This window comes from Gossypium arboreum, chromosome 7, assembly GCF_025698485.1.
Source record: "Gossypium arboreum isolate Shixiya-1 chromosome 7, ASM2569848v2, whole genome shotgun sequence".
NCBI lineage: Eukaryota > Viridiplantae > Streptophyta > Magnoliopsida > Malvales > Malvaceae > Gossypium > Gossypium arboreum.
This window is the reverse complement of record NC_069076.1, coordinates 54,951,253-55,023,341: the sequence shown is the minus strand read 5'-3', so window position 1 is coordinate 55,023,341 and position 72,089 is coordinate 54,951,253. Positions and strand designations below refer to the sequence as shown.

Sequence of the window (72,089 nt, the reverse complement as noted above, 5' to 3'; positions counted from 1 at the left end):
CTGAGTTTCCAATATAGTCCTGATTTGTTTCTAATGTATAAATTGGGCATCGATGGTCCATTTAAGGGATGATATGATTTAAATATGATTGGTTTTAGATATGAATAGTAAATTACATGAATTAATAGTATTTGATATGTAAATTCCAGTTATGCTCTTTATCCTTGTTCCGGCGATGGATATGGGTTAGAGGTGTTACAAGAAACATTCTTTCTGAGTTTCTTTCAAACACCCTTTCTTTCTTTTTTCCCATTTGTAAAATAAATCAAAATAAAATAAAAATAAAAATCTCAATAAAAATCAACACAAAGAACCATTTGTAAAATTAATCAAAAAAAAAAAAATTCATAACCTATAAAACAGAAAATACCTGCTTCTTCTTTCTTTCTTCCCGCTCTACAAAAGGACAATTTTTTTTCCAAGCACAAACCCCACACAGATATATATGCTTAAAGGAAACAAAATTGGAGCTAAAAGCCAATTCTTGAGGGTCAAAAACACTAACCCGTGATCGATTGGTCTTGTCCGCCGCAGGCGGTTAGTGAACAATAATGGTGCCACCACCCGACAATCTTCCACCCCTACTTGTCGCATTATAAGTCCCCATAAAATACCCCTTAAATTTATTATTATTTTTAAGTGACGTATATGACCTCTTTTCTTACTAGTTCTTTCATAACCCGAATATTAGTGTCGTCTTTCTTACTCTCTCCACCTTTTAAATATATATATTTAACACATATCATTTGGTAATTATGATTTCATGATTAAATAAAAAAAAATTGTGATGTCGCCTCCTTCATACCCTTCACTTGTGTACACTATTGAAAATATAACAGTTTAATAAATAATGGTATTGACATACCATTTACGTATTTAAATATTAATTTTGTATTATCACAGTAAAAAACCCAAACAATTACATAATAAAAATAGAATAATGAAATGGACGAAAATTTGAAATATAACCAAAATATTACACTTTCCTTTTAAATCTGCCATTCATATAAAAAACAATATATATAAAATAACATTTTCTATAAATATATTTTACACCATTTTATTTCCTCTTACATTTAGTGGATTAATATTTTCTTTTTCTATATAATCTTATATTTTCATCTATTTTATATGATTAATATATTTCTATTTTATTTATTTCCTTTTATATTATTTTTCTATTTCATTTGCATTTAGAGTTTTGATTAAAAAAATAACGAAATATAAATTTTAAAAACACGAATCGAGTTACGCCATACATATAAGAATACAAAATAATGATGTATTTGGCAAATCAAATCCCATGGTCTAATAAGGAACCTTTTGGATTTGTTGATAATTTTTTGAAAGATTTCTTCAAAAATGTTTCATTAACTCCTCATTTATATAAAGTAGATTTGATTGTTGTGAGAATTCTTAATTCATGAGTTGTAGGTGTACCTGTTGTATTTGCTTCTGGTTGGTTGAGTAATAAAAAAAATTGTATTTTCTAGTACATGTTTATAGATTGGATTAGTTTTTCTAGTGTGTATAATTGATTCTCTTATTTCTTGAATCTGTCCATTTTAGATATGAAAATGACTCCTCTCACGAAATTTTCAGATTTTGAAACACATTCAATGATATAAAAGTATAAGTTGTCAAAAAGAAAATAATAATAACCGTAATAATAAATTAGAGATGGGGGATCAGTTAAACTTCAGAATCAGAATGTAACTTGAATGAAATAAATAGAATTTGAAATATGAATGAAAAGAAAATAATAAAATCAAAATCATAATAAAAATAAATTCTAAATTATTAAATTTTCTATTTAAATTAAATTAAATAATAAATTCTAAATATACTAAATCTAAATAATAACTAAATAAAATAACAATTTAAATAATATTTAAATCAAATAGTAATAATATATATAATAATATTATAAGAATAGTATAATAATAGATAGAATATAATATACAAATATAGATTTCTAAATTGAAATATATTAATATAAATATTATTAATTACTTAATATTAATAACAAATAACAATAATTAATAATTAATAATAACTTATAATTTGATTAATTAATATGTATTTGAATTATTATATAATTTCGATTCTTAATTGGTTTAGAAGTACCTTAAGTACCCTTAACTGAAGAAATTATTTATCCTATCTCTCATCTGAATATAATCTTATTCAGATTAAAAATAATCTTAAAATAAAACCTCACTAACAATAATAATTTCATCTTTCAAGAAAAACATTCAAAATTCGTATACAAATGTCCACTACCCCGTCCTAATTAAATTGGTTGCATATAATTTCATACAACACACTGATCAACGATGGAATCTTTCCTTCCTTGACCTTCTTTTCTCTGATATGTTACTGTCCCCAACGCCCTCATTATTTTAACAAGGCGGCTATCGTTTACCAGATTTTTAGCCAACAGAAAATCCTCAGGAACAAGCTTCTGATCGACGATGTTGAAGATGGGTCTTCTTTCTCTCTTTTTTCACTTTCTTTTCCTCTCCATTTCCAGTAAGAGCTCTCTCTAAACGCCCAAAATGGAACACTCATTTTTACATTTTTTTTGTGGGGGACTCTAATGTATCTTCCTTCATCTGGTTTTTTGGTTGTTTTGATCTTTGGTTTTCAGGCGGTGAGATCTCAAGCCAAGTGGGAATAAACTACGGTCAGCTTGGGGACAATCTACCATCTCCGGAAAAGTCAGTTAAGCTAATCCAATCCATTGGAGCTAAACGCGTCAAAATCTACGATGCAAATCCCGACATCCTTAATGCTCTCAGAGGCACAGATCTTCAAGTCTCGATCATGGTCCCAAACCAACACTTAACCAACATCTCCACAAACCAAAAACTAGCTGATTCTTGGATTCAATCCAACGTTCTCCCTTTTTATCCCAAAGTCAAAATCCGATACCTCCTCGTCGGCAACGAAGTCATCAGCAGTTCCCCCAAAGAAATTTGGTACAGCATTGTACCAGCCATGCGTAAAATAAAAAATGCCTTAAACACCCACAGGCTCAACAAAATCAAAGTCGGCACCTCAATGGCAATGGGTGTCCTGGAATCATCATTTCCACCATCCAACGGCACGTTCCGGTCTGACATAGCCTATCCGATAGTTAAACCAATGTTGCAGTTTTTAAGCCGGACCAAGTCTTTCTATTTCCTCGATGTTTACCCTTATTTCCCTTGGTCCACCGACTCCAATAACATTAACCTCGATTACGCGCTTTTCGAATCCCGAACGATAAAATACACCGACCCGGTTTCCAATCTAACCTACAGTAATTTGTTTGACCAGATGGTTGACTCCGTTATTTTCGCAATGGAAAAACTCGGGTATCCGGATGTTCGGATCTGGATAGCGGAAACAGGTTGGCCCAATGCCGGCGATATCGATCAAATAGGAGCCAACATTTACAATGCCGCTACTTACAACAGAAATGTTATCAAGAAACTAACTGCCAAGCCTCCAGTTGGAACTCCGGCCCGACCGGGACGGGTTCTACCGTCTTTCATATTCGCTCTTTATAATGAGAACCAGAAGCCAGGTCCGGGAACAGAGCGGCATTTCGGGTTATTATATCCAAATGGGTCCAACGTGTATGCGATCGATTTGAGTGGGAAGACACCGGATTCGGCGTACGAGCCGTTGCCGAAGCCAACAAACAACGAGCCGTATAAGGGGAAGATTTGGTGCGTGGCGGCGAGAGGAGTCAATGCGAGCGAGTTGGGTTCAGCATTATCGTACGCATGTTCGCAAGGAAATAAGACTTGTGACCCGATTCAACCCGGAAAAGAATGCTTCAAACCCGATTCGTTGGTTTGGCATGCTAGCTACGCCTTTAGCTCTTATTGGTCGCAGTTCAAGAAGACCGGTGCGACCTGTTATTTTAACGGTTTGGCTACTCCAACGGCCAAAGATCCAAGTAAGTTTTTAAGTTCTTCATTTAACAAATAAAATATCTTCTACACACTAAATTATCGTCTAAAATGTTGTTAAGAGTACCCTTTAATCTTCGCACTATATAATAGGCCTATTAAATTAGCCCTTTTCAAACAAACCTTTCTTTTTTCGGTTTTAATGGTGTATTTACATATTTTTCAGGTTTTGGGCGCTGTAAGTTTCCAAGTGTGACCCTTTAAAAGTTTTCTAGTAAGTCATCAGGGGAGTGATTTGGGTCCCCCTTTCATTCATTTTTATGTAGGGGGTAACTTTTTGGCTGGCTGTCGGCACACAAACATACCTCTCATCTAGTTCAATCTTCATCAAGTAAAATGGGCACCCAAATCACTTTGTATTGCGCTGTAGTTTTATTTATTATATCAATCACTCATTTGTTTGGTCAGTGACAATAGAGTACTTTATTGAAATTTAATTGTTTGCTCTGCCCTCTATTAATCTGATTGATAAATTTTCATTTCAACGGAGGATAATTGTCCTTTTTGTTGCCTTGTTTCCCTTGCTGATTGTGGCTCAACAAAACCCATCCCCTGGCTTTTTCTTTTTAATGATAGAAAATTTGAAACAGGATAAGAAATGAGAAAAAAAAGGCTAAATTTTTTACACGAGTTTTCAAATTTTGGAACCAATTTTCATAACTCGTTGCTTCGGCTAAAGATTAAAAAACCCACAAAGCATATATGATATAAAAGTGGCCAAAAAGCAGCTTTTACTATTTGAAAATGACAAGTCCATTTGGGAGGAATCTTGCCTGGGTTGGGTGGTGTTGTTTCACCTAAAAACTTAGAAAAGTGACATGACGTGCACATGGATGCAATGTGGTCTGTTGTCAGCGTATGCAACAAGTTGTACCAAAATACTAAGTATTCTTCCTTTTTTAAGACCTTTCTTTTTTTATCGGCACCTTCGTTTTGGTCCCGAGAGTGAGCTCTGATGTTTAAATTAAATGACACCAAGCAAAGTTTCATGGCCCGACAGACTTCCGGTTGTGTCAAAAGATTCATCGATCCCATTATAGTAGTTCTTTTGGGAAAAAATCTGTATAAAATTGGATGACTTATGTCGGGTTAAATAATAATTTAACAAAAAATCAGATCAAACTCAAATATTTTTATACATATTTTGAATCGAGTCAAATGCTAAATAAAAATAAGGGTTAACTCATTTTTTAACCATTCTAATTTTTTTTCTCAAACAATTTTCTAGAACCTATATTTTATTTAATTTCTGTTAAATATAGAACTGATAAGAAATGCAATGGTAGACAAAACCCTAGTGTCAAAAGGTTAAAACTTTAGTCTCGCAATTTATGCGATATTAGGCTATTTTATTCACTTCAAATGTGCCTAAGTTAGCTTAACTCTTCTCGCAAAGTGAGAATTATTGATAGAAATTCTCTTAATGCACAAAAAATAAAGCGGAAGCAAGTCAAAGACAAAAGAAAGATCAAAAGAACAGAATAGTCATAGAAAAGTAACACCCAAAAGGTTTTTGAGTAAATGTTCTTAATTAGTATTCACTATTAAAGAATGTAATACAATGGTTGATTACAACTGAGGGGGAGACCTTTTATTTATAGTTTAGTTCCCTCAAATCCAACGGTACAACTAGTTTTACATTGACGGATGAGATCAAAACATATCTACAATTAAGGGATTTACATAATCCCCAAGAATACAAAATCAAATCTTATCATATTGCAAATATAACAAGATTACTTTCCCTATTTACCAAGATAGCCCTAATTTACCAAAAGTGCTTCGTTAGGCCAACAAGGTTTCAAGTAGATGAGTTTTTTCACTTATTCCTTGTATCGAGTCAGTTCAAATGAGTCAAATGAGCCCTATTTAATAGATTGATCTCAATGGGATGTCCTTTGTACAATGATCACGAGCTTTGAACCGTAGCCCATGACATTCTCCCTCACCTATTCTCACAACACCCTCGTTGCATCCTTGAAATGACATTGATTTGACTTGCCTTTGAACTTTCTTAACGCCTTGGCCACTTCCCGACTAGTCTCTCTATTGGGTAGTCCCACACATCGAAACCTTTGTCTCGACTTTCGTCGTCGCCTATATTGAATTGTTTCATGTTGGATCTAGTGTCCTAAGTGTAGTATTTTCGTCAATATACACTTTTAATTTTTACAAATAGATTAGTTAATAAAATTATTCATAAATTGCATTAATACATTGTATAATGTCCTCATATGATTTTTGAACGCAAAGCAAAATGGAAGAAAATGTTTCTCATTGGTTGTTTAATGTTTAATCGATACTAAATAATATTACGTGGTCAAATCGTAATATGAAAAGACAACTTATATTAGTAGACAAACCTAAACATGTCCTTAGTTTAATCAGAAATGAGCAACTGGAATGGCGAAAATGCGCAAGTGTACAGAATCGTAACAAGTAGTAAAGTGACGAGCATTGTCGAGTTATTGTATCAACAGAGACTGTGTGAGTGAATATTTATGAAATGTAAAATTTAACAATTTGGTGGAGGAAAAATATGTTGATTTGAAGACGTGTTATAAAAACTAAAAATTAACTAAGTGATTAACTAAGAAAATAAAAAGTTAAAATTCCAATGCATGATTTCAAAATCTGAATTTAATTAGTGTGACATAAATATGTTAGAACAATTTTATTATTTAACTTAGAATAATTAAAGTTGTGTTCATGTTGTTATGAATAATTTCACGGCAACTCAATAAATCACTAACTAGTGCACATACTTACCTATTAGAACCTATTAATCTCTTGACCATATCTCTATGTCAATTCAACCGATTAATCAAATTTTAATAAACAAATAAAAGATTATGTGAGGTAACAATATATCTCTATATTGAAACAATTTAATCACAATAATCTTGCAAGTTATGCAAGGCTAATGTATTGTTTAATACCATCACTAATTTAACCCTCCATTACCTTAGAAGATTAAACATGCACCAATTAAATATTGTATCAATTAATTACAATTTCAATCCTTTTAAATAATTAATTCAATAGTTACCTTACAATTAAAATGAAAGGATAACACAAGTATGATTTTATTTAATTGAACAATTTATTGAGACCTAATAACAACATAAACACATTTTTAATAATCTAAGCGGACAAAATGCAATTAATCAAACACGAAAGGAATTTAAGTCATTTTAATTAATTGAAGAGCAACAACACACATATTCATGTTCATGATCAAAACAAAACTAAAAACAAAGATTAAGAGAAGGCAACTAGAAAAACAAATCTTGGTGGTTTTTTGAAGCCAGACTAGTGAGCTCCTCTTTTCTCTACTTGTTCTGCTAACCCAAGGCCTTTAAGAACACTGGATTGTTGCTACTCCAAGAGGCATGCAAGCTCTTTTTGTAACATCCCGAATTAGGGCCTAGTCGGAATAGTGGTTTCGAGACCACAAATCCTAAATAGAAATAATTCTTTTATGATTATCATGAGGTTTATGATATGATTTCATGCTTGTGTGAAAGTTTCATGAAGGAATTCTATGCATAAAATGTCCAATTGAATTCTAGGGACCCAATTGAATAAGATGCAAAACTTACATTCTAGAAGCTTTAAGCATGAAATTGCTTTAGATTATGAATTAGAGGGCCTTAATTAGAAATTTTACCAATTTCTATAATTTTGGACAAAAATGGACATGCATAGGAAAAACTTGAAAGAAAGACCCTAAGGGCATTTTTGTCATTTGTAAATAAAAGAATAAAAAGGGAAAGTAAGTCAAAATTGGTGTCCATCTTCTTCTCTCATTGCCACAAATTTTCAAGACACCATAGCTAGGGTTTTTTCTACATTTCAAGCTTGATTGTAAGTCAATCCTAGCCCCATTTTTAATGTTCTTTGTATTTTTGAGCTGTTTGAAGCATGATCTATCCATTTCTAGCTATATTTTGAGCCAGGGTTCATGTATGAAATTTGAACCATGTGTAACATGCATATATTTTGTTGATTAATGGAGGAATATGAATGTTTGATGCATGATAAACATCTTTTACTAGGTGATTTTTAGTAAAAACACCTAAAAAGGGGACTTGTTTGTAAAAGTGTAAAAGTAGGTGGTAATAATGTGAAATAAAGGAAAATACGGGCTGATATGAGCATATTAAAGGTTCGGCTATGCTTGGGTAACCAAGAAAACGAACACATTTCATTTTACAAGCCTAGGGACTAAGTTGTAATTATGTAAAAGTTTAGGGGAAAAATTGTAATTTTTTCCAAATTGTACTTTTTGCCAAATTGTAATTTATGGACTATTTTTAACAATGTGATGATTAAATAAGTTTAATTTTCTAGTATAGATCAAGAAAAACGGAGTCCGGACCTAGACCGGGGAAAGAACAAGATTTTAGACTAAATCGTATAAATTATCCATATTTTGAACCGATGTAAGTTCATGTGTAAATAATGCAATGACATTTCATGTTTTTAATATTTTATTAATGTATGAGTTTATATGACTACTTATGATGTCAAGTGTATGAATGATGTTGTAATCCACGAGCACGAGATTGCGAGGGGCATGGTGGTGACAGAGTATGAGCACTGTGTTCGATTCGAGGATGGTCTTCGAGATAGTTTACGAATTCTAATAGCTCTTCAGAGGGAGCGGGATTTCTCAGTCTTGGTCGAGAAGGCCAAGATAGCCGAGGAGGTGAAGCGCTCTGAGCGCCAAAATTGTGAAAAAGAGAAGGCTAAGAGGGATTCTGAGTCTTCTGGTGCTGGGATGAGGTCTAAGAAAAAGGCCAGGACTGACGGGCCCACGAGAGTTGGGCCTACTGCTGCACTTAATGGGGTGGCGATCTGTCAGCTTTGTAATAGACGCCATCCGAGCGAGTGTTGGAGAGCTATTGGGGCTTGTTTGATGTATAGATCGACTGAGCATCGAGTTAAGAATTGTCCACTGAGGTGTAATCAGATGCAATCTCCGGTTGCTGAGACTGCATAGCCGCCAAGAGGGGTACATCAGCCACCTAGTGGCTAAGGACAAGCTAGGGGTGGTAATGATATGGGTCGAGGCCAGAGAGCACCAGAGAGAGGTGCTTGGCCTACTAAGGCGAGGCAGCCTACACTTGTCTATGCTGCACGTCATCGTGAGAATGGAGATGCTCCGGACGTCATCACGGGTATGTTTTTAATTCTTGATGTACATTATGTTGCACTGATAAACATAGGCTCTACACACTCTTATGTTGCATGTTCAGTGTTTGAGACTTTAGGAATTCCGCATGAGAGCACTACTAGTGAGATTTCGGTGGTGAGTTTGTAGGGGCAGTCCATTAGGGTTAATAACGTGTTTAGAGATGTTCTGTTGGAAGTCCAAGGGATGATATTTTTGGTTGATCTGATGGAACTTCCGTTTGGGGTGTTCAACCTATTTCTGGGCATGGACTGGTTGATGAAGCATCGTGTAAGTATGGATTGTGTTGAAAAGAGGGTTGTTTTGAGGACCGAGGAGGATAGTGAGATAGTTTTGATTGGGGAACGACAAAATTATTTGTCTAATATGATATCTGCGTTAGTGGTAGAGAAGCTGGTGAGGAAAGGATGTGAGGCATTTTTGGCCTACATCAGTGTTTCTGATTCTGTGGACTCTTCAGTTAAGGACATCCGCACTGTGAGGGACTTTCCAGATGTTTTTCCAGAGGAGTTACCAGGTTTGCCTCAAAGTCGCAAGGTAGAATTTGGTATCGAGTTGATTCCAGGTACAGCTCCGGTGTCTATCGTGTAATATCCTAAATTAGGGCTTAATCGGAATAGTGGTTTTGTGACCACAAATCCGAGATAGAAATAATTATTTTACAATGATTTTGATGTTTATGATATGATTGCATGATTGTGTGAAAATTTCGTGATGAAATTCTATGCCTAAAGTGCTTAAATTGAAAGTAGGGACTAAATCGAATAAGTTGCAAAACTTGCATTCTAGAAGTTTTTAGTATGAAATTGTTTTGGAATATTAATGAGGAGGTCTTAAATAGCAATTTTACCAATTTTAAGTTCATGGACAAAATTAGGACATGGAAGGAATTTTTGGAAAGTTTAGTAGTAAGGGTATTTTGGTCATTTAGTTATTAAAATGAATTAAAACAAAATTAAAAGCCAATTTTGTCCATCTTCTTCATTAGGCCGAAATTTCAAGGGTTCTCCATAGCTAGGGTTTGTTTCAAGCTTCCAAGCTCCATAGTAAGTGATTCCAAGCCCGCTTTTAATGATTTTTACGTTTTGAGATCTCGGTAACTCGATAAAGCTTATGTTAGCAATAATTTAACCTAGGGTTTATATTTGGAAAAATACCCATAGGTGAAATTTGTGTATTTTGATGTTTTATGATAGAATATGAAGTTTTAAATTATGTTAGACAACTTGTACTACTCGATTTTAAGCAAAAAGCGAGTAAAAGGGCTTAATCGGTAAAATACCTAATAGTCACAAGTACATGTTAGAGTGAGAATTTGATGTTGCCATAGAAGAGAAAAGTGATCAGCATGTTGTAAAACATAAGAATAAGGAATAAAGTTTAATCCAGAGCCTAGGGGCAAAAATGTAAATATGCAAAAGTTTAGGGGTAAAATTGTAATTTTGCCAAAATTTGAGTTAAGGATTAATTTGATAATGTGAGTATTAAATAAGCTAAATGTGTTATTTTAGATCAAGAAAGGCGTGGAATCGACCTCAATCGAGGAAAAGAAAAGATTGTGGACTAAATTGCAAAATCTTTGTATTTTGGTACCAAGGTAAGTTCATGTGTAAATAATGTAGCATAATTGTTATTTTAAGTTATTGATATTAATTATGTGTTATGCTGAATTTTATTATGAAATGTATGCTTTGTGGTTAATTTCAAATAATATGTAAATTATGTGAACTACTTGTTAAATATAATTGTTCTGAGTATTGATTTGGCATTCTACGGAAGGCGGCAAGGATAAGTGTTCGAGGAAAAGCCCGTTTGAACCTTAGGAATAGATTAGGATACAAGTGACATGTCACTAGGATGGTTGAGCATCCGAACTCGTTGAGTTGAGTCCGAGTTCACTTATGGATGCGAATGTCCGAACTCGTTGAGTTGAGTCCGAGTTCGTGAGATGTAACTAGGCATCCGAACTCGTTGAGTTGAGTCCGAGTTCACTTATGGATGCGAACACTCGAGCTCGTTGAGTTGAGTCCGAGTTCGCTTATGGGCGGGTTACATGATTGCTTGATTGAATATGTGGCACTTATGTGCAAGTTATCCATGTATCCGAATTATATTCGATGTGTTCAGCGGGTAAGTTCTACTCAAATGGAGGAAAATTTCGAGATGTAAAGAGACGTATTGGTAAGTGATATGAAATGGATATTTTGGACAGGTATATATTTAACCCTCGGGTTGAGTATTGATACAACCACGATAAGGTAATAAGATGATGAAGAATGATTAAAATGTGATATGTGTTTTAGTGATGTATGCTAATGTTGGTGGTATAACTGTTTGTTATGTTACTTATTATTTTCATATGAACTTACTAAGCATTTATGCTTACTCCTCCTTCTTACTCATTGTAGTTTTGGACAAGCCACTTCGAGAGTCGGGATAGGTCGAAGGCTCAATCACACTATCCGAAGATTTTTGGTAAATGGCTTGTAAATTTAAGTATGGCATGTATAGCAATATACCCATTTTGTGTAAATGATCTTATGGTATGGTTGTGAAATGGTTGAGGAAATGCTTGATAATGATAAATTATGAAAATGGTTAGTTTAGATTATGTTTGATGTTAAGGAAAACTATTAAGATACTTAGTGCATAAAACTCATAAAAGGATGAAATTTACCATAAATAGAATACCGCAGCAATACTAACGCGAGTTTGAAAATTTACTAAAAATCATAGAAATTGAATTTGGTGGTGAAATACATATCAAATTGAAGCTTATTATGTCTAGTTTCACATGAAACAAATGAAACAAGTAAAGGAAGTCTATGTTAGAAGATATTTTAATTTTAGTGAAACAGAGTCATAGCAGTTTCTGAATCCCCTGTTCCTACTTTAGAAATTCACCATAAATTGTAAAGATATAATTAGGTGGTGTATTTTATATCCTCAGAATCCTTATTGAGTCTAGTTTTAGTATAAACAAACCTCATAGTCATATGAATTTTGTACAGAGAGAAATGTGGTTCGTAGTAAACAGAGGTCAGACCAGTCGAGTCTTGAAACAGGGGTAACTTTAACTAATAAACTGTACTAATTGGCCCAACCAAAAAATTCTAAAAAAAAATTAGTAGATAGTTTTATGAGTCTAGATTCAGCTAAAATTTACGGATCTTAATTTCGAGTTTCAGTAACTCGAGATATGATTTTCTTGTAACTGTGACGCAAGTAGCTTAAAAGCTGTGAATGTAGAAACAAATAATTCAAAGTTCTAAAATGTTAAACTAAGCTTAGTAACACCTCATACTCGACTCGTGACGGTCTCGGGTGTGGGGGGCGTTACATTTAGTGGTATCGAGCAGGTTTAGTCAGTTCTCGGACTACGTGTTGTATGTACGGATTTTGCTATACATGCCATATGTATGAATTGTGATAGTGTGACGACTTGACCTTTTAAATGAATTTTTTTATATAGTAAATGGATCCCGATCCAGTGTGGCGAGATGAAGTCTGAGTAATCGCCAGCTCCGGCTGATGGAGCAGCGCCGATGAAAACCCACCCCTACTGTTGGTCGGGGAGGAGGAAAGGGATCGGAAGCTTTTCTCCAAATGATGAGTGCATGGTACATGAGTTCGTTCAATGCGAACCCAAATGTCGACCTCCCCACCTCCCCAATTCCTCAACCTATGCCTCCAATGCCTCAAGGAGTGGATATGATAAAATTTTACAGAACCCCGTTGATAGAATTAAGTAAACAAGGGGCTGAAGAATTTAGAGCAAATATTGATGATGATCGAGAAAGCGAGTTCGGCTTGAAAATTCTATCCGGGTATTTGATGAATTATCTTGTACACGAAGAATGTTTGAAATGTGCTACATCTTTGTTGAGAGATTCAGCCTATAATTGGTGGAAGACTTTGATTTCATGGTACCGAAAGAGAGGTAACACAGGAATTCTTTCAAGAAGAGTTTGGAAGAAATATATTAGTGAAAGATTTATTGATCGAAATGTAAAGAGTTTCTTGAGTGAAGCAAGGTAATATGACAGATCTCGAAATATGAAAGAGAGTTTGTTCGATTAAGTAAGTATGCGGGGAATATGTTCCTCTGAAGCCAAGATGTGCCGACGATTTGAAGGCGGGCTTAACGAAGACATTAATGTATTTGTTGGGATCCTTGAACTAAAAGAAATGGTGGTACTTGTCGATCGAGCTTGCAAGGTGAAGAATTCTCAAGGAAAAGAAAAGGTAGAATCAAACACGAAATTGGAAGAAAAGACCAATGAGTAATGCACCCTCACAAAGAAACCGGAAAGTCAAGAAATATGAATCCTCGTTCCCAAGTTTCAGCTAGGCAATCATATGGAAATTTTAAGAAGCGAAATGTGGGTCCTAAATCTCGGACTACTTACGCGGCTAGTGTGGGAAATACGAGATTTGTTAAACCCGAGTGCCGGTGGTGTGGTAGAAATCATTTTGGTCCGTCGAGCAAATGAATATTTTCGATGTGGTTCTCCGGATCATTTTATTAGAGACCGCCTGAGAGAGTGAGAAAGAAAAATTTTAGAATGTAAAAGCTAGTGGTGCGGACTCGAGGGAAGGTATCCGAGAAAAGTTGGAAGTGAAACAAGTAGTAAGAATGTAGCGAGGATGCACCGGTTAGACTGAAGGAAGGGCTCGGCTAGAACTTATGCTATTAAAGCGTGAAGATGCTTCCTCACCGATGTGATTACGGTACATTTTCTCTCTATAATGTTAATGTTATTGCTTTGATTGATCCGGTTCTACTCATTCATATGTGTGCATGAAATTGGTGTCTAGTATGAATATACTGTTGAGAATCTGAATTTATGATTAGAGTGTCGAATCCGTTAGGCAAATGTGTATTTGTTGATAAAGTATGTAAGAAATGTCCTTTAATGATTCGGGATCATTACTTTCCTACCGACTTGATGTTGTTGCCGTTTGATGAATTTGATGTTATTTTGGGTATGGATTGGTTGACATTGCATGATGCTATAGTAAATTGCAAAGAAAAGGTTATAGAATTAAAGTGTGGAAATAGTGAAACTCTGCGGGTTGAATCGGATAAATCGGAGGCATTGCCTAGTGTGATTTCTTCAATGTCGGCTCAAAGATATCGAGAAAGGGTTATGAAGCTTATTTGGCGTATGTAATTAATACAAAAGAAGTTGAAAAGAAAGTTGAATCGGTCTTGGGTTGTGTGTGAATTTGGACGTATTTCGGAAGAATTGCGGGTTTGCCTCCGGTCGGGAAGTAGAATTTGGTATTGATTTGATCACGGAACACTCCGATCTCGATTGCTCCATATAGAATGGCACCAACAGAGTTGAAAGAATTAAAGTCGCAGCTTGCAAGAGTTGGTGATAAAGGCTTTGTGAGACCGAGTTTTCACCTTGGGGTGCTCCGTGTTATTTGTGAAAAGAAGGATGGTTCTATGAGATTATGTGTTGATTATCGGCGGTTAAACAAGGTGACAATCAAAACAAGTATCCGTTGTTTAGAATTGATGATTTGTTTGATCACTAAAAGGAGCGACATGGTTTTCAAAGATTGACTTGAGATCCGGGTATTACCAACTACGGGTAAAGGAGTCGGATGTACCTAAAACTGCTTTTAGAATAAGGTATGGTCATTATGAATTGTTAGTTATGCCATTCGGATTGACAAATGCTCCTGCTGTGTTTATGGATTTAATGAATCGCATATTTCGCCATACTTGGACAAATTTGTTGTGGTGTTTATAGATGATATTTTAATTTATTCAAAAGATGAGACGAAACATCTTGAGCATTTGAGGATAGTTTTGCAAACTTTGAGAGATAAGCGGCAGATGCTAAGTTTAGTAAAAGTGAATTTTGGCTCAGGAAGTTGGATTTTTGGGTCATATTGTTTGGTGATGGTATACGGGTTGATCCTAGTAAAATTTCAGCCATTGTTGATTGGAAACCACCAAAAACGCATGGCGAAGTTAGAAGTTTCTTGGGGCTAGTGGGTATTATCGGCGGTTTGTAAATGGATTTTCTATAATTGCTGCTCCTATAACTAGATTACTCGAAAGGATGTTAAATTTGAATGGACGGAAGAATGTCAACGAGTTTTGAAGAATTGAAAAGTTATTAACAGAGGCACCGGTGTTAGTACAGCCCGAATCGGTAAAGAATTTGTGGTGTATAGTGATGCTTCTCTAAATGGTTTGGGGTGTGTGCTCATGCAAGAAGGAAAAGTGGTGGCATATGCTTGAGGCGTTAAAACCTCATGAGAGGAATTATCCTACTCACGATTTGGAATTGGTCATGGTGTTTGCTTTGAAAATTTGGCGACATTATTTGTATGGTGAAAATGTCGGGTATATACCGACCACAAAAGTCTTAAGTACTTGATGTCACAAAAGACTTGAATTTGAGACAACGAAGATGGTTGGAGTTGTTGAAAGATTACGAGCTTGTTATTGATTATCATCCGGAAAGCGAATGTGGTTCTTGATGCTTTGAGCGAAAAGTTGTTGTTTGCTTTGAGAGTTATGAACACTCGGTTGAAAGTGTCAAATGATGGTTCGATTCTAGCGAGTTAAGAGCAAAACCAATGTTTTTACAAGAGATTTCGAAACTCGGAAAATGATCAAGATTTGCTAGCCAAAAGAAAACGGTGTGAAGTCGTCACGGGATCGATTTGAATTGGTTACGATGGGTGCTTAATGTTTAAAGATCGGTTGTGTAAATCAAGAATGAGGAATTGATTCAAAAGATCCTCTGGGAAGCACATAGTGGTTATTTCTCGATTCATCCGGGTAGTACGAAAATGTATAATGACTTGAAGAAAATGTATTGGTGGAATGGAATGAAAAGAGATATATCGAGTTTGTGTCCAAATGCTTAATTTGTCAACGGTGAAAGTGAACACCAAGTACCTTGAGATTACTCCACCTATTATGGTTCTGAATGGAAATGGGATCGGATTACTATGGATTTTGTTTCAGATTGCCATTGACTCGGGAAAGAAAGATGCCATCTGGGTAATAGTTGATGATTAACTAAGTCGGCTCATTTTATCCCGATGCGTCTGAATTATTCTCTTAACAAGTTGGCTGAATCAGTATATTAAAGAAATTGTTAGATTACACGGAATACCATTATCGATTATTTGAGATAGAGATCCAAGGTTTACCTCGCGGTTTTGGCAAAAGTTGCAAGACGCGTTAGGTAATGGTTAAATTTCGATCTTGCTTTTCATCCACAAACCGATGGACAATCGAGAGAGTAATTGATTCTTGAAGACATGCTCGGATGTTGCGTATTGGAATTTCAAGGAAGTTGGGAAAGATATTTGCCGTTGGTAGAATTTGCTTACAACAATAGCTATCAGACGAGCTTGAAAATGGCACCTTATGAAGCATTGTATGGTCGCAAGTGTCGAACGCCTTTGTATTGGACTGAACTCAAGGAAAATCAGATTTATGGAGTTGATTTAATAAAAGAAATCAAGAAAAAGTGAAGATAATTCGAGATTGTTTGAAAGCTGCTTCAGATAGACAGAAATCTTATGCAGACCTAAAGCGAAAGTGTGACATCCCTAAATTGACCCTAGCCGGAAAGTGGTTTCGGGACCACTAAACCGAGTCATAAGAATAATTAACCATCATAATTGATGCTCATTATATGTATACATGCATGTGTGAAAATTTCATGTTTGGATTTTGTTAATTGTAAGTGAATTTTTATCAAATAGGACTTATGTGAGAAAATTTAGAAATGTGCTAGGCAAATGTAAGGTGGCCTATTAATATATGTGGGAAGGTGTTGTCCTTGCATGTCAAATTAGCCAAAATGAAGCAAGATGGCCGGCCATGCTATGGGTGGAAACATGTCTCCAACATGTTAGACTAGTGATGCATGTAGGAAACAATAAAATAAGAAAGTTAGCATTAAAGAAATGGAAAAAGGAAAATGATGATAACAAAAAAAAAAAAGAGTGTGGATGCTTTCCCCCCTTGCCGTACATGAGAGAAACAAAAGCAAAGAAAGAAAGAAAAAAAAAGTTTTGTTGCTCATCCTTGGTGTCTTGGCGAATAGAAGAGGGAAATTGATAAAAGGAAGAAAGGAGAAATTTGGTTATGTTTTGTTCTTCTTGTCATGAACTAAAGGAAGAGAAAAAGGGGGGAGAAGAAGCTAGGTATTCGGTCTTCTACTTGTTTGATTGAGGTAAGTTTTAAGTAAATTCTTTGAGATTTCATAAAATTTAGTTGATGGTTAGGTCTTTGATTGAGCCCATGTGTGTATTTAGATCCTTGTGGTGATTTGGCCATTCGACTAAGGTAGGAAACTTAGAAGATGATTTCTATTCCTTGTGTTTTGTGAGTAGGGAGCTTAGATTAAAGTTGAATAAGGGGAATATGAGTATTGAGGATTTTGGTAATATGGAAATTCGGCTATGAGAGTGTGCATATGGTCACTTGCCGAATGTGGGTGTTAAGGTTAGTAGGTTGGCCTAATTCTTGCATTAGAAACTCATGAACTTGATTTAAATACTTTAAATTTATGGTAGTTAAATGGAATTGAAAGGATCTATTCAACCATAGTAGCTATTGAGGGTTTAAGTTTGTGATTAGTGTTAAATTTGATGATAGGAAGAAAAATTGGCTTGTGTATGTGTAGTTGCGAATGTGAATTTGGGTAACCTTTCTTGTAACATTAGCATTTTAAAAGTGGCTAATAGGGATTTTTAATGAAAATTATGCCAAGGCCGAATGTATCATGAAATGAATAAAAATGCTACATTGTGCTTATATGTATATTCGGCCAAGGAAGCATGATATGAAGCTTGATAAGCTTGAAAGGCGAATGACCGAATTAGCTATAGGTCATGTAAGGATTAATTTTATGCATACGTGAGTGTGTGGCATTAGTAGTTAATGGTATTCGCATTATTTTAACTAAGAATTTAAAATGAATGTTTGAAAGTTAAATAGGTCACCCAAGTGACCGAATGTGTTAAAAGCAAAATATGGTTGCCGTATGTGTGTGTTTGATTGAGAAGTAAATTTGTTTGATTTAGCTCAAGAACTCAAAGGATCAAAGTTGGACAAGGGAAAGACAAAGTAATTGAATAGCCGTTGAAGGCGATGCGATAACATCCGAGGTAAGTCATAAAGCATATATTTGGTATTGATTTAAATGATCATAATATATATGCAATTGTGTTTAATGAATTGATGTGTAAGTGGAAATGTATGTGTATGGAATGATGCCATCGTTGAATGTATAAAGGTAGTAAAATGCATAAAGTATTGGTCTTGGCACTAAGTGTGCGGGTATAAATGGACACGGTGACAAGATTGGCACTAAGTGTCTTGGGTTTAAAATTTGTACAGCACTAAGTGTGCGAATTTGATTATATAGCACTATGTGTGCGAGCTGATTATATAGCACTAAGTGTGCGGACTTATTATATGCTTTTGCATCACTATTGGCACTGAGTGTGCGATATTATCGAGTTGATCACGGACAGCGGATCGGGTAAGCACCTCGAGCTCATGACGAATAGAGAATACGTTCATGCTTGGGGTTGAATTGGTAAGCCTTAAATCTATGTGATGATTGAAATTGTATGGTTGTGCTGGAAATTGAGTTAATGTGTAAAATGCTTGATTATCTTGTTGTGTAGAATATGAAATGTGGATGTATGAATTGGTGCGAGATTGGACCGAAAGGTTCGAGGTATTATGGTATAGATTCGATATGGACGAGTACCTAGTTTCATTTGTTGTACATGTAGTAGTAATTTTATCGATGGATTGACGAATGCTTATGACTTCTGAGTTGTAAACTCACTCGGTGTTTTCTTGTCACCCATTTTAGGTCTCTGGGACTCGTCTTTATTGCGTGCTCGGAACCGTCGTTGAAGTCATCACACCGGCTGAAATCTTGTGGTATTGCTTTTTTTTGTTGTTGAAGAACATTTGGCATGTATAGGCTATTATATTTTGTCGATTTGTGGGATTGTAAACTTTAAGCCATGTGAAAATGGCCTATGTGGTCGTCGAGTGGGATGCTAGAACCTATAGCCACGAGTCTTAGAAACTCAAACTTTGTTAAGGTGGCCATAATTTGTGTCATGTATGATGGATGATTAAGGCCAAGGAAAAATTCATGAAATTGGCATAGTCTCTGCAGTAACTGTTGCGGACAGCAGCAGTGAGATGAGATTGAAAAATCACTAAAAATAGTAGAAGTAGAATTAAATAGTGAGTAAATTATGTAACTGAACCTTGATGAATCTATTTTATATGGACGAAACGAAACGACCATATGAGCAGTATACCGGGAATTATTAAAGTTCTCGTGAGACAGGGCCAGAACGATTTCTGGGTCCCCTGTCGCGACTTTGAAAATTTACCATAAATTATCCAGAAAGAATTAGTGAGTCATGCCTTATATGTACAGATTCCATTTTGAGTCTAGTTTCATTAGAAACAAACGGCACCAGTATTAAAGCCCTGTACAGAAAGATATTCAAGTTGTAGCGCGCGGAGGTCAGAGCAGTTGATCCCTGTAACATGGGTGACTTTAACTAATAAACTGTACCAATTGGCCCAACCAAAAATTCTAAAAATAAATCCATGGATGGATATATGAGTCTAAATTCAGGAAAATTTACGAAACCAGTTTCCGAGTTATGGAACTCGAGATATGATTTTAAAGGCGACGGTGACGCAGCTTTCCAGCCTGTCCCGAAATGCCAAATTGGTCGGTACTTTTAGAGGATTTGTCTCGTTAACCCCTCGTGTCCGACAATCGCGTCGGTCACGAGTTAGGGTGTTACAATTTTATTGGTATCGAGCCATGGTTTAGTCGGTTCTAGGACTACCATAGCGTGTGAGTCTAGCTGTACATGCCAAATTGTTAGCACTTAATAATGTGATGACTTCGACGGTTGGAATTTTTGTTTTGATTAGCAATGGAACCGGGTAGAGAGACCCTTGGCGGATGACGTTGAAAGTGTAGCGGCTGCTCTGCGCAAGGGACACCGCCTGTTGAGCCTCGATCATCCACGAATAATCAAAATGAAGGGGCGAAACAAGCCTTCTTCACCACGATGAATGAGTGGGTCGCGAATATGCCCGAACCAACCCGGCTGTCCAACCATTCCCGAATTTAAATACTCCACCCCAAGAGCCCGCAATGCCTCCGATTCTTGATCCTGTGAGGCTGAGTAAACCACCGTGGACTTGATTAGGAAGCGTGGGGCCGAGGAGTTCAAGGCCATAGTTCTTGATGATGCCGAAAAGGCCGAGTTACGCTCGATAACACCATTAGAGTGTTAGATGAATATCATGCACACCGACGAATGTCTTAAGTGTGCTATATCCTTGTTAAGAGACTCGACTTACTATTGGTGGAGGACTTTAATTTCCATAGTCCCAAATGAACGAGTTACTTGGGATTTCTTCCAATCCAAATTTGAAAGAAATACATTAGTCAACGGTTCATCGATCGAAGCGTAAGGAATTCTTGGAACTCAAGCAAGGCGGATGATCAGATCTCGAATCTGAACATGAGTTCGTAAGACTTAGTCGGTATGCTCGGGAGTGTGTGGCTGATGAGGTTGCGATGTGCAAAAGATTTGAAGAAGGATTGAATGAAGAGTTAAAGTTACTAGTGGGAATTTTGGAGATAAAGGAGTTCGTGACACTAGTCGAACGAGCACGCAAGGCGGAAGAACTTAGGAAGGAGAAGAAGAAGGCTGAATTTGAAGCAAGAGATTACCGTAAAAGATCGACGAGTAAAGCTCCGTTCTCACAGTAAAGAGGTTCGTGGAGGACACCATGAAGTCGAGGACGATGCGGGAATTTCCATTAGAACCCGACCAGCGACGGACTCCGAGCTACTTGAGAGCTAGTGTGGGCAATAATCGTCAAGAGAGACCTGAATGCCCCAATGTGGAAGACGACACCTAGGTGAATGTTGGGGTAAGTCTGTTAATAGGGCTGTTATGGATGCGGTTCAAGGACCACTTCATTAGGGATTGCACGAGCTAGATGAGAAGAATAAGATGCAAGGTGCGAGATCTAGTGGGGCGACAGCTAGAGGTAGACCCCGAGGGTTTCAGGAGGTAGGGGTGGTAATCGGAGGGGAGCCACCGATCTGGCTGTTCGATCCGAGACCCGAGCTCTGCTAGAGCATATGCCATCCGCATACGAGAGGAGGCATCCTCCCCGACGTTATCACTGGTACTTTTACTCTCTTTGATACTAGTGTGATTGCATTGATTGACCCCGCTCTACTCATTCATATGTATGTGAAACTTTAGCATCCAAGAAGACTCTACCGTTGAGTCTCTTGAGTTCAAATTCAGTGTCAAACCCTTTGGGTCAATACGTATCGTTGATAAAGTGTGCAAGAGATGCCCCTAATAATTCGAGAATCTGCTTTCCGGCCGATCGATGCTTTTACCATTTAATGAGTTCGATGTTATTCTTGGTATGGCTTGGCTGACCGTACATGATGCGATGGTGGATCGCAAAGGAAAACCATTGATTTGAGGAGTGCAAATAATGAGGTAGTCCGAGTCGAGTCTCTTGATTTAAAAGGAGCGCCAATGATAATATCTTCTATGACCGCTCGGAGGTATGTGAAAAGGGTGTGAAACATACCTTGCGTATGTGTTTGGAAGTAAAGAGACGAAAGGAAACTCGAATCGGTACCAGTGGTTTGTGAGTATTCGGATGTTTTCCGAGGAGTTCTGGATTGCCACCGGTTCGAGAAGTGGAATTCGGCATCGAAGTTGTACCGTACTACGCCGATTTCAATAGCCCCGTGTCGTATGGCATTAACGGAATTAAAGGAATTGAAGGTTCAATTGCAAGAATTGACGGATAGAGGTTTCGCTCGACCAAGTTTTTTCTCCATGGGCGCTTTGTATTGTTTGTGAAGAAGAAGGACGGAACCATGAGGTTGTGCATCGACTATCGTCAACTCAATAAAGTGACGATAAAGAATAAATATCCATTGCCACGAATTGACGATTTGTTTGATAAATTAAAGGAGCCTCGGTGTTTTCAAAGATAGATTTGAGGTCGGGTACTATCGGTTGAGGGTCCTAGAATCGGACATACCCAAAACCGCTTTTAGAGCGAGGTATGGTCACTACTGAATTCTTGGTGATGCCGTTTGGGCTCACTAATGCCCTGCGGTGTTTATGGATTTAATGAATAGAATTTTCAGGCCATACTTGGATCGGTTCGTAGTTGTATTTATCGATGACATTTTGGTCTATTCGAGAGATGAAACCGAGCATCTTTGAACACACGAGGCTAGTGTTGCAAATCTTACGAGATAAGCGATTATACGCAAAGTTCGATAAATGTGAATTTTGGTTGAAAGAGGTTAGCTTTTGGGGCACGTGGTGTCCGCATCGGGTGTCAGGGTGGACCCGAACAAAATTCTGGCCATAGTCGATTGGAAACCACCAAGGAATGTTACCGAAGTTAGGAGCTTTTTGGGGCTTGCCGGTTATTACCGACGATTTGTAAAAGGTTTCTCGACGATAGCCACGCCAATGACAAAGCTACTCCAAAAGGATGTTAAGTTTGAATGGACGGAGAAATGTCAGAAAAGTTTCGATCAACTGAAAGCTTATTTGACTGAAGCCCCAATTCTAGTGCAACCCGAATCGGGCAAAGAGTTTGTCATTTATAGTGACGCATCCCTACTTGGGTTGGGTTGCGTATTGATGCAAGAAGGGCGAGTTGTGGCCTGTCGTCGAGGCAACTAAAGCCACATGAGAAAAATTATCCGACCCATGATCTCGAATTGGTCGCCATCGTATTCGCCTTAAAGATATGGCGACATTACTTATTTGGTGAGAAGTGCCATGTGTATTCGGATCACAAAAGTCTCAAATATTTGATGACCCAAAGAGACTTAAATCTGCGACAAAGGCGATGGCTCGAGTTGTTAAAGGATTATGAGCTCGTCATTGATTATCACCGGGAAGGGCTAATGTGGTTCTGCGGATGCCTTAAGCGAAATCACTATTTGCTTTATGACGATGAATGTACACTTGTCTATCCTACCCGACAATGTGTTAGTAGCTGAATTGAAAGCCAAACCATTATTGATACGTCAAATTCATGAAGCTCGAAAGTCGACGATGAGTTGGTTACAAAGCGGGATGAGTGTGTTCGAACAAGGACTCGGAATTTCAAATCGATGATGACGATTGTTTGAGGTTCAAGGGTCGTCCGTGTGTCCCAAAGAATTGAACTTATTCCAATAATTTTGAACGAAGCCCATTGTAGCCGAATGGCAATCCACCCGGAGTCTGAAGATGTACAATGACCAAACGCCAATTTTGGTGGCCGGTATGAAACGAGACATTTCAATTTGTTTCAAGGTGTCGATATGTCAACAAGTGAAAGCGGAACATCAAGTGCCATCGGGATTACTTGACCGATCATGATACCCGAATGGAAATGGGATCGAGTAACAATGGACTTTGTGTCCGGGTTACCATTGACTCGAATAAGAAAGACTCGGTTTGGGTCATTGTTGATAGACCGACCAAGTCGCTCATTTTATCCTGTCATGCACGGATTTTACGCTCGATAAGTTGGCGAATTATCGTCTCCCAAATTGTTCGATTGCATGGGGTACCTATTTCTATCGTGTCGGATAGAGACCCAAGATTTACGTCGCGGTTTTGGAAGAAATTGCAAGAAGCTTTGGGTACCAAACTGCATTTTAGCACTTTTCACCCCAAACCGATGGTCAATCCGAGCGGATAATTCAAATACTCGAGGATATGTTAAGATGTTGCATCCTTGAGTTTAGCGGTTCATGGAACAGTATCGCCTTTGATTGAATTAAACACAACAATAGCTTTCAATCAAGTATTAAGATGGCGCCTTCGAGGCTTTATACGATCGTGATGCCGTACCCCATTATTCTGGACCGAACTTAGTGAAGGAAAAATCTTGAGGTTGATTTGGTTAAGGATGCCGAGCAAAAGTTCGAGTAATTCGTGAAAGTTTGAAAGTCGCTTGGATCGCCAAAAGTCGTATGCGGATTTGAAAAGAAAAGATATTGAATATCGGGTTGGAGACAAGGTATATCTCAAAGTCTCACCACGGAAGAAAGTGCTTAGATTTGGCCGTAAGGGCAAATTGAGTCCGAGTTCATCGGTCCATATGAGATATCCGAACGAGTCGGTCCGATCGCGTATCGTTTGATTTTGCCCCGAGCTCGAAAAGATTCACAATGTTTTCATGTCTCAATGCTTGACGATATAGGTCGATCCATCGCACGTAATTGCTCCATCCGAGATTGAGATTCACCTAATTTGAGCTATGAAGAGGAACCGGTTCGCATTATGATGCGTGAAGTAAAAGAGTTACGCAATAAGAAAATCCCGTTAGTGAAGGTGTTGTGGCATAAACACGAATTGAAGAAGCCACTTGGGAACTTGAGGACTCTATGAAAGAGCGATACCCGAGCCTATTTACCGGTAAGATTTTCGGGGACGAAAATTTCTTAAGTGGGGGAGAGTTGTGACATCCCTAAATTGACCCTAGCCGGAAAGTGGTTTCGGGACCACTAAACCGAGTCATAAGAATAATTAACCATCATAATTGATGCTCATTATATGTATACATGCATGTGTGAAAATTTCATGTTTGGATTTTGTTAATTGTAAGTGAATTTTTATCAAATAGGACTTATGTGAGAAAATTTAGAAATGTGCTAGGCAAATGTAAGGTGGCCTATTAATACATGTGGGAAGGTGTTGTCCTTGCATGTCAAATTAGCCAAAATGAAGCAAGATGGCCGGCCATGCTATGGGTGGAAACATGTCTCCAACATGTTAGACTAGTGATGCATGTAGGAAATAATAAAATAAGAAAGTTAGCATTAAAGAAATGGAAAAAGGAAAATGATGATAACAAAAAAAAAAAAAAGTGTGGATGCTTTCCCCCCTTGCAGTACATGAGAGAAACAAAAGCAAAGAAAGAAAGAAAAAAAGTTTTGTTGCTCATCCTTGGTGTCTTGGCCGAATAGAAGAGGGAAATTGATAAAAGGAAGAAAGGAGAAATTTGGTTATGTTTTGTTCTTCTTGTCATGAACTAAAGGAAGAGAAAAGGGGAGAAGAAGCTAGGTATTCGGTCTTCTACTTGTTTGATTGAGGTAAGTTTTAAGTAAATTCTTTGAGATTTCATAAAATTTAGTTGATGGATAGGTCTTTGATTGAGCCCATGTGTGTATTTAGATCCTTGTGGTGATTTGGCCATTCGACTAAGGTAGGAAACTTAGAAGATGATTTCTATTCCTTGTGTTTTGTGAGTAGGGAGCTTAGATTAAAGTTGAATAAGGGAATATGAGTATTGAGGATTTTGGTAATATGGAAATTGGCTATGAGAGTGTGCATGTGGTCACTTGCGAATGTGGGTGTTAAGGTTAGTAGGTTGGCCTAATTCTTGCATTAGAAACTCATGAACTTGATTTAAATACTTTAAATTTATGGTAGTTAAATGGAATTGAAAGGATCTATTCGACCATAGTAGCTATTGAGGGTTTAAGTTTGTGATTAGTGTTAAATTTGATGATAGGAAGAAAAATTGGCTTGTGTATGTGTAGTTGCGAATGTGAATTTGGGTAACCTTTCTTGTAACATTAGCATTTTAAAAGTGGCTAATAGGATTTTTAATGAAAATTATGCCAAGGCGAATGTATCATGAAATGAATAAAATGCTACATTGTGCTTATATGTATATTCGGCCAAGGAAGCATGATATGAAGCTTGATAAGCTTGAAAGGCGAATGACCGAATTAGCTATAGGTCATGTAAGGATTAATTTTATGCATACGTGAGTGTGTGGCATTAGTAGTTAATGGTATTCGGCATTATTTTAACTAAGAATTTAAAATGAATGTTTGAAAGTTAAATAGGTCACCCAAGTGACCGAATGTGTTAAAAGCAAAATATGGTTGCCGTATGTGTGTGTTTGATTGAGAAGTAAATTTGTTTGATTTAGCTCAAGAACTCAAAGGATCAAAGTTGGACAAGGGAAAGACAAAGTAATTGAATAGCCGTTGAAGGCGATGCGATAACATCCGAGGTAAGTCATAAAGCATATATTTGGTATTGATTTAAATGATCATAATATATATGCAATTGTGTTTAATGAATTGATGTGTAAGTGGAAATGTATGTGTATGGAATGATGCCATCGTTGAATGTATAAAGGTAGTAAAATGCATAAAGTATTGGTCTTGGCACTAAGTGTGCGGGTATAAATGGACACGGTGACAAGATTGGCACTAAGTGTCTTGGGTTTAAAATTTGTACAGCACTAAGTGTGCGAATTTGATTATATAGCACTATGTGTGCGAGCTGATTATATAGCACTAAGTGTGCGGACTTATTATATGCTTTTGCATCACTATTGGCACTGAGTGTGCGATATTATCGAGTTGATCACGGACAGCGGATCGGGTAAGCACCTCGAGCTCATGACGAATAGAGAATACGTTCATGCTTGGGGTTGAATTCGGTAAGCCTTAAATCTATGTGATGATTGAAATTGTATGGTTGTGCTGGAAATTGAGTTAATGTGTAAAAATGCTTCGATTATCTTGTTGTGTAGAATATGAAATGTGGATGTATGAATTGGTACGAGATTGGACCGAAAGGTTCGAGGTATTATGCTATAGATTCGATATGGACGAGTACCTAGTTTCATTTGTTGTACATGTAGTAGTAATTTTATCAGTGGATTGACGAATGCTTATGACTTACTGAGTTGTAAACTCACTCGGTGTTTTCTTGTCACCCATTTTAGGTCTCTGGGACTCGTACTGTTGCGTGCTCGGAACCGTCGTTGAAGTCATCACACCGGCTGAAATCTTGTGGTATTGCTTTTTTTTTGTTGTTGAAGAACATTTGGCATGTATAGGCTATTATATTTTGTCGATTTGTGGGATTGTAAACTTTAAGCCATGTGAAAATGGCCTATGTGGTCGTCGAGTGGGATGCTAGAACCTATAGCCACGAGTCTTAGAAACTCAAACTTTGTTAAGGTGGCCATAATTTGTGTCATGTATGATGGATGATTAAGGCCAAGGAAAAATTCATGAAATTGGCATAGTCTACTGCAGTAACTGTTGCGGACAGCAGCAGTGAGATGAGATTGAAAAATCACTAAAAATAGTAGAAGTAGAATTAAATAGTGAGTAAATTATGGAACTGAACCTTGATGAATCTATTTTTATATGGACGAAACGAAACGACCATATGAGCAGTATACCGGGAATTATTAAAGTTCTCGTGAGACAGGGCCAGAACGATTTCTGGGTCCCCTGTCGCGACTTTGAAAATTTACCATAAATTATCCAGAAAGAATTAGTGAGTCATGCCTTATATTTACAGATTCCATTTTGAGTCTAGTTTCATTAGAAACAAACGGCACCAGTATTAAAGCCCTGTACAGAAAGATATTCAAGTTGTAGCGCGCGGAGGTCAGAGCAGTCAATCCCTGTAACATGGGTGACTTTAACTAATAAACTGTACCAATTGGCCCAACCAAAAATTCTAAAAATAAATCCATGGATGGATATATGAGTCTAAATTCAGGGAAAATTTACGAAACCAGTTTCCGAGTTATGGAACTCGAGATATGATTTTTAAGGCGACGGTGACGCAGCTTTCCAGCCTGTCCAGAAATGCCAAATTGGTCGGTACTTTTAGAGGATTTGTCTCGTTAACCCCTCGTGTCCGACACCGGCGTCGGTCACGAGTTAGGGGTGTTACAGAAAGGACATTGAGTTTCAAGTTGGTGATAAGGTATTTTTGAAAGTGTCTCCATGGAAGAAAGTCCTTAGATTTGGACGAAAGGGCAAGTTAAGTCCGCGTTTTATTGGATCTGTATGAAATAATTGAAAAGTTGGACTGTAGCATATCGGCTAGCTTTACCACCCGAATTAGAAAAGATTCATGATGTGTTTCACGTATCTATGTTACGTCGGTATCGTTCAGATCCTTCACATATAATTTCACCGACAGAAATTGAACTGCGACCTGATATGACTTATGAAGAAGAACCGATTAAGATTTTAGCTCGAGAAGTCAAACAACTAAGAAATAAAAGTGTTGCACTTGTGAAAGTGTTGTGGCAAAAGCATGGGGTAGAAGAGACTACATGGGAAACTGAAGAAACTATGAGAAACCAATACCCACACTGTTATTTGAAGATTTTCGAGGCGAAAATCTTTAAAAGGGGGGGAATCGTGTAATATCCTAAATTAGGGCTTAATCGGAATAGTGGTTTTGTGACCACAAATCCGAGATAGAAATAATTATTTTACAATGATTTTGATGTTTATGATATGATTGCATGATTGTGTGAAAATTTCGTGATGAAATTCTATGCCTAAAGTGCTTAAATTGGGGACTAAATCGAATAAGTTGCAAAACTTGCATTCTAGAAGTTTTTAGTATGAAATTGTTTTGGAATATTAATGAGGAGGTCTTAAATAGCAATTTTACCAATTTTAAGTTCATGGACAAAATTAGGACATGGAAGGAATTTTTGGAAAGTTTAGTAGTAAGGGTATTTTGGTCATTTAGTTATTAAAATGAATTAAAACAAAATTAAAAGCCAATTTTGTCCATCTTCTTCATTAGGCCGAAATTTCAAGGGTTCTCCATAGCTAGGGTTTGTTTCAAGCTTCCAAGCTCCATAGTAAGTGATTCCAAGCCCCGTTTTTAATGATTTTTACGTTTTTGAGATCTCGGTAACTCGATAAAGCTTATGTTAGCAATAATTTAACCTAGGGTTTATATTTGGAAAAATACCCATAGGTGAAATTTGTGTATTTTGATGTTTTATGATAGAATATGAAGTTTTAAATTATGTTAGACAACTTGTACTACTCGATTTTAAGCAAAAACGAGTAAAAGGGCTTAATCGGTAAAAATACCTAATAGTCACAAGTACATGTTAGAGTGAGAATTTGATGTTGCCATAGAAGAGAAAAGTGATCAGCATGTTGTAAAACATAAGAATAAGGAATAAAGTTTAATCCAGAGCCTAGGGGCAAAATGTAAATATGCAAAAGTTTAGGGGTAAAATTGTAATTTTGCCAAAATTTGAGTTAAGGATTAATTTGATAATGTGAGTATTAAATAAGCTAAATGTGTTATTTTAGATCAAGAAAGGCGTGGAATCGACCTCAATCGAGGAAAAGAAAAGATTGTGGACTAAATTGCAAAATCTTTGTATTTTGGTACCAAGGTAAGTTCATGTGTAAATAATGTAGCATAATTGTTATTTTTAAGTTATTGATATTAATTATGTGTTATGCTGAATTTTATTATGAAATGTATGCTTTGTGGTTAATTTCAAATAATATGTAAATTATGTGAACTACTTGTTAAATATAATTGTTCTGAGTATTGATTTGACATTCTACGGAAGACGGCAAGGATAAGTGTTCGAGGAAAAGCCCGTTTGAACCTTAGGAATAGATTAGGATACAAGTGACATGTCACTAGGATGGTTGAGCATCCGAACTCGTTGAGTTGAGTCCGAGTTCACTTATGGATGCGAATGTCCGAACTCGTTGAGTTGAGTCCGAGTTCGTGAGATGTAACTAGGCATCCGAACTCGTTGAGTTGAGTCCGAGTTCACTTATGGATCTGAACGCCGAGCTCGTTGAGTTGAGTCCGAGTTCGCTTATGGGCGGGTTACATGATTGCTTGATTGAATATGTGGCATTTATGTGCAAGTTATCCATGTATCCGAATTATATTCGATGTGTTCAACGGGTAAAGTTCTACTCAAATGGAGGAAAATTTCGAGATGTAAAGAGACGTATTGGTAAGTGATATGAAATGGATATTTTGGACAGGTATATATTTAACCCTCGGGTTGAGTATTGATACAACCACGATAAGGTAATAAGATGATGAAGAATGATTAAAATGTGATATGTGTTTTAGTGATGTATGCTAATGTTGATGGTATAACTGCTTTGTTATGTTACTTATTATTTTCATATGAACTTACTAAGCATTTATGCTTACTCCTCCTTCTTACTCATTGTAGTTTTGGACAAGCCATTTCGAGAGTCGGGATAGGTCGAAGGCTCGATCACACTATCCGAAAGATTTTTGGTAAATGGCTTGTAAATTTAAGTATGGCATGTATAGCAATATACCCATTTTGTGTAAATGATCTTATGGTATGGTTGTGAAATGGTTGAGGAAATGCTTGATAATGATAAATTATGAAAATGGTTAGTTTGGATTATGTTTGATGTTAAGGAAAACTATTAAGATACTTAGTGCATAAAAACTCATAAAAAGGATGAAATTTACCATAAATAGAATATCGCAGCAATACTAACGCGAGTTTGAAAATTTACTAAAAATCATAGAAATTTAATTTGGTGGTGAAATACATATCAAATTGAAGCTTATTATGTCTAGTTTCACATGAAACAAATGAAACAAGTAAAGGAAGTATATGTTAGAAGATATTTTAATTTTAGTGAAACAGAGTCATAGCAGTTTCTGAATCCCCTGTTCCTACTTTAGAAATTCACCATAAATTGTAAAGATATAATTAGGTGGTTTATTTTATATCCTCAGAATCCTTATTGAGTCTAGTTTTAGTATAAACAAACCTCATAGTCATATGAATTTTGTACAGAGAGAAATGTGGTTCATAGTAAACAGAGGTCAGACCAGTCGAGTCTTGAAACAGGGGTAACTTTAACTAATAAACTGTACTAATTGGCCCAACCAAAAAATTTTAAAAAAAAATTAGTAGATAGTTTTATGAGTCTAGATTCAGCTAAAATTTACGGATCTTAATTTCGAGTTTCGTAACTCGAGATATGATTTTTCTTGTAACTGTGACGCAAGTAGCTTAAAAGCTGTGAATGTAGAAACAAATAATTCAAAGTTCTAAAAATGTTAAACTAAGCTTAGTAACACCTCATACTCGACTCCGGCGACGGTCTCGGGTGTGGGGGCGTTACATATCGCCCCATATCAAATGGCGCCATAGGAGCTGGAAGAACTTAAGGCTCAAATTCAAGAGCTGTTGGATCGTGGGTTTGTTCATCCTAGTGTGTCTTAATGGGGAGCACCGATTCTGTTCGTAAAGAAGAAAGACGGTACGATGAGGATGTGTATCGACTACCGTTAGTTGAATAGGTTGACGATCAAGAATAAATACCCACTTCCGAGAATTGACGACTTGTTCAACTAGTTCAGAGGGGCTTCAGTGTTCTCAAAGATCGATCTGCGATCAGGTTATCATCAGTTAAGGGTCAAGGAGGCCAATGTGCATAAGACGACATTTAGGACTCGTTATGGGCATTACGAGTTCCTAGTTATGCCCTTTCGGTTGACAAATGCACCCACGGCGTTCATGGACTTGATAAACCGTGTGTTTTAGCCATACTTAGATCAGTTCGTGGTGGTGTTCATCGATGACATATTGATATACTCTAAGTCTGAGGACGAGCACGATGAGCATCTCAGGGTTGTTCTGTAGATCCTTCGTGAGAAACAGCTTTACGCGAAGTTCTCTAAATGTGAATTTTGGCTCAAGGAGGTAACCTTTTTGGGACATGTGTTGTCTGCTAGGGGAATTCGTGTTGATCCTCGTAAGATTGAGGCTGTGTTGGATTGGAAACAGCCGAAGAATGTGTCAGAGATCCACAGTTTTCTAGGACTGGTACGATATTACTGATGCTTCGTAGAAGGGTTCTCATAGATCGCAGCACTGTTGACTAAGTTACTGCATAAAGCTTTTCCTTTTGTTTGGACTGACGCACAACAGGAGACCTTTGAGAAGCTCAAGACAGTTCTGACTCAAGCTCTAGTTCTGATACAGCCTGAGCCTGGTTGGAACTTCGTGGTTTACAGTGATGCGTCACATATGGGTTTGGGTTGCGTCTTGATGCAAGACGGTAAGGTAGTTGCCAATGCGCCTCGACAGCTTAAGACTCACGAGGCTAATTATCCAATGCATGATTTGGAGTTAGCTGCAGTTGCCTTTGCATTAAATATTTGGAGGCACTATCTGTACGGTGAGTGATAAACCGTAACTTTTACATATTTTTATCCCACGCTTAGCACTTTATGGATGATTTCTCCTTAGATTTGGTGAATTCGAAACTCCTAATCCTTTAATTTCATGTTTTATACTTAGGTGAGCATAGGAGAGTAAAAAGAGCGAGAAACGGGCCAAAAACGGAGAAAATGGCTCAACATGGGAAATCAACACGGTCTAGACTTCCTCACACAAGTAGTTCACACGCCCGTGTCTATTTAACATATTGCAACACGGCCTAAGCCACCTCACACGGGCGTGTCACAGAGCGTGTTCTTGTCGAGCCCAAGTCTAGTCTTATTCGGAAAAGGCCACTCTTAAGGGTTTTGAAGCATTCTAAAGCCTATATAAACACCCCAGGAGGTACCTAGAAAGGATACACGGAGTAGGAGGCAAGGAATTACTCGAAGGAAGTTGATTGATCCATCTCAGAAGCTGGATTCACCTTCAAGACTAAATATCTCCCGTCAACTCCCTTCAAGAGTTCTTGGGTTTTCTTTATGTTTTGTTATCATTATTCTTTTAAGATGTTTTCTTTCATAAATATGAACTAAACCCCCTAAATACCTAAGGGGAATGAAACCTAAGACGGATCTTGTTATTATTATCTGAATTATATGATAAATATTTGATTTGTTCTTAATTATGTGTTCTTAATTCTTGCTTTGATATTCTAGGATATTAATTCAAGTTTTGATGTGCTTATTTAGAGGAACAAAAGTCCCTGTCTAAGAGTAGATCTAACATAATTAAGCGGAGTTGATTGCACGCCTAGAGATGGGGTGGCATAATTTTGCCAGATTAGGGTGAAACCTAATAAGGGAATCCATAAATCGGGTTAATGAAACACTAGGGGTTTTAATTAGAAAGAGATTTCAATTAATCAATGTAGGGTTAGACGTTGTTAGTCTCGAGAGAGATAATAATATAAATTAGGGATTTCTATGAATCAAGTCAAATGAATAAATTGTCTAATTCAGAGTCAATAACAAGTGAAGTCTAGGTGGATTTTTCCTTAGTATTGTCCAAATCATTCAGTTTTCCCAAAAGTTATTTCCCCAATTCACTTTCTGTGCATTCTTAGTTTAGTAATTAGTTTAGATAAAACAAATCCCTTTATTTTTAGGCTAGATAATAAAAAGAAAGTTAATACTAGTACTTTTAGTTCCTTTGGGTTCGACATCCTGGTCTTGCCATAAGCTATACTACTGTTCGATAAGGTGCGCTTGCCTTTGTCGTGATAATAGTTAGTTTTCAAGAACGAACATTCATAAATTATAAAACTTATCACGATTTATTCACATCAAGTTTTTCACGTCGTTGCCGGGGATTGCACGCCTAGAGATAGGGTGACATAATTTTGTCGGATTAGGGTGAAACCTAATAATGGAATCCATAAATCGAGTTAATGCAATCAACTCCACTTAATTATGTTAGATATAGTCTTAGACAGGGACTTTTCCTCCTCTGATTAATCACATTAAAACTTGAATTAATATTTTGGAATATCAAAGCAAGAATTAAGAACACAGAAAATACTTATCATATAATTCAGATAATAATAACAAGATCCGTCTTAGGTTTCATTCCTCTTAGGTATTTAGGGGGTTTAGTTCATATTCATGAAAGAAAACATCTCAAAAGAATAATGATAACAAAACATAAAGAAAACCCAAGAACTCTTGAAGGGAACTGATAGGAGATCTTTAGTCTTGAAGGTGAATCTGGTTTCTGAGATGGATCAATCGCCTTCCTTCTAGTAATTCTTTGCCTCCTACTCTGTGTGTCCTTTCTAGGTACCTCCTAGGGTGTTTATATAGGCTTTAGAATGCTTTAAAACCCTCAAGAGTGGTCTTTTCCGAATAAGACTAGACTTGGGCTCGATAGGGACATGCCCATGTGACACGCTCGTGTGAGGTGGCTTAGGCCGTGTTGCAATCTGTTAAATAGACACAGGCGTGTGAACTACCCGTGTGAGGAAGTCCAGGCCGTGTTGATTTCCCACTTTGACCCATTTTCTCCATTTTTGGCCCGTTTCTCGCTCTTTTTACTCTCATATGCTAACCTAAGTATAAAACATGAAATTAAAGGATTAGGAGCATCGAATTCACCAAATCTAAGGAGAAATCATCCATAAATGTGCTAAGCATGGGATAAAAATATGTATAAATTACGGTTTATCAAATACCCCCACACTTAAGTGTTTGCTTATCCTTAAGCAAAATCCTCAACTCACAATTAAGAATTCATTTTTCTCAACTTATAATTCCTGTCAATAGTATCTCAGAATAAACCATAAGTAATCATACATTGAGAATTCGACTAGAAGAACATCAAAGTTTCAAACATTCCAAGTTGAGCATTTTATCACGAAAACATTAGGTGTCTCTCCTTATTTAAGTAATCACCTTTGATTTAAAATATCACAAAATTCAACATCCTCACTAACGATTCACTCAAATCACTCAAAGTGTTTAAGGACAACAAATGAAGCACTCATTAGTAAATATGAAAAGTTATTACCATAGGCTTGCGTGAAAATCAACTCTCCACCACTATATATTGAGATGATACATCAATCAAAAGGTCTTTTAGAGGGTTGTAACGTGGCTGTGGTTAGGGGGTGGTCTTAAGCTGAAAAAGAAGGTTAGAATCGAGATTGAATTGAAAAATTACCTAACTAGAAAAATACTACAATTGACAATTTACATTCCTAATTGAGCTTTTCTTCATGGATAACATCGTTTTAATCTAAGCATTACATAATTTCATATTTTTTTTAAGAACAAGCCGAATATTTTATAATTTTGCTAAAAATAAAACATAGCTAAGCAATTTATTCAAATCGAATCTCGACAAAAAATAGAGATCAAATTAATTGAGGGGATTTCAACAATAATGAGTTATGAGTTAATATTGAGGTTAAATCAATGATTGGGTTGTTGGGCTCAAGGGGGTTCACTAAGGGTTAATTATGAAGGTAGGCTTTTATAGAATGAGTGGGTTAAACCTAAGTGCCTTTATTATCTTGACATATCAAATCAAAGGTGTGGTCTTGACATGCATAATTGAAGCAAGTTATAGAATAACAAATCAATATTGACGCACTCATAGCAATAATAAAAGTGAACATGAAAGAAATAATAGATGTTCTAAAGGCTCAAGATCTCACAAAAATTATGGCTTTTTGATGTTAAACCCGTGAATTTTAACTCAAGATAATACCTAAACTTGGGGAAACAACCTAAAAAAAATTTAATTATCAAAAATCAACTTATCCTGCTTGATTCTCTAATTCCTTAAAGTTTAAACAATCAATGCATGAATGCCTATGTTTTAATCCAAGACATATCAATAAAAATCATAAGTTAATCAAAATTCATTCTAATAGTGATATGAGTGAGTCACATGAGAATAAGACAAAATTCAGGAATTTTTCTGATAAATATATAAGTGACCCCCCACACTTAAGATGTACATTGTCCTCAATGTACAAAGATAAATTTACTGACAATATAAATATAAGATCATAAGATAGGGAGAGAAGTGAAACTTCCTGAATGATGAATGAAATCCTTAACTTGGAGTCATGGAAAGTAATCAGAAAAGGCAATGATGAGATTGGAGAAGGATACTCCGGTGGTGGTAAAGGTTGGGTTCCACAACCATAGTGACCAGCAAAGAGGTTATCGTGGTGGTCGGGTAGGACATGGCAGTCGTGGAGAACCTTTTCCAGTGGAGTTTCAAGTTCTTAAGTAATAGTGAGCTTTGGAGCTCTTTATAACTGCGATAGAATCAATAACTCTTTACGAAATATAAAGAAGCATGATTACTCATAAAGAAATGGCCGAAAGTATAAATTGTTTAATATAAATTATAAAACCTAAGGATGTAGTAAAAAAATTAAAGAAAAATAAAATAAAAGTAGTTTTAAAAAGATAAAAGTAAAAACGTAAAAATAATAAATAAAAGTCTTTAAACATCTTCATCGCTAGATGGTTCGCAAGGTGGAGATGGCGATGAGATGTGAAAGTGCTGACAAATCTGATGTAAATCAATGTGATCAAAGCGCTAAAAACATTGCTGCTCAAATCGAGTGAGACGCTCAGAGATGTCAGAGAGTGAAGCTGCCGTATGAACTGGACGATGAATAGGTAATGGCTAAGAGGCTGGATCCTCGTGAGGAGGAGGGACATCGTCAGTAATGTCCTCTGGATCCTCCTACTCAGTCGACTGGATGAGACGGTACTGGGGAGGATCAAATCCACGTCGTCACTCGATTATCCTCATATGCAGCATACTCGGGATGCCCTGTGGGGACATTTGACCAATGAGAGTGAGGGAGGATGCTTGCGCCACCATGTTAAGGAGACGGAAGTACCATGCCAGACGAGTCACATAAGGGCCAATGGATATGACTCCCTTCTTATGCCACTCCGTCTGATGGCGAATGGAGAGGGCGATGAAATAAGTAAGGTCAAAGGCGTGTCCATTCGTCATGCTCCATAAGAAATAGGCGTCGTGAGTGTTGACGACATTGGTGCTCTCTCGCCGTCCTGTCAGGGTGTGGGCTAGGATGGCATGTAGGTATTGTAGGGATGGGGTGAGAGCCGATGCCTTAGAGCGACGCGGGTTATAGGTGGCCGAAGCAAGGACGACGACCCTCTAGTAGTTTGAAGGAGAGTAGTGGATGTGGGGATAGAGGCTCGTGAAGTCGTCGTCGTCCATGAGCTCGTCTGTGTATAGTCCTAATGCGACTTCAAACTCAGGTACGCTCAACTGGAGAGCTAAACTGCCGAGACAGAATTGGACCGTTCCAGGATCATGGAACTCTGTCATAACAACTTGAAGGTGAAAGGTTGAACAGAGTTCGAATGTGAGCTCGAGGTATGTTCGCTCGATGATCTCAAAGAATAGCCCCTATGGGTCAGTCGTTAGGAGGGCCCAAACTGCGTCAGCCAGTTGGATTTGTTCTAGTGCGGCCTGTAATATCTGGAATAGCTCTTCCTGTGGTCCCGGTGGAAAGTGGAGGAATGGGTGCCTGATCTGAACAGTAGGACCCAAGGAGGATGCTGCTCATTTGCGTTTCTTCGAGGCGGGAATTGCAGTCTTCTTGTTGCGTGGATTTGACATGATATACCTGCAAGAAGAACTACTCTTATATCTTGATTAATGTAAAATATATCAAAAAATTCAATAAAAAATTACTAACACTAACAAGACTCAACCAAAAGCAATTAAACTTGATAGAGATTTTATGGCAAAAGGCAAAGTGATAGCATGACTAAATTAAAAATGAACTAGATGAAAGTAGCTAAGCATGGTAAGAGTATGGTACAAAGTATATGAACTATATCCTAGGAATGAGGATGATAAACAATTAGTAGCAAAAATAATAAGGTAAAAAATCATGTTAGTAAGCATCAAAAGAAAGTAAAAGAAAAGAGAAAATCGTTAGAAGAGGATTAATGGTCGGAGAAGCGACGGCGTGAAGGTTGGGTGCGGTTGGGGTTGGCCACGGGCATGGGTGGTGGGGCCATGTGGGTCTAGCAAGGGGAGAAGAGGAGAGAGGGGAAAGAGAGTGGAGAAAATTGTGAGAAGAAAGGAGGGCTAGGGGTGGCCGGTCGGTAATGGGGAAGAGGATTTCGGCAGCTAGGGTTAGGTTTTAGGGAAGGGGATGATGAATAGTGAAGGGTTCATATAGATTTTGGGGCACATGGCCGTGGGGTATGCCCGTGTGACCTTATTTCAGCCCGTGTGTTTCGTGATTTTCAAATTTGGAGAGCGTTGAAATTTGGCCAACGCCTGTGTTCGTTGGGCGTGTTGGTGCACATGGCCGTGTCGCATGGCCGTGCTCTCCTTCATTTGCTTCTCCCACGCCCGTGTATAGATGCAAACACCCGTGTTAATTTTACAGTCTCGAGCATGGGTGGTGGACACGGGCGTGTTGCACGCCCGTGTTAATTGCTCAGTTTCAACCATGGCTTCTAGACACGAGCGTGTCGCCCTCCCGTGTTGTTTTGGAAGAATTTCCCATGGCCACGTCGAATGGCCGTGGCGACTTGTCGAATCTCGTGTTGGGAAAAATTTTGCTCTATATTCACATGACCGTATCGCATGGCCGTGTTGCCTCTCGTGGTATGGGCACGGCCTAAGCCACGCCCGTGTGCCTGGCCGGTGGATTTGGACAACCTGTGTTCAAGGACTCAGTCAGTGATTTAGATGTTAAAAACTAAAATTCAAAGAAGTTAACACTGTTAGTGCTTGGGTTGGCTCCCGAAAAGCGCTTATTTAGAGTCTAAGCTCGACTTTTCTCTATTTCATGTGATTATGGTGGATTGAGGAGTTGAAACTCCTCACCTCTGCTATCAATTTTTATTAAAATAAGGTCTGAGTCGAGTATTATTTACCTTAAAAGTTCTGAATACAGTATGTGTTACCTCGACTGTACCATGTAGGAAGATGTTCAATACCGTGAAGGGAGTCGCTCCGTCTGTATTGTGCTCTAGAGTAGCAATTCGAGGGTCATTTTCATCTAACAATACTTTGTCCCCAACTTTAATTGTCTTCATTGCATCCCTATGTTCATTGTGGTGTCACTTTGATTTTTCATGCACTTTTGGTTTTTCTTTGACAGATGTTCGCCATTCATCTAGTTCTTCGATCTGTAGCCTTCGTTCTTCATAGATGGGTCCCTTGTTGTTACTTGAACAAGGCTCATTTATGCTCGTTGAATATGTTTCCTGCAAAGAAGGTTGCACCACATGATCAGTACTAGTAGAATTTTGAGCTTGAAGAATGATTGTTTCATCACCCACACGAAATGTGAGTTCACCTGTACCAACATCAATTATAGTTCTAGCAGTTGCTAAAAAGGCCCTTCCTAAATTTAAAGGCACGTCACTATCCTCTTCTATGTCTAGAACAAGAAAATCGATTGGGAATATAAATTTGTCAATTTTAACGAGCACATCTTCAATAATGCCCTTAGGAAATCTAATTGTTTTACCTGCTAACTGAATGCTAATCATAGTTTGTTTAGGTTTCCCAATACCTAGTTGTTTAAACATTTTATAGGGCATGAGATTAATACTAGCCCCTAAATCAACCAAAGCATTACTAACATCTAATCTACCAATTAAACAAGGAATCGTAAAACTCCCTGGATCTTCCAATTTGTTGGCCAGCTTATTCTGTAGAATGGATGAGCAAACTGCATTCATCACCACATGCGATGCCTCATCCAACTTCTGCTTATTTGCTAAAAGCTCCTTTAAAAATCTAACTGCGTTTGGCATCTGCGAAAGAGCTTAAATAAACGGTAAGTTAATATGCAATTTCTTTAATAGTTTAAGGAATTTACCAAAGTGTTCATCTGTACGGTCTTTCCTTGTCGCACTGGGGTATGGCACCCGTAGTTTGTACTCTTTACTTACCGATTTTTGCTCATTGTGGACTACCTCACCTTTACCTTTACTTACCACAATTCCTTGCCTCGGTTCTGGTTCAAGTTCAACTAACCCTTCCTCGTCTTGAATGGTAATCGCATTGAGTTGTTCCCTTGGGTTAGATTCAGTGTTACTCGGCAGATTACCATGTGGTCATTCAGAAATTAGTTTAGCGAGCTGTCCTATCTGAGTTTCAAGCCCTTAGATCAATGCCTGTTGATTCTTAGTGCTATTTCAGTATTCTGGAAGTGAATTTCTGACACCGAGATAAACTTTGTTAGCATATCTTCAAGGTTCGGCTTCTTTTCCTGTTGGTAAGGTGGTTGTTGAAAACCTGGAGGATGTTGTGGCCTTTGATTCCCTTGACTACCCCACGAGAAGTTGGGATGGTTTTTCCAACTTGCATTATAAGTATTACTGTATGGGTTATTTTGAGGTCTAGAATTATTGTTACCCATATATTGGACTTGTTCCTCCTCGGTGTTGGGCTTGAAGGTTTGATATTTTGTATGTACTCCTCCTCCATTTGAATCGCATCTGATCATGTGATTTTGTGATAGGTTTTAAATATTTATAACTACTTGTTCTTAAACTAACTATTATTGCGATGTAGGAAAGTGTACCTATCAAACAGTAGTATAGTTTTAGCAAGACCGGATTGTCGAAGCCAAAGGAACTAAAAGTACTAGTAATGACTGTCTTTTTATTATCTAGCCTAAGAATAAAGAGGTTTTGTTTTAATTAACTAATTATCTAAACTAAGAACGCACAAGGAAAAGAATTGGGGAATTGTTTTTGGGGAAAATCGATTGACTTAAGACAATACCTAAGGAAAAATCCACCTAGACTTTACTTGTTATTCTGGCTCTGAATCGGACGATTTATTCATTCAACTTGTTCCGTAGAGATCCCTAAGTTATATTATTGTCCCTATTCAAGACTAATAACATCTAATCCCTAGATTGAATAACCGAGACTTTTCTCTAATTAACACTCTAGGGTTGCATTAACTCGATCTATAGATCCCCTTATTAGGTTTCACCCTAATCGGCAAAATCTTGTCACCCTATGTCTAGGCGCGCAATCAACTCCGCTTAATTATGACAAATGTACTCTTAGATAGGGTCTATACCTCCTCTGAATAAGAGCATGTCTTGAATCAATATCCTGGGATATCAAAACAAGAATTAAGAACACATAATTAAGAACAAGTTAAATATTTATCATACGATTCAGAAAAAAATAACAAGATTCGTCTTAGGTTTCATTCCCCTTAGGTATTTAGGGGTTTTAGTTCATAACTAAATAAGAAAACATCTCATAAGAATAAAGAATACAAAACATAAAGAAAGCCCAAAACCCCTGAAGCGAAATTGAGGAGAAATCTTCAGTCTTGATGATGAATCCGCTTTTGAGATGGATCAATCGGCTTCCTTGGAGTAATTCCTTACTCCCCCTTCTCCGCCTCTATTTTCTTCTTTCTCTAGGGTGTATTTATAGGCTTTGGAATGCCTAGAAGCCCTCAAAATTAGCCTTTTTTGAATTGGACTCAACTTGGGCTCAGCAGGGACACGCCCTTGTTTGATTACTTTAGGCCGTGTTCGAGCCTGCTAAATTGACATGGCCGTGTGGTCTACCCGTGTAAGGAGGTCTAAGCCATGTTGATTTCATACTTTGGCCCATTTTCTCCGTTTTTGGCCTGTTTCTCATTCCTTTCGCTCTCCTATGCTCTCCTAAGTATAAAACGTGAAATTAAAGCATTAGGAACATCGAATTCACCAATTTTGATGAGATATCATCCATAAAATGCATTAAACATGGGGTAAAAATATGTATAATTTATGGTTTATCAGCATCTCATCACTGGATGTACCTGAGTAGAACCATATAAATTGTCAATCTTTTTATTTAAAAGTTCTACCTGGTTAGATAGCATAGTAACCGCGTCGAGGTTGAAAACTCCAGCTGCTTTTGTTGGATTTGTTCTCATGACTTGCCACTAATAGTTATTCAGTGACATTTTTTCAAGAAATTTGTAAGCCACTTCAGGTGTTTTGTTATTGATAGTCCCACCAGCAACTGCATCGATTGCCTTGTTGAGGGGTTCACACTGTTGTAAAATGTTTGAACCTGCAACCATAAAGGTAACCCATGGTGAGGGCACCTTCTCAATAGATCCTTGTATCTCTCCCATGCATTATAGAATGTTTCTAGATCCATCTGTACAAAAGAAGAGATATCATTCCTCAACTTAGCTATTTTAGTCGGCGAAAAATATTTTTGGATGAATTATCCTTAGATTTGGTGAATTCGATGCTCCTAATCCTTTAATTTCATGTTTTATACTTAGGTGAGCATAGGAGAGTAAAAAGAGCGAGAAATGGGCCAAAAATGGAGAAAATAGGTCAACGTGGGAAATCAACACGGCCTGAACTTCCACACACGGGTAGTTCACATGTCCGTGTCTATTCAACAGGCTCGAACACGGGTTGAAGCACTTACACACGAGCGTGTCACACGGGCATGTCCCTGTCAAGCCCAAGTCTAGTCCTATTTGGAAAAGGCCACTCTTGAGGGTTTTGAAGCATTTTAAAGCCTATATAAACACCCCAGGAGGTGCTTGAAAGACACGGAGAATAGGAGGCAAGGAATTACTTGAAGAAAGCCGATTGATGCATCTCAGAAGTCAGATTCATCTTCAAGGCTGAAGATCTCCCTTCAATTCCCTTCAAGAATTCTTGGATTTTCTTTATGTTTTGTTATCATTATTCTTCTGAGATGTTTTCTTTTACACTTATGAACTAAATCCCCTAAATACCTAAGGGGAATGAAACCTAAGATAGATCTTGTTATTATTTTTTGAATTATATGATAAATATTTGACTTGTTCTTAATTATGAGTTCTTAATTCTTGCTTTAATATTCCAGGATATTGATTCAAGTATTGATGTGCTTATTCAGAGGAGCAAAAGTCCCTGTCTAAGAGTAGATCTAGCACAATTAAGCGGAGTTGATTGCACGCCTAGAGATAGGGTGACATAATTTTCCCGGATTAGGGTGAAACCTAATAAGGGAATCCATAAATTGAGTTAATGTAACACTAGGAGTTTTAATTAGAAAGAGATTTCAATTAATCAACCTAGGGTTAGATGTTGTTAGTCTCGAGAGAGATAATAATATAAATTAGGGATTTTTACGGATCAAGTGAAATGAATAAATTGTCTAATTCAGAGTCAATAACAAGTGAAGTCTAGGTGGATTTTTCCTTAGGTGTTGTCCAAATCATTCAGTTTTCCCAAAAGTTATTTCCCCAATTCACTTTCTGTGCATACTTAGTTTAGTAATTAGTTTAAAAAAAACAAACCCCTTATTTTTTAGGCTAGATAATAAAAATAAAGTTAATACTAGTACTTTTAGTTCCTTTGGGTTTGACATCTCGGTATTGCCATAAGCAATACTACTGTTTGATAAGGTGCGCTTGCCTTTGTCGTGATAATAGTTAGTTTTCAAGAACGATCAATTATAAATTTAAAACTTATCACGATTTGTTCACATCAAGTTTTTGGAGCCGTTGCCGGGGAAATAAGATATTAGCAACACTTAATTTTTATTACTTTAGCCATTTATTTTATTGCAATTTAAATTTTATTTTGATTTTTTGTTAGTAAATTTTCTTTTTCCTTCTAGCAGGTTTTTATAGTTTATGATTAGAAGAAACCCGTCGGGACCATTACTTTTTGAAGTGAGATCGATCGCACAGCTCGCAGAAATCAAAGAGAAATATGGTGAAGCTTAAGATACACATAGAAAGAGCAAGAGGACGATATTTTCACCACAACTGAGGAGATGGCTAAAAATCAAGAAAATCTACTACCTCCTGCGATTGCTGTTGATCCAGTAAATCAGAATCCTACTCCACGCACTATGTATGATTATGCTAAACCTACTTTAACAGGAACTGAGTCAAGTGTAGTTAGGCCTGCTATTGCTGCAAATAATTTTGAACTGAAACCTAACACGATTAGAATGATTCAATAGTTTGTTCAGTTTGATGGTTTGCAGGATGAGGACCCAAACACTCATTTGGCAAATTTTCTGGAATTCTGCGATACTTTTAAAATCAATGACATTTCTAATGATGCCATTCGCCTTCGGTTATTTCCCTTTTCATTGAGGAACAAAGCTAAACAGTGATTGAACTCGTTACCACGAGGGTCAATCACTACTTGGGAACAAATGACCGAAAAATTTTTACTTAAATATTTTTCGCCGGCTAAAACAGCTAAGTGGAGGAATGATATCTCTTCTTTTGTGCAGATGGATCTAGAAACTGTAATATCCTGATTTTGGGCCTAGTCGGAATAGTGGTTTCGTGACCACAAAATCTGAGATAGAAATAATTATTTTATGATTATTTTAAGGTCTATGATATGATTGCATGATTGTGTGAAAATTTCGTGAAGAAATTTTATGCATAAAGTGCTTAAATTGAAATTAGGGACTAAATCGAATAATTTGTAAAACTTGCATTCTAGAAGTTTCTAGTATGAAATTGTTTTGAAATATTAATTAGGAGGTCTTAAATAGAAATTTTACCAATTTCTAAGTCTTGGACAAAATTGGACATGGATGGAATTTTGGAAAGTTTAGTAGTAAGGGCATTTTGGTCATTTAGGGTAAAATGAATTAAAATACAAAATTAAAGCCAATTTTGCTCATCTTCAACCCCATGGCCGAATATAGCAAGGAGAAACCATGGCTAGGGTTTTCAAGCTTCCAATCTCGATTGTAAGTCCGTTCTAGCCTCGTTTTTAATGATTTTTACGTTTTGGAGTCCGTAGCTCGATTTAGCTTATGCTAGCAATAATTTAACCTAGGGTTTATATTTGGAAAAATACCCATAGGTGAAATTTGTGTATTTTGGTATTTTATGATAGAATATGAGGTTTTAAATTATGTTAGACAACTTGTGCTACTCGGTTTTAAGCGAAAACTAGCAAAAGGGCTTAATCGGTAAAAATACCTAATAGTCATAAGTACATGTTAGAGTGAGAATTTGATGTTTCCATAGAAGGGAAAAATGATCAGCATGTCATAAAACATAAGAAAATAGGCTGAAGTTTAATTTACGAGCTTTGGGGCAAAAGTGTAAATATGCAAAAGTTTAGGGGCAAAATTGTAATTTTTCCAAAATATGATTTTGGGTCAATTTGAATAATGTGAGTCCTAATTAGACTATATTTTAAATGATAGATCAAGGAAAACTGAAATTCGGGCTAAAATGGGGAAAATACCAAGTTGTGGACGAAATGGTAAAAGTAGCCATTTTCGCATACGAGGTAAGTTCATGTGTAAATGTAGTAACATAATTGTCATTTTAAGCAATTTAATGTTGTTTATATGATATGATGCCGGTTATTATCATGAAATATTATGCTTTGTGGTTATTGTTGAATAATATGTAATTATGTGAATTACTTGATGAGTATGAACTATCACCGAAGTATCGATTTCGATATTCTGTGGAAGACGGAAAAGATGTGAGATCGAGGAAAAAAGCCCGTTTGAACCTTAGGAATAGATTAGGATACAAGTGACATGTCACTGGGATATTTGGGCATCCGAACTCGTTGAGTTGAGTCCAAGTTCATTTATGGATGCGAGCGTCCGAACTCGTTGAGTTGAGTCCGAGTTCGTGAGATGTAACTAGGCATCCGAGCTCGTTGAGTTGAGTCCGAGTTCACTTATGGATGCGAATGCCCGAGCTCATTGAGTTGAGTCTGAGTTCGCTTATGGGTGGGTTACATGGTAGCTTGGCTACATATGTGGCACTTATGTGCAAACTTTCCATGTATCCGAATTATATTCCGATGTGTTCAACGGGTAAAGTTCTACTCAAATGGAGGAATACTCAAGATGAAAGGGACGTATTGGTAAGTGTTGTGAAATGGATACTTTGAACAGGTATGTACTTAACCCTCGGGTTGAAAACTCGATATAACAACAATATGGTAAGATGATAAATGAAAATGTGATATGAATGTCTCGGTGATGATTATGCAAATGATGTTTTATGTTTGCTTATATAGTTATGTTACTTGCTATTTGCATGTGAACTTACTAAGCATTTATGCTTACTCCTCCTTTTCATTCCTTGTAGTGTTGACAAGCCACTCGTAAATCGGAAGCGGTTGGAGGCACACTCACACTATCCGTATACCATCTTGGCATAATGGCTTGTATATTTTGAGTATGGCATGTATAGCATTATAATCATTTTGTATATATGGTCTTATGATATGGTTATTGAGTGGTATGGAAATTCTTGGTAATGATTAGCCATTGGAATGGCTAATCATGATCATATTTGGTGTTATGTATGTCAAATTACTAGCTAATCCATGGAAACCATGAAATAGGTAAAATTTACCATAAAATAGATTAAGACAACAGCAGTGATGTGAGTTTGAAAAATCATTAAAAATATTAGATATATAATTAGATGATGAATAAAATATGGAATTTAAGAATTATGAGTCTATTTTCATATGGATGGAACAAAACAGGTATATGAGTTATATTTTATGAGATGTTTAAATTTTTGTGAAACAGGGCCAGAGCGATTTCTAGATCCCCTGTTCTGACTTTGGAAATTCACCATAAATTTTACAAAGATAATTAGAAGTCATGATTTATATTTACAGATTCCTTATTGAGTCTAGTTTTATTAGAGACAAACGGCATAGTCATTGAAGCTCTGTACAGGGAGATATCTGATTCGTAATACACAGAGGTCAGAGTAGTCGAACCCTGAAACAGGGGAGACTTTAACTAATAAACTGTACTAATTGGCCCGACCAAAAATTCTATAAAAAAATTTCTAGATAGATATATGAGTCTAGTTTCAGGAAAAATTTACGGAATTGGATTTTGAGTTTTGGAACTCGAGATATGATTTTTAAAGCGACAGTGATGCAGTTAGACAGCTTGTCTGGAAATTTTAAAATAAATTGTATGAGCTGTTTAAGTAATGAATTAAGTCCGTTAACACCTCGTGTTCGACTCCGGCAACGGTCTCGGGTACGGGGCGTTACAGAAACTCTCTATGATGCATAGGAGAGATACAAGGATCTATTGAGAAGGTTCCCTCACCATGGGTTACCACTCTAGCTACAGGTTCAAACTTTTCACAATGGCCTGAATCATTCGACTAGAAAGATGATTGACGTAACTGCTGGCGGGACTATCAATAATAAGACACCTGAGGAGGCTTATGAATTTATAAAAGAGATGTCACTGAATAATTATCAGTGGCAACTCATGAGGATAAAGCCAATGAAAGCAGCCGGTGCTTTTAACATCGATTCGGTCACCATGCTCTCTAATCAGGGAGAAATTTTGAATAGAAAAAATTGATGGTTTACTTGGTTCTTCACAGGTTCACCCAGTAATGCAATGAAATGCAAGTGGAGGAGGAACGAGCAATTTAGAATACCCACTCTATGACCACAACATGGAAAACAAGAAAATAAATTATATGGGTAATAATCCTCGACCTCAACATAATCCTTATAATAACACTTACAATGCAAGATGGAGGAACCACTCAAATTTCTCAGGGGGAGGCCAAGGGAATCAGAGACCACCACCCCCTCCAAAGAGAAAAAGTCGAACCTTGAAAAGATAATGTCAAAATTTATTTTAGTAGTGGAAACCCATTTTTAGAACACTAAAACTACACTTAAAAATCAGCAAGCATCGATCCAAGGACTCGAGAATCAAATTGGGCAACTGGCTAAGATGATTTCAGAAAGACCACTAGGAAGTCTACCTAGTAACACTGAACCCAATCCAAAAGGGCATGTAAAAGCAGTTACACTAAAGAGTGGAAAAGTTTTAGCTAAATCTGAAAAGAAGCCACTATAAGAAGCTGACAGAAAAAAAAGAGATGATGTAAAACCCGAAAACAATGACAATCCAATGCCAAAGGAATATAAACCACCAATCTCATATCTAGCAAAGTTGAAGAAAGACCGCATGGATGCACAATTCGGTAAATTTCTTGAACTCTTTAAACAACTGCATATTAACTTACCTTTTGTTGAAGCTATATCATAGATGCCTACATATGCAAAATTTTTAAAGGACCTTCTAACAAACAAAAGGAAGTTTGAAGACTTATCTACAATGGAACTTAATGAGGAGTGCTCAACCATACTCCAAAATAAACTGCCAACCAAACTGAAAGATCCAGGAAGTTTTACTATTCCCTGCTTAATTTCTAGTTTGAATGTTGATAAGGCACTAGCTGATTTAGGCGCTAGCATTAATTTGATGCCATATAAAATGTTGAAACAACTTGGTCTTGGGGAACCTAAACCCACTAGGATGAGTATTCAATTAGCTGATAGATCTGTTAAATATCCTAGGGGAATTATAGAGGACGTACTTGCAAAAGTAGATAAATTTATATTCCCTGTTGATTTCGTTGTGCTTGACATGGATAAGGATGTTGAAGTGCCTTTAATCTTAGGTCGTCCATTTTTAGCCACTACTAGGGATGTTATTAATGTGGGTGATGGTAAATTGGTACTTAGTGTAGGTGACGAAGAGATTATTTTTAAAATTTATGATGCCATGAGATTTTCTAGGGAACAGGATGACTCATGTTATTTTATTGACCCTATTGATCATGCTACTCAAGATTCTTTTCAGGAAATCGTACATAAGGACACGATGGAATTGTGTCTTGCCCAATGAGAGGGGGTGGATGATGATTCTAAGATAGGAACTGAACTAAATTCCAATCAAACCTCCCCAAGACTAGCAGAATATGAGGGTATTAAGGTAAACAATGAACTTAAGCAAAAACCCTCTATTGAAGAACCTCCCAAACTGAAACTTAAACAATTGCCAAATCACTTGGAATATGCATTCCTTGGAAATAATTCTACATTACCGGTAATTATTGCATCTAACTTGCAACCCAAGGAGAAAGAGGAATTACTCCAAGTATTAAGAGAGCATAGAAAGGCCATAGCTTGGAAAATTTCTGACATTAAAGGGATCAGCCCTTCTTTTTGCACCTACAAACTTTTAATGGAAGATGAATATAAGCCATGTGTGCAAGCCCAAAGACGACTGAACCCCAACATGAAGGAAGTTGTTAAAGCTGAGGTAATTAAACTCCTAGATGCTGGAATTATTTATCCTATTTTTGACAGTTCTTGGGTAAGTCCAATGCAAGCCGTTCCTAAGAAAGGAGGCATGACTGTTGTAGCCAATGAGAAGAATGAATTAATCCCAACAAGGACAGTCACAGGTTGGAGAGTTTGCATTGACTATAGGAAGCTGAATGATGCCACAAGAAAAGATCACTTCCCCCTTCCATTCATTGACCAAATGTTGGAAAGATTATCAGGGCACATGTACTACTGCTTCCTAGACGGACTCTCTGGCTATTTTCAAATCCCAATAGCTCCTGAAGATCAAGAAAAGATGACATTTACATGTCCATACGATACGTTTGCTTATCGTAGAATGCCTTTTGGATTATGTAATGCTCCTGCTACTTTTCAGCGTTGCATGATGGCCATTTTTTACGAACTCGTAGAAGACATCATGGAGGTATTTATGGATGATTTCTCAGTTTTTGGTAACTCTTTCCATCTTTACCTTCAAAATTTAAAACAAGTCTTAATAAGATGCGAGGAAACAAATCTTGTGCTCAATTGGGAAAGATGCCACTTTATGGTTCAAGAAGGTATTGTGTTAGGACATAAAATTTCTAGTAAAGGGATTGAGGTTGATAAATCTAAAATTGAAGCCATTGAGAAACCACCTCCCCCTAAATCGGTTAAGGCTATTAAAAGCTTTTTAGGACATGCTGGGTTTTACAGAAGATTTATTAAAGATTTTTCAAAAATAGCTAAGCCTTTGACTAAATTACTAGAAAAAGATGTGCCTTTTAATTTCAATCAGGAATGTTTAGAAGCATTTAATACTTTAAAGGATAAATTGACTAAAGCTCCCATTATAATTGCACCTGATTGGAATTCACCTTTCGAACTAATGTGCGATGCGAGTGATTTTGTAGTAGGTACAGTTTTGGGACAACGAAGAGATAAGCATTTTCAACCTATCTATTATGCTAGCAAAACTTTGACAGCCATAAAAGAAAACTACACCACCACGGAGAAAGAGCTGCTAGTTGTGGTTTTTACATTCGATAAATTTAGGCATATCTAATATTGTCTAGAGTTTTCGTTTATACTGACCATTCTACTCTTCACTATCTTTTGTCTAAGACTAATACAAAACCTCGACTCATTCGATGGATTTTGTTATTGTAGGAATTTGACTTGGAGATTAAGAATAAGAAAGGAACTAAAAATCTCGTGGCTGATCATCTTTCCAGGCTTGAAAATTCAAGTACCAAAAAGCTCGATGAAGTTGAAATAAATGATTCATTCCCTGAAGAACAATTTTTTGCTATATCTGACTCTAAGGTACCTTGGTTTGTAAACATTGCAAATTTTTTAGCCGCTAACATTATCCCAAAATGGTTGACACATCAGCAAAAGAAGCTATTCTTTACTGATGTGAAAAACTACTTTTGGGAAGACCCTTTCCTTTTCCATATACGTGCAGGCCAAGTCATTAGGAGATGCGTTACAAGGACGAAAGCATTGAAGATCATGGAACATTACCACTCAGGGCCGACCGGTGGACATTACAGTGGTAATAAGACCGCACATAAAATACTCGAATCAGGTTTTTATTGGCCCACTCTATTCAAAGATGCCAACAAGTATGTTACTTCTTGTGACAAATGCCAAAGGACAGGTAATATCTCTAAACATGATGAAATGCCTCAGACATATATGCTTTCAAGTGAAATATTTGATGTTTGGGGTATCGACTTCATAGGACCATTCCCTAGTTCATTTGGGAATAAATACATCTTAGTAGCTGTCGATTATATGTCCAAATAGGTTGAAGCCCAAGCTTTACCTAGTAATGATGCTAGAGCAGTAGTACATTTCCTTAAGAAACTTTTCTCTCGATTTGGAACACCTAGAGCAATCATCAGTGATAAGGGTACTCATTTTTGTAATGACCAATTTGACAAGATCCTTAAAACATACGAATTCACCACAAAACAGCTACCCCTTACCACCCTCAAACTAGTGGCCAAGTCAAAGTGGAAAACAAAGAGCTTAAACGTATCCTAGAAAAGACAGGAGGATCGAACAGGAAGGATTGGGCGATGAAAGTAGATGATGCTTTATGGGCTTATAGAACTGCTTTTAAGACCCCCATAGGAACATCACCTTACAGACTTGTTTATGGAAAAAAGTTGTCATCTACCATTTGAGTTAGAACACAAGGCATTCTGGGCTATAAAATTTCTAAACCTTGATCCTAAACTTGTAGGTGAAAACAGGTTGATGCAGTTGAACGAGTTAGATGAGTGGCGAATTAATGCATATGAAAATTCATACCTATACAAGGAAGCAACGAAGCACCGCCACGACGCTCGTTGAAGACAATGCAAGCAATTTGAAGTTGGAGATCTTGTCCTGTTGTATGACTCGAGGCTCAAATTGTTCCCTGGGAAGCTTAAATCACGATGGTCAGGTCCTTTCGTAGTCCAAACTGTCTTTCCATATGGCACAGTAGAGGTAAGTCACCCATCACAAGGCATTTTCAAGGTAAATGGACATCGCCTCAAACTCTACAAAGGGTAAGAATTTCAAAGATGATAGAGAGGAGCTACGGCTCCACAAACTTCCCTAAATATACCCACAAGGTAGAGTTAAGCTTAGACTCTAAATAAGCGCTTCTTGGGAGGCAACCCAAGCACTAACCTTACTAAATAGGGTTTAATTTTTCTTTAACTGTTCTTAGTTTAACTGTAGGAAATTTTGACATTTGACAGGGACAAACACGGCCTATCCCATCGGCGTGCTTTAGGCCGTGCTCATACCATGAGAGGAGACACGACCGTACGATATGGCCGTGTGAAAATAGAGCAAAAAATTTCCCAAAACACGGGATTCAATACATTGCCACGGCCGTGTGACATGGCCATGGGCAATCCTGTCAAAATAACACGGGTGTGCGCCACACCCGTGGAAGAAACTATGAAATAAACACGGGCGTGCAACATGCCCATGTCACCACCCGTGGTCGAGACTGTCAAAAGAACACAGGCGTGCACATATATACACGAGCGTTGGAGAAGCAAACCACATCATGCACGATCGTGTAATACGACCATGTGACCACACGGCCTAGACACACGGGCATGTCCTCAGGCTGTATGGCGATTTCTCATTTCTCAATAAACACGAGCTGGACGTGAGCCACATGGGCCTGTGACACGGCCGTGTGAGACTAGTGTTGGCTGACACGGCAGTGCCTCTTTTCAAAATCTTTTTATTTTTATTTGTTGTACTTTTATTTCTATTTATTTTTGAAGACTCATGTTTTATACTTTTAAACTCTACCTATCTTTATGGTAATCATCGAATTATTCCCTTAACTCTCCTTCACAGTAGTGTCTTCTCATTTATCCCTAAAAATCATGCCTTTCCTTCAACTTTATCTTCAATTCTCGCTCTAGTGAATCCAAGGATTTCATCCACAATCTCAGGGCAGTTTCACTTCTCTTCCTCTCTTTCGATATCATATTTATATTGCTATTATATATCTTTGTACATTGAGAACAATGTACATCTTAAGTGTGGGGGGTCATTTTTATCTTTATTAGAAAAATCCCTGAATTTTATCTTATTCTCACGTGACTCACTCATATCACTATTAGAATGAATTTTGGTTAACTTATGATTTTTTTATTGATAAATCTTGGATTAAAACATAAGCATTCATGCATTGATTGTTTAAACTTTAAGGAATTAGAGAATCAAGCATGATAAAGTTGATTTTTGAGAATTAAAAATTTTTAGGTTGTTTCCCTAAGTTTAGGTATTATCTTGAGTTGAAATTTACAGGTTAAACATAAAAAAGCCATAATTTTTGTGAGATCTTGAGCCTTTAAAGCATATATTATTTCTTTCAGGCTCACTTTTATTGTTGCTTTAAGTGCGTCAATATCGAATTGTTATTCTAGAACTTGCTTGATTATGCATGTCAAGACCACACCTTGGATTTGATATGTTGAGATGATAAAGGCACCTAGGTTTAACCCAATCACTCCATAAAAGCCTACCTTCATAATTAACCCTTGTGAACCCCCTTGAGCCCAGCAACCCATTCATTGATCTACCCTCAATATTAACCCATAACCCATTATTGTTGAAACCCCCTAAATTAATTTAATCCCTATTTTTGTCTAGATTTGATTTGAATAAATTGCTTAGCTATGTTTTATTTTTGATAGCTAGCCTATGTTATTTGATTTGTTCTAAAAAAAAAGAAAAAAAAATACTTACATATTAGTAGTAATTCATTATTTAGAGCTTAAGTATTTAATTCCATATTTTGGAAAGAGAAGCTCAACTCTAGGATCATTTAATTAGGAATGTAATTTGTCAGTTTAGTATTTTTCTAGTTAGGTAATTTTTCAATTCATTCTCAATTCTAACCTTCTCTTTCAGCTTGTGACCACACCCTTTAACTAAAGCCAATGTACAACCTTCTAAAGACCTTTTGATTGATGTATCATCTTAGTATATAATGGTGGAGATTTGATTTTCACGCAAGCCTGTGGTAATAACTTTTCATATTGACTTCTAAGTGCTAAATTTCTTGTTCTTAAACATCTCGAGTGATTTGAGTGAATCTTTAGTGAGGATGTGAAACTCTGTGATATTTTGAATCAAAGGTGATTACTTAGATGAGGGGAGACACCTATGTCTTCGTGATAAAATGCTCAACTTGGAATGCTTGAAACTTTGATGTTTTTCGAGTTGAATTTTCAATGTGTGATTACTTATGGATTATTTTGAGAGACTATTGATGAGAATTATAAGTTGAGAAGAATTTATTTTGATTACGAGTTGAGGATTTTGCTTGAGGACAAGCAAACACTTAAGTGTGGGGGTATTTGATAAACCGTAATTTATCCATATTTTTATCCCATGCTTAGCATATTTTTGGATGAATTATCCTTAGATTTGGTGAATTCGATGCTCCTAATCCTTTAATTTCATGTTTTATACTTGATGAGCATAGGAGAGTAAAAAGAGCGAGAAACGAGCCAAAAACGGAGAAAATGGGTCAACCTGGAAATCAACACGGCCTGGACTTCCACACACGGGTAGTTCACACGCCCGTGTCTATTCAACAGACTCGAACACGGGTTGAAGCATTTACACACTGCCGTGTCACGCGGGCGTGTCCTTATCGAGCCCAAGTCTAGTCCTATTCGGAAAAGGCCACTCTTGAGGGTTTTGAAGCATTCTAAAGCCTACATAAACACCCCATGACTTACCTGAAAGACACGGAGAGTAGGAGGCAAGGAATTACTCGAAGGAAGCCGATTGATCCATCTCAGTAGCTGGATTCATCTTCAAGACTAAAGATCTCCCTTCAATTCCCTTCAAGAGTTCTTTGGTTTTCTTTATGTTTTGTTATCATTATTCTTTTGAGATGTTTTCTTTTACACTTATGAACTAAATCCCCTAAATACCTAAGGAGAATGAAACCTAAGACAGATCTTGTTATTATTTTCTGAATTATATGATAAATATTTGACTTGTTCTTAATTATGAGTTCTTAATTCTTGCTTTAATATTCCAGGATATTGATTCAGGTATTGATGCGCTTATTCAGAGGAGCAAAAGTCCCTCTCTAAGAGTAGATCTAGCATAATTAAGTGGAGTTGATTGCATGCCTAGAGATAGGGTGACATAATTTTACCAGATTAGTGTGAAACGTAATAAGGGAATCCATAAATCGAGTTAATGCAACACTAGGGGTTTTAATTATAAAGAGATTTCAATTAATCAACCTAGGGTTAGATGTTGTTAGTCTCAAAAGAGATAATAATATAAGTTAGGGATTTCTACGGATCAAGTCAAATGAATAAATTGTCTAATTCAGAGTCAATAACAAGTGAAGTCTAGGTAGATTTTTCCTTAGGACTTTTCCAAATCATTCAGTTTTCCCAAAAGTTATTTCCCCAATTCACTTTCTGTGCATACTTAGTTTAGTAATTAATTTAAGATAAAACAAACCCTTATTTTTTAGGCTAGATAATAAAAATAAAGTTAATACTAGTACTTTTAGTTCCTTTGGGTTCGACATCCTAGTCTTGCCATAAGCTATACTACTGTTTGTTAAGGTGCGCTTGCCTTTGTCGTGATAATAGTTAGTTTTCAAGAACGGTCAACTATAAATTTAAAATTGATCACAATTTGTTCATATCAGTAAGAAGTGTACCATCTACACTGATCATAAGAGCCTCAAGTATCTCTTCACTCAGAGGGAGTTTAATCTTAGGTAGTGACAATGGATTGAGCTACTTAAGGATTACGACTGCAGTATAGAGTATTACCCTGGAAAGGCCAATGTGGTGGCTGATGCATTAAGCCGTAGGACTGTGGCTGATTTGAGAGCTTTCTTCACTCGACTGAGTCTTTATGAAGCTGGGAATCTTCTGGCAGAGCTACAAGTGAAGCTGACATGGATTGAGCAGATTAAAGCTAAGCAGTTAGAGGATAAGACTCTCGAGATGCGATTTTGTCGGGTTGAGACTGGGACTACTGTAACATCCCGAAATAGGGCCTAGTCAGAATAGTGGTTTTAGGACCACAAATCCGATGTCAAAATATTTATTTTACGATTATTATGAGTCCTAGAATATGAGAATATACATGTGATAAAGTTTTATGAAGAAATTCTTTGAGTGAGGTGTCCAATTGGAAATTAGGGACTAAATTGAATAAATTGCAAAACTTGGATTCTAGAAGAAATTTGTATGAAATTGCTTTATATTATAAATTAGAAGGTCTTGGAGAGTAATTTTCCCAATTTCTAAGTTTTTTGACAAAAATGGGCTTGCTTGGATGAAATTTTAAAAAAAGGACTTAAGGGCATTTTGGTCATTTGGCATTTTAATGAAATAAAATGGGAAAAATTAACCAAAATTAGCTCATTCTTCTTCTCCATGCTGCTGAAATTTCAAAGGTCTCCATAGCTAGGGTTCCAAGCTTTCCAAGCTCAAAAGTAAGTCCTCCTAAGCCCCGTTTTTAATGTTCTTTGTATTTTTGAAATCCCGGTAGCTTACTCTCTCCATTTCTACCCATATTTCATGCTAGTGTTCATGTTTAAGAATTTACCCATGCATGAGTTACTTGCATTTTGATGGATTATGGAGGAATATGAAAGTTGAATGTGTGTTAAACATCTTTTCCTAGGTGATTTTCATAAAAAAAAACCTTAAAGGGACCTTTTTGCAAAATTTGTAAAATGTGTGGTAGAAATGTGAAAATAATGGAAAATGTGAGCTGCCATAAGAGGGAAAAGTGTTTGCCAAGCTTGGGTAAGGTAGAAATTACATGTGTTTCATTATACGAGCCTAAGGATTAAATCGTAAAAATGAGAAAGGTTAAGGGCAAAACGGTCATTTGGATCGAGGGTGGAATTTAGATTTGAAATGTATACTATGCAGTGTTAATGATTTAAATTTTGTTGTTATAGACCTCGAGGAACAAATTCCAGAGGTCGATTGAGGAAAAAGAAAGGTTTCGAAATAACCAAAATCCGTCACCGAAATGAATACCAGGTAAGTTCGGATAACTCAAAGTAAACTCATAATATGCACAATTACATGATTTATAAATGCATGATAATTGCATTTGTTAATGGCATAAAAATACATGAAATGCATCTTTGATAATGACTTGTTGAAAAATGTCTCGGTTGAAGTTAAAAAGGGAAATTCGATGGATAAACCATGATTTACATGTGTAATGAGATCCTGCATGTGTTACAGTAAGGATTTAGCCCAGACGGGTAATCTGTTGATCTCAATTATGAAAAGGATCTAACCGGGACAGTTGTTCCTTTGGATGATCGAGCCTCTCGAAGAATACATATGCATTAAGGATTTAGCCCGGACGGGTAATCCGTTGATCTCAATTATGAAAAGGATCTAGCCCGGATGGTTGTTCCTTTAGATGATCGAGCCTCTCGAAGAATACATGTGCATTAAGGATTTAGCCTAGACAGGTAATCCGATTAGGATCTGAATTTAACCTGGAATGGTAATTCAGATCCAAGCTTAGTAAAGGTGTTTGTCATTGTAAGGAATTTAGCCTGGACTAGTAATCCCGACATCACCTTATGAGTTCACTATACGGGGGATCTAGCCTGGACTGGTAATCCTGCTGTAAGATGTGAGGTTTACAGGAGTACATACCTGAAACGATCATTTGTACGAATTAACGATTAATAGATATTACATCGAGATTTCCTAGAAACTCAACGAGAGTAATATGAGATGTTGAATGATGAACTCATCTAAGATAAATTACATGGTGCTTTGTTATGTAACTAACTCATTGATTGAGTTTATGTGATAGGGAAGCCATTTCATGCTTATTGATTTTATTACCCAATGTTGTATGCTAATTACTTGGTAAGTTTACTTTCTAGTTATTTGAGCTTACTAAGCATGTAAATGCTTACCCCTCTCTTTTCCCTGTCTTACAAGGCTCGAGGACTTGTAAGGATTGGAAGATGGTTAGAGAGTCAACACACTATCAACTAGTCCAGCTTTGGTATAAAGACATTTCTATTTTATCCAATGGCATGTATAGGACTTTTGAGTATTTTGTTATATGTGTCATTTGAATTGCCAATTGAAGGCATGTAAAGATGTACCTATCTTTTTGTATATGGCCATGGGAATTGGCTTATTTTGAAGTAAGCTATGACCTACAAATCTATGCATGTTTATATTCATAAGTGATGGTTTGTTTATAATTGGAAATGAGTTACAAGAACGAGCCAATTATGAATGTGTTAAAGTGACATCGAAACCCATAAATACAAGAAGGGGAATAACTTATTATGTATGAAACCAATGATATGAGGTTTCCATACAATGAGTTTTGCCTAGATTATTTATAAGAATATAATCATGTTTTACTTCGTATTTGGTAATCATTAAGTATAAGTGATGAAAATGGTGACCAAAGGCCTGGAAATAGCCTATTAGGGTCCACACGGTTGGACACACGGGCGTGTGTCTAGGTCGTGTGTGACACACAGCTCACCCCTATGGATATGTGTTATGCCCGTGCGTCCTCTACACCTAAAATTTTAAGTCAGTGTTGCACACAGGCCGAGGGCACGGGCGTGTCCCAAGCCACACGAGTGTGTCTGACCACACGGCCCCACCATACAGGCGTTTGACACTTCAAAGTAAGGGAAATTTTCTAAGAGGCCCAAAGTTTATCAAATGTTCCCGATTTTGTCCCAAATTGCCCCTAGGTATTTTTTAGACCTTGAAGGCCTTTATAAGGGACGAGATGTACATGTTTGAAATGTTTTAAATTTGGTAAAAACTTGGTAACCCGATTTGGTATGTTTGTAAATATAAAGTCCCGATAATGCCTCAAACCCTATCCTAGCATTAGATACATGTGAGGGGTGTTCAACTACTACAGATTTTGGCCTGAATAATGATGGGGTATTGTGCTTCCAAGGTATGATCTGTGTACCTAAGGATGGGGATTTGAGGCTGTCGGTTTTGAGGGAAGCGCATAATAGTCCGTACACTATGCATCCTGGTGGAAATAAAATGTATAAAGATCTCCAAGAGTTGTACTGGTGGCCAGGGTTGAAGCGTGAGGTGACTGATTTTGTTGCTCATTGTCTAACTTGTCAGCAAGTTAATGCTGAGCATCAGTTGCCTTCGTGGTTGCTACAGCTGGTTAAGATATCGACGTGGAAATGGGAGTGAGTGACGATGGATTTCGTTAGTGGGTTGCCCCTAACACCCACTAAGAAGGATTCTGTTTGGGTCGTAGTGGATCGATTGACCAAGTCTGCACACTTCATTCCTATTAGGACAAACTTCTCTTTACAGAAGTTGGCTAAACTTTACATCTCAGAGATAGTAAGACTGCATGGGGTTCCAGTCAGTTATCTCCGATAGGGATCCTCGGTTTACTTCTTGATTTTGGTAGAAGCTTCATGAGGCATTGGGTTCACGACTTGACTTTAGTACTGCATTTCATCCTCAGACAGATGGTCAGTCAGAGAGGGTAATTCAGATACTGGAGGATATGTTGAGGGGTTGTGTTATGGATTTCTGAGGTAGTTGGGAGGAGTACTTGCCTTTGGCAGAGTTCGCTTACAGTAATAGCTATCTGTCTAGTATTCAGATGGTACCTTATGAGGCATTTCATGGTCATAAGTGTCGTACCCTTTTGTGCTAGACTGATTTGGGTGAGCGACGTGTTCTGGGTCCGGAGTTGATTTCAGAGACCGAGCATAAGGTTCGGTTGATTCGAGAGAGTTTGAAAGCTGCTTCTGATAGATAGAAGTCTTATGCTGATATGAAGAGAAAGGACATTGAGTATTCTTTGGGGGACTTGGTCTTCCTTAAATTTTTCCATGGAAAAAGATTCTGAGGTTCGGATGCAAGGGTAAGTTGAGTCCTCAGTTTATTGGGTAGTACCGGATTCTGAAGCTAGTTAGGCCAGTCGCGTATCAGTTAGAGCTGCCACCGGAGTTAGATCGCATACATGGCATATTTTATGTCTCGATGTTGAGACGTTACCGCTCTGATCCCACTCACATTGTGCCTGTGGAGGAGATTGAGGTTAGACCAGATTTGACATTTGAGGAAGAGCCAGTTTAGATTGTAGACCGCGATGTTAAGGTTTTACGTAGGAAGTCCATTCCTTTAGTGAAGGTGATATGACGGAATCATAGCACTGAGGAGGCTACTTGGGAGCCAGAGGATTCGATACGGCAGCAGTATCTTCACCTTTTCTAAACAGGTAAAAATTCGAGGACGAATTTTCTTTATGGGGGATAGAGTTGTGACGCCCCAAATTTTTGTACTTTCAGCTTTTGGGATTGTTGAGCTTGGAAATATCGGGACTTTTGTTTTAAGTCATTTTGGCATAAAATATATGTGGTTTAAGAGATTGTGTGCTCTGGAGTGTGTTTGGGAGGTCCCAAGTTCGAGCCTTAGCTTGGGCTAAGTTTTGTTTTTTTTTTTTTAATTAAGCCTAACTTTTGGTTGATGGGCTTATAAGAATTTATTGGTAGGAATTTAATAGAATGAGCCTGCTGGTCTAGTGGTTAAGTGGCAAGAGATTATGCCTGAGATCCCAAGTTCGAGTCATGAGTGTGGCACTATTTTGCTGATAAGTCGTGCAGACGTTTAAGTTGGACTAAAACACTAAAGGGGGAGGTAGGGTTTATCAGGTGTTTGCCTAACCTATTTTCCTTTTTCTTTTTGCCCTCTCTGTCGTTTTCTTCTTTTCCCAAACCTCTTGGTGCCAAAATTTTATTTCTTTTCCCCTCTTCTCCATTTTTCTTTCTTTTGATTAGTTTTGGCGTGCTGCTAGTGGTTCCGTCGGCTCGGTAAGTACAATTTTGTTAAATTGTATGGTTTCTTTTGGAGATCGTTTAAGAGGGGTTTAATTTGTTGTTTAAGGGGAAATCTAGGTTCTGTGGATCACTAATCGGGGTTTTGAACAGCGAGTAATCACCGTTACTCGTTGAAGGTAAGTAGATCTCTCGTTTTGGGATTTGTCTATTCTGAACTATTCTAATCAAGAGACTGAAAATTTGGCTTACGATTGACAATAATAGGTTCTGGAGTGTTCAGGATTGTGTTAGGCTTCAATCGGAACCAGGTGTGTACTTTGATTGCATAGTTTGCCGAAACTGAAACTGTCGATGCCACATGGGTGTGAGGACTGCACGTGTAGAGGCCGTGTCGCGATACACGGCTGTGTGGTCGATGAAGTAAGCCGTACGCGCACCATATGGGCACAACAGACACGGGTGTGTGAGGGTGGCGAGGCCATGTGTGAGGCATGGGCTTGACCAATTGGGCCGTGTGGGCCACATGGGCGTGTGGGATGTTGGGCGAGGCCGCATGATCTACACGGGTAAGGCCAATCTGGGCTGTGTGAGCCAAACGGGTGTGTGGGCCGACACGGGCAGGGCTCACAGACATGTGAGCTCGATTTGTTTGAAATTTTCTTCAAGGTTGCATGGGTTTCCAAAGTCGACTGTGACCTGATTGTAGAGTTGGTAAGCGTTACTTAGACCTCTATGCTCTGATTTGATACTAAGATGTATGTAAAAGCATGATAATTAAAGCATGTGTATTTGTTCTGATTTGATGGTAATGTCATGATTTGATATCTGCACATGAGTATGCCTTATTATTTATGTTGCTTTGCATTGGGTTGGGCATGTTGTTGAAGAGAAGGGAGATTGAAAGTCTATTAGCCTGTCATCTGGCAGCTATGCTGCATATATCGGATACGTGCCGTATACGGTACCATTTAGTGTGTAGGGTTGGATGGGTTGATTTTATCCCCATACTTGGTGTGTAAGGTTGGATGGGTCGATTTTATCCCCACATGATGGTTGGGTTGGACGAAAATGGTATGCAGGGTTGGTGGGCATTACTGTTCTGATTGATATGCATGTATGTCTATATGGGCTAAGGCCCGAATGTATCTGATACTGTTCTGAGTGGGCTAAGGCCTGAACTGTTCCTATTAAGAGCTCAGGCTCGATTATGACTGTTTAACTGCTATCCGTTTACATGCATGCTTTACTGCGGGGATGTACACACTGAGTTCGTGAAAACTCACCCCTTATTTTGTTTCCTGTCAGGTAATCCCCAGTAGTAGGTGGATCGGTGCAGCGGAAGGGCTCGACGGTGACCAGTACTACATACACTTTGGTTTTAAAGGTTTTTAATGTTTTATTTATTTTAATTGCTATTGTTGGGAGTAATTATGTAATTTCTTATCTCAGACTATTTGGTTTAAGTTCAGAATTTTGAAATACTGTTTATGGATTTTGGAACTGCAACTTTATTTGTTCTTAAGCTTCCGCGAACTAAGAAATGTTTTCAAGATAATTAATCAATATATGTTTTCTGAGTTAAGTAAAAGGTGGTAATTGGAACAGTTTTTGGGTAAACACAGTTTTAAACACATTCTCATATGACTTCGCCAAATTCGACAATAACATCTAGGCTGGGTTTGGGATGTTACAACTAACTTCTCTTAATGGTCTAATTACCATATAAGGACTTGAATTCCATAGCTATTTAATACTATAGCTACTAGAACTTAACTTTTGCATTTCATGCAATTTGGTCCTTTCTATAATTAAACACAAAATAGGTAAAATTTTCTTATCGAAATTTTCATACGTCTTTCCTATCATAATGTAGACCATGCAACAATATTAAAATAAATTTTCTTCCTGACTCGGATTTGTGGTCCCGAAACTACTGTTCCAATTTTATTAAAAATGAGTTGTTACATTTCTATTTTTCTTTTAATATTTTTTAAATTTTTTAGTAGATTCAAATAACATATGTTCCCATTGAGGTTTTTTTTTTATAATCTGTTTTGTAGAATGAGTGTTAGGAAAAAGGGAGCAGGTATGTTTCTATTTTTTTTTTAACATTATTTTTGTAACATCCCCATTTTGGGCCTAGTCGGAATAGTGGTTTTAGGACCATAAAGATGTAGTAAAACTTTTTTACCACATTTTGATGGTCTACATGTTTACAGAATGATTTCGTGAAAATTTCGTTCGAAAATTTTGACATTTGGGCACTCAATTTAGCAAAAAGGACTAAATTGTAAAGAGTGCAAAAGTTGAGTTCTACGTGCTAAAGGTGTCTAATTGTTATGAAACTTTAAATTGAAAGTCCTTAGATGGTAATTAGAACATTTTACTTAAGTTGGGAAAAAATAGAATTGAGGTAAGAGAATTTTAGTGTTTTGAGAAAAGGCCATTTTGGTCATTTGGCAATTAAATGAATTAAAAACCAAAAATCAAGCCAAAATTTAGTCCATCTTCTTCATGCTTGGTCGAAATTTGCAAGGGAGACATAGCTAGGTTTTTGGCACTTTTCAAGCTCGATTGTAAGTCCGTTCTTGCCCCGTTTTTAATGCTTTTTACATTTTTGAAGTCGTTATCAGCCGATTTATCTATTTCTATCATTAATTTGAGAGATGATTGAGGTATAGGATTTGACCTATGTTAGATATTTGTGTATTTTGATGTCTAATGGTAGATTATGCAAGTTTAATGTTAGATAAATAGCTTTTGCAAGGTAATTTTTGATGAAAATATCAAAAGGACCTATTTGTAAAAAGATTTCAAAATGTGTATAAAAGTGTGAATAAATGGAGAATGTGAGCTGTTATAAGCATGAAAGAGGTTTGACTAGGCTTGGGTCTTGATGAAATTGAATAGATTTCATTTTACGAGCCTAGGGACTAAAATATAAATATGTTAAAGTTTAGAGGCAAAAATATAAATTTGCCATAATGTAAGTTTTGGACTGAATTGAGTAATGTGATTAATAAATGAGTTAAATTTGCTATTATAGATCAAGAGAAATGAGGTTCAGACCTAGGTCGGTGGAAAAACAAAATATTTGACAATTAGGTTCATTTCCTACTATTTTTGTACTGAGGTAAGTTCATATGTAAATAATAAATTGCTTTAATTATATTTTAAACGCTTTACTATTGTATGAATTATGATCAACCATTGAGTGTGTTCGACAAAGTTACGACAAGCGTGAAATCCCGATTAAACCTTAGGAATAGATAGGATACAAATGTCTTGACATTAGGGTTACCGAGGCTATGTGTAAGACCATATCTGGGACATGGCATCATTATGAGACTTCGTGTAAGACCATATCTGGGATATGGTATCAATGTCAGATTTCGTGTAAGACCATAGCTGGGCTATTGGCATCGATATGAGATTTCGTGTAAGACCATAGTTGGGCTATTGGCATCGATATGATATCCCATGTAAGACCATATCTGGGATATTTCATTGGTGTAGTACTATGTGTGCGAGATACTTGAGTATCCTTTAGTATTCCAAGTGGTTCAATGGGAAATGCAACGAGAATATCAAAGTTGTGAAAGAATATGGTATGTTATAAATTGGTACAAGTATGTACATAAAACCCATGCTTAATGAGCTCGATATGTGATGAATCCCTTGATAAGATTGTGATTGAGTAAGGTTAATTATGAGATTTATAATGACATTTATTTTAATTTACTTTAAGTTAATTGTGTGTTAAATATGAGTTTATAATGCTTATTATTTGCATGAGAACTTACTAAGCTTTAAGCTTACTCCCCTTTCTTTTCCCTTGTCTTATAGTGACACCAAGCCAGCTCGAGGATCGGAGATTTATCGGAGATCCAGTCACACTATCAACTTAATATTCTGGCTACCAATGATTTCAATATTTTGAGTTATGGCATCTATAGGGACTTGGTTATTTTGTTATGTGTCATAGTTGATTTGGCCTAATGTGTTGGCCTATATTAGTTGATAATTCATTTTGTAAATGGCCATATGAAATTGGCTAATATTAGTTTAAGTATTTATGCATATGATGAGGTTTTAATAGATGTGGAAGTTTGCATGATTGAATTTGATAAATATGTGATGTTGGTATGTGGTAAATGGTAGCATGTGAATGATGTGTGGTTGTCTTGATTGTGGCTAAATTGGCTGATTGTAATTGCTTGGATTGGTGTTATGTTTTGTTGTATAGGTGTATGCATAAAAAGGTGACAAAATGGCTTGGTAAATAGCATTGTTTTTGTCCACACAGGTAGACACACGGTCGTGTGTCTAGGCCGTGTGTGACACACGGCTTGCCCCATGGGTGTGTGTTCTGGCCGTATGTCCCCTGTACCTTAATTGCTGCAAAACAGAATGCTCAGAGTTGAGCACACGGGTAGAGACACGGGCGTGTGTCTCAGCCTTGTGGATGACACAGCCTTAGGCACGAGCGTGTGCCCTGGGCATGTGAAGTCTACACCTATTTTATAAAAAGATTATAAAAATTGAATCGACCAGACGGCCTGCCCACACGGGCGTGTCCCAAGCCACACGGGTGCGTCGCCCTTAAAACATGAAAAATTTTCTAAGTGTTGTGAAAATTTTCAAAGTTCTCAGCTTAGTCCCAAACCGCTTCCAATGCATGTTTTGGACCTTGTATGCTCGTTTTAGGGACCATGTGAATGTATGTGAAAATTTTTAAATTTGGATGGAAATTTACGCCTCGGTTTTGTAAGTTACATGTGTATAAGTTCGATAATACATTGTACCCTGTTCCGACGTTGAATACGAGTAAGGGATGTTACATTTTTTTATGTACTTAATAGATGGTTCCATTATGTTGAAATTTTCGAGAGTTTTTTTTGTTATTTATTTAACTTGTATAAAGAAGATTATTATATACTAAAATGGTATGGCCAAAAATGTGATGTGGTTTATTTACCCCAATAATACAAAAAATAATTAATACATCAAATGATATGCCCATAAGATTATTTATCAAAATGGTATCTTTTTACATCTTTTATATATTTTGTGTTGAAAAATTATTATTTAATGTTATTTGGATGAATTAGATTTAAAGATCGCATGTTGAATTTTTTCGTGCGTATAATAAAATATAAATTTTATTTTTGTAATGGTAATTATTTTTGTGAACCAAATTGTTTAGTATTTTTGTAATGATATTATTGTAATACTAGTTTTCTATTAATTTGATTTGCATGCTTTTGTATTATATTTATGTGTTTTGGTAATGATTGAAAATGTTTAAACTTTAATTTATTTTTTTGAAACTGCAGGTATCCAAATGACTTTTTTAATTACAGAAGATGATCACACAACAAATACGATTAATGTGATGCTATTAAAATTTGTATATATTGACTTTTTATTTAATTGTGATATATTAACTAATGTGGTAATTTAATTGGGATGTATTAACTATTGTGATAACTTAATTTGGTCACGGTTCATACCGTGTACTGAGGGATCGTGTCAATGGTGTGGTTTATCTACTGGAAGAATAACTTATGCTATACTTGGAGGCATCCGGATTTAGATCAGTGGCATTGATCCATATGTTTGATTTGAAGTACGACTTGATCTCTACTTTGGTCGAGCGGTGGCACCCGGAGACCCATACATTTCATTTACCGTGTGGGGAGTACACAATCACTATGGAAAATGTTGCATTGCAACTCAGGCTCCCAATCGAAGGAATTACAGTCACGGGTGTTAGTACATTGTCTGATCAGGCGACCTTTTGTTATAACTTACTAGGACACTCACTCGATGATAGTGTTAATAAATTAACGACTTTGAGATTTTCGTGGTTGAAGGCGAACATCGAGTTTTTATTGAGTACTGCCACTGAGCGGGAGGTGATGTGCACTGCTCAAGCATATATAATGCATATGATAGGGGGTGTACTCATGCTAGATGCAAATAACAACAAGGTCCACTTGATGTACTTGCCTATGTTATCTAATTTATATGCAGCTCATTTGTATAGTTAGAACCTAGCAGTAATAGCTACATTGTATTGCAAGATTTGTCAAACGACAAAACACCGTGCCGTAGACATAGACGGGTGCCTATTATTTTTGCAGCCCTAGGCACTTTATAGGATGTCATTCTTCGCATTAGATACTTACCAAACATATGTCTTTCCACTTGTGAATAGGTGATAAACTTTAACCATTACAACAAGAATGCTGTAATTACTTTTTCGTAGATGGAGTTTAAATTTTGTTTTAACAAGTTTTTCTAAATGGTGTACTTCTCCAAGTATCAGGAAGTCATATACACATCCACTCACACTTGTGGTGCATTAACATACCCCTGCTGAATTTCTTAATAGTCAAGTGGTATAATTGAGATTGAGTACTGCGACAGTTCGAGTGTATCTAACATATTTTGGATGTTCCACAGAGTTTGGGGGTTATACACTGAATTAAAAAAATGGGGAAACAAAATAAAAATTGGGCATTAGAGCATGAAGAATATCTTCTATTGTGAAACAACTGGATGGCGCGAAGACCTTAAATGAATTATGCATTTGATTTGTGACCTTCAGAGGAATACCAATGCTGGTACATGGCATGTGGGAAACCTTTTTTATTTGGTGGGCAAATGATGCTAGTCCCTCAATGCATGCAAAAACTAGGGCACCTCTCGCACCATCTGCCACATCCACTTCTTGCACCTGAACTGGAGCCGGTGCTGAAACCCAAGCGGTCTTATTCACAATCTAGGTAGTTCTTATCATCCAAACTTGGGGGTTGATAATTATTTTCTAGGCTCATCAGGTTACGCATATCAGTTGAAGATTCCCGGTTCCAGTTCAAATCATCTGCATCCGAGATCATCGATGATGTTTGATACCTTCAGCCCAAACCCACCCCAAGTTTGTCGATGGATGCTGCGAACGATTTCTCAAGTTTGTTTAGCAAACCCCAAGGTTTGCCAATGGATGCCATGAATGATGTTCCGGGTACGGGTAAAAATGACATTTGTGAGCGCACTCAACGCCGACGCTGGGTGCTACAACGGTTTATCCCTAGGACGACACCATCAAACCACTAGTTTTAGAATGTGTAACATTATATTTACTACATGTAGTTTGTCATTTAAATTTTCAAGTTTGTATTAATTAAATAATAGAAAATAATTGACTTGATTTTTTTTACTTAATTTTCAAGTTTGTATTTACCACAAAGATTTTATTTTAGAACATAAGTTTTGGGTTTATTTCCTTTTAACAAACTTTTGATTTTTTAAAACAATATACATACCAAAATATAAATATGAAAATATGAAAATAATCATAAAATTTTTATTACAAGCTTGAACATAGAGTACATTAATTCATATTCTACTCGATTGTGATGATTATCTAATATGGTAGGTTCGATACGGGTATTTAGTTTGGTTATGACTAGATATTTTGCACATGCCACAGTTTTTCATCAGGTTTCTCCCTCATGTCCATTATATTATGGATCTTGTTGACTTGAGGGTGACCTTTTGGCTTCCTATCATAACCCCTTGTCCGGGACAAGCTTGAAAGTCAATAGAGGCACTTCCCGTGTAGACAAATCACGAAAGGCAAGGAACTCGTTTCCCCAAATACACAATATGCACTTGAGGGTGTACACCTTATCGATATATTGTTCAGTATTGAATGATGCACGAGCACAATCTAAAATGATATGCACACAAGGGTAACAAGTGACTGGAATTTCCTACAATCTCACTGTCTATTTCAGAGATCAACTTGTAGGACCTAGGTAGGATACCGGCTCGACGGTCATTAGACTCTATAACTCGAAAATTTTTTAACTGTCGAGAATATATTTCTAAATTCATCAACCTCGATCACCGACGGTTCACATTCATTTCCTTCTAAACCTCTTCAACAAACACGTGTTCTGCCTCTATCTGGTTTACTTGTTTCAACCCCATTCTTGGCATCAAGGTTTCCAACTTGTAGAACGTAGTGGAAAAAATAGATGAAATTGGAAGATGTCGTGTTCGCTTCAACATGGAGTTAATCGCCTCTACCAAGTTGGTGGTCATATGACTATATCGAGCCTCGTCATCAAAACTTTTAGCCCATTTCCACGGCTCCATGGTACCCAACCACTCTAGGAAAGGAGTATCTATTTCACCTTGTATGCTGCCCTCAAGTATGGTCATCCTCTGCCTGGAAAGGTATGACTCTAGCTCATATGCTATGTATGAATTAAGAAAAGATAAGTTACACTATTGAATTATTTTGTGGAAGTATTAAGAACATTTAAAACATATGTTGAAACTAAATTTTACCCATTTTCACAAGTTGTTTCTGTCAGTCTATATTCTTGTAGTCTTGAAGAAAGTTAGCTGTGATGTGCCAAATGCAGTAAATGGATCTCCACAGAACACCGAAATGTGTAATCATAGCAATTAGTCCCTTCGATCTATCAGATATGATGCAAATATTCTTGTCCCTAACAACATATGCCCACTAGTTCGTCAGGAAGGATTCTTATGATTTCATGATCCCGGACTCGACAATGGCAAATGCTATTAGGAACAAGTTCCATTTCCCATCTTGCGCAACTGTAATAAATAGGAATTGCATATATTTTCTGTATAGTCAAGTCCCATAAACCTATATAAGCGGCTTGTAGTGGGGAAAGGTCCCCATGCATGGATCGAATTTCCAGAACATCTAGTGGAAAATTCTTCTTCTCAGTTGTAGTTGGTCGTTTGGGTCATAATAAGGTCGTGTCTGCAAGTCAATGATAGTTCCTAGCACATACTCTCGCATAACAACTATCCACCTCTGTAACTCATTGTACGATGCATCCCAATCTCCGTATAACTGCTATATGGTCATCTATTTAGTTATCCATGCTTTCTTATATGACACTCAGTACTAGAATCGTTCTTGCATTTCGACAATTAGTGCCAAAACATGAATGGTGGACATGTCTTTCACCATTGGCATGTTGCAGTTGCAGATAATTTTGGCATCATGTTTGCGATGATCTTGCATCATACGTGTTGAAGTGCATGTGTGAGGCCCAACAAATTTTTAGATATCCAACATTTACGACCTCTAAATAAATATGACTCATACCTGTCAATTGAAGTCTTCTGCTGACCTCCAACACTCATCAATATACAATGTCAGTTTAGATAAGGTGACTGTGTATTCAACCGACACATTCATGTTATACCGCTTAATGGCACATACGCAGTCTTCATTGGTTTCAAAATTTTAGCCCATGAACAACTCCTCGCGTTCGGGATCTACAACTAATCGATGAGCAGGAAGTATATCGGGGTACTCTGGGAACTCGAACGCATGCGTCGCATTGAGATCTATGATCGACATGTGTGCCGCATGATCATTATGTATCATAATGCCTTAATTTGGTTTTCCAATTGAAGACATGTTAACATTTCCATCGTCATTCGCGCCTTCATTATTGATATCATTCGGGATGTTACTCCCAAATATCAGGGTTAGAAGAAATTGATTTGGTGAAATCACAAGTGGTTACGCTCGACTTTTTAGTTAAGATTGTGAAAATTATGTCAAGGGAATTAATTTGGTTCAATGGATAAGTGTTGTGTTTGTGTATGAGAGGTTCTGGGTTCGAATCCTTTTCATTAATTTTTTGCTATTTTTGCCTAAACCTCTATCTTTGAATATTTGATTATAAATTATTTTAACTCAATTGTTGACAATAATGAGCCTGCAAATTCAGTGGTAAGATTTCAGCTTACCTAGAGGTCCTGTGTTCAAATTATTGTCTATACAAAGTGAAAGTTGTTTTTGTTTTGAACTTTGAGGGAATTTGGTAAGTGGTTAGTTATCAAATTTAGTGAAGGTTGATAGGAGTTAGTGGGTAGTTGTAAATAATAATAAATGGAGGGATTATCTCATAATTTTGCTCCCACTCTCCCATTCTCTCTCTCACTGTAACACCTATAACCTGTTTCCATCGCCAGAAAAGGGTAACGAAGTATTATCGAATAAGTCAAAACATTTCATAACAAATAGCATTAAATTATCAATTAAAATTCTATAAATACATTATTATACATAATTAAATATAACATTCAATTACGGCCTTAAATCGAGCTCTCAAAGCCCTAAAAATAAGTTACGGGCATTTAGGGACCAAATCAAAATAAATTAGGAAATTTAGGGAAATTTTGAAAATTTTGAAAACAAGGGTCACACGATCATGTGACACGATCCAGACCGTGTGGTTCAGAGTACGACTGTGTTGTTACCTATGTGCCAGGCCATGTACCTTTCGAAATAATGTCACACGACCGTATCACTAGTCGTGTGTTAGCTTGTGTAACATTCAAAATAATGCCATTTGATGTTGGATCACACGGCCATGTGAAAACTACATCTATACACGCTTAGGGCATACGTCCGTATGGGTTGCTCGTGTGTAACACCCCTAACCCATAACTGTCGTCGGAATAGGTTAAGGGGCATTATCAGACTTGTAACTCAATTTAGAACAATCATTTATAAATTATCATCTCATTTCAGTAACTATCATTCAATCACATTCAATATGTACTTAAAACGATCATATGAAGCTTAAAACATGCATTCGGGACTAAATCGGTAACGTATTAAAACTTTGGAAACTTAAAAAAATTTTAACATTTCAAGTATCACACGCCCATGTGAACAGGCCGTGTGCCTCACACGGCTGATAGACACGCCCATGTCTTAGACCGTGTGGAAACAGGGCATACATACTGACTTGTGTCACATAGCTGAGGACACGCCTGTGTGCCATAGCCGTCGAAAAACTAGAGAGGTTACTGACTTAGGTCATACAGCCGGCCATACACCCATATGCCAAACCGTGTTTTACACACGGCCAGTAGACACGCCAGTGTGTCTAGGCCATGCCAAACCTGTAGGGTATACTGACTTAATTCCAAAAGGTACCCCAGGGGGCACACGACCGTGCAGTATGACCGTGTGTCACACACGAATGAGACGCACACCTGTGTGGACAAGAATAGGCTATAGCCATTTTGCCACCCTATATACACAAGCATTCACAAGCATAAATGACCATATTTTTACAACTCAATTGGCAACCAAAATAACCATTTCAATACAGATTATATACCAATTCAACTTGTTATTCAATTACCTATTTAATACCATGCATAATCCATTCATCTAACAAATACATATCAATACCTCACTTGCATATTTTCATTCAAACATTACCTTACCAAAACATACCATAATTGAACACTTAATTCAACCAAAACAAAGTACCAAAATAAGTCAAATCACATGGCTTAATTTATACACAAAACATACCAATGCCATGATATCAAGAAACAATAACTAACATCATTTAAACTAGCCTATACATGCCATATTTACATATATTCACAAGTTCAAAATACCAAACGGAAATTGGATAGTGTGATGTGCAACTCCAAATTGTCTGAAACAAGTGAGCTATCGAGCCTCTATAAAACATAGAAAAAGAAACAGAGTAAGGTTTATAGCTTAGTAAGCCCATATAATTCAGAATTAAACTTACCATTTATACATAATCAAACAACATTAAAATGTTAACAATTCAATTAACCATCACCTAATCACAAGTATCCATCACATGTTAGTCATTTGGAAAATAAATAAAACCATCCATTAATACAATACTTAGCATCGTTCTGAAATTCACATGTCATATATATAACATTACTAACATTTA

At 37.1% G+C, this 72,089-nt stretch overlaps 2 protein-coding genes and 1 non-coding gene across 3 annotated transcripts; all 3 read left to right on the top strand.

Moving 5' to 3' along the window:
* Positions 1–2,162: 2,162 nt before the first annotated feature.
* LOC108468111 (probable glucan endo-1,3-beta-glucosidase A6) lies at positions 2,163–4,447 on the top strand. Its single transcript, XM_017768970.2, has 3 exons — positions 2,163–2,532; positions 2,651–3,949; positions 4,129–4,447. Exons 1-3 carry the CDS (start codon positions 2,475–2,477, stop codon positions 4,164–4,166), a joined length of 1,395 nt encoding a protein of 464 aa, XP_017624459.1. The 5' UTR covers positions 2,163–2,474; the 3' UTR covers positions 4,167–4,447.
* A 37,443-nt stretch (positions 4,448–41,890) lies between these two features.
* On the top strand, positions 41,891–41,997 carry LOC128296222 (small nucleolar RNA R71). Its single transcript, XR_008286771.1, has one exon. It is a non-coding gene; the product is annotated as a small nucleolar RNA R71 (small nucleolar RNA).
* Positions 41,998–50,410: 8,413 nt separating this feature from the next.
* LOC128295421 (uncharacterized) lies at positions 50,411–58,681 on the top strand. The gene is made up of 3 exons (XM_053030984.1): positions 50,411–50,484; positions 55,255–55,477; positions 58,445–58,681. The coding sequence occupies exons 1-3, from the start codon at positions 50,411–50,413 to the stop codon at positions 58,679–58,681; spliced, it is 534 nt and encodes a 177-aa protein (XP_052886944.1).
* The last annotated feature ends 13,408 nt before the right edge of the window (positions 58,682–72,089 follow it).

Bases quoted from the DNA above. Each gene is read 5' to 3' on its own strand.
- LOC108468111 (XM_017768970.2), top strand. From the start codon at position 2,475: ATGTTGAAGATGGGTCTTCTTTCTCTCTTTTTTCACTTTCTTTTCCTC. The intron at 2,533-2,650 runs GTAAGAGCTCTC...TTTGGTTTTCAG, and splicing joins TCTTTTCCTCTCCATTTCCA to GCGGTGAGATCTCAAGCCAA. The intron at 3,950-4,128 runs GTAAGTTTTTAA...CATATTTTTCAG, and splicing joins TCCAACGGCCAAAGATCCAA to GTTTTGGGCGCTGTAAGTTT.
- LOC128295421 (XM_053030984.1), top strand. From the start codon at position 50,411: ATGCGTTACAAGGACGAAAGCATTGAAGATCATGGAACATTACCACTC. The intron at 50,485-55,254 runs GTAATAAGACCG...TTACGACTGCAG, and splicing joins GACCGGTGGACATTACAGTG to TATAGAGTATTACCCTGGAA. The intron at 55,478-58,444 runs GTAACATCCCGA...TGTGTACCTAAG, and splicing joins GGGTTGAGACTGGGACTACT to GATGGGGATTTGAGGCTGTC.